The sequence below is a fragment of the Antechinus flavipes genome, chromosome 4 (genome assembly GCF_016432865.1).
Source record: "Antechinus flavipes isolate AdamAnt ecotype Samford, QLD, Australia chromosome 4, AdamAnt_v2, whole genome shotgun sequence".
Classification (NCBI taxonomy): domain Eukaryota; kingdom Metazoa; phylum Chordata; class Mammalia; order Dasyuromorphia; family Dasyuridae; genus Antechinus; species Antechinus flavipes.
The window spans coordinates 381,407,206-381,478,461 of record NC_067401.1 but is presented as its reverse complement, the minus strand read 5'-3'; the positions used below and the strand labels follow the sequence as shown (position 1 = coordinate 381,478,461).

The 71,256-nt window shown below is 37.1% G+C and overlaps 1 protein-coding gene and 1 long non-coding RNA gene across 2 annotated transcripts; one reads left to right on the top strand and one right to left on the bottom strand.

Annotated features, from left to right (window-relative positions):
* Positions 1–29,740: 29,740 nt before the first annotated feature.
* DYRK3 (dual specificity tyrosine phosphorylation regulated kinase 3) lies at positions 29,741–45,669 on the top strand. The gene is made up of 3 exons (XM_051998501.1): positions 29,741–30,010; positions 32,503–32,614; positions 43,886–45,669. Exons 1-3 carry the CDS (start codon positions 29,931–29,933, stop codon positions 45,458–45,460), a joined length of 1,767 nt encoding a protein of 588 aa, XP_051854461.1. The 5' UTR covers positions 29,741–29,930; the 3' UTR covers positions 45,461–45,669.
* A 681-nt stretch (positions 45,670–46,350) lies between these two features.
* LOC127562630 (uncharacterized) lies at positions 46,351–66,814 on the bottom strand. The gene is made up of 2 exons (XR_007953738.1): positions 66,580–66,814; positions 46,351–52,446 (listed from the first exon to the last, which is right to left on the bottom strand). It is a non-coding gene; the product is annotated as an uncharacterized LOC127562630 (long non-coding RNA).
* Between the last annotated feature and the right edge of the window lie 4,442 nt (positions 66,815–71,256).

Sequence of the window (71,256 nt, the reverse complement as noted above, 5' to 3'; positions counted from 1 at the left end):
CATTTACAAAATGAGGGTAATAACACATTTATATAGTCATAAAGAGCATCATGGTATAATGAAAATAATACTAGATTTAAAGTCAGAAATCCTGAATTAGAATGTAGAGTTTCTACACCAGAGACAGCTACACTTTCCAGCTATATGACCCTATGGCAAATGTGGGATTCTGTTTGCCTCCGTTTCCACATCTGGAAACAGCTAGAGCAGTAAATGGCAAACTACATCAATGTCTTTGCTAGGAAAATCCTAATGCTGAAGAGTCAGACATAATTGAACAAGGGCATGTATGACTTTAGGCAAATCACTTAATTTCCCCGGGTCTGGCTTCCCTCACCTGTAAGACAAAGGGATTGGACTTGATGACTGCTAAAGATACTTTCAACTTTACATCTTGGAAACTAGAGTCTTTGAACCAAAAAGGCATAACATTATGGATACTAGAACTGCTAGAACTGGAGCCAGGAAGAGTTGGTTTCAAATACAAATGTTGGGTGACATGGAGAAGTCACCCCAGATCTTCAAGTCTCAGTTGCTTATCTGTAAAATGAGGGTGATCTCTAAGGTCCCTTCCCACTCTAAATCTATGAATATCTGACTTAGTCCATCTTCCATATTTTTACATATAAAGAAACTAGATCTCAAAGAGTTGGGATTTGTCCATGGTCATTCAGGCAGCAAATTCTAAAAAGGCTGGGAGTCAAACCTAGCTCCCTGACTCCACATCTAGCACTCTTCATCCTTTTCTATGCAGCCTCCATGATGTATTCCTATTGCCCCAAGGATTAAATACAAACATTTCAACTAGGTGGGATGGTAAAATTGTTAAGATTATTCTAGGGACTTAGAAACAACACCCCATGGGGCCTATATAAAATTGGGAAGTTATTTGGAATTGAGATCCAAGTAAGTGATAACTCTGAAGGAAGCAGTTTGGGTTAAGCCCCTGAGAAAGAATTACTTAAGGAAAAATTACTTAGCCTCAACCTTTGTTTCTTCTCTCCCTGTCTCTCTTCTCTAGTTCCCAACATGTCTTGACTAGAACCACTTAAGAATTTAAGGATTGAGACACTGGCACAATACAGCACAGGACCTTCCATCATCGTGTACCCTTATTTAGAGAAGGATCAGTGCTCTAAGAACAAAGCAGAATTGAAGTAACTCAAAAGAAACACAAGATGCACAAAGTTAGAGAAGTTACCCCAAATATTCATAGGAACTACTTATGCCCCGACCTGTAGCAGAGCATTCTGAGCTCTCCTTGGTTTGATCAGCTATAGTCAGACTTACTGTAACTGGACTCTAGCATAGTGACATCATTTTGGTCCTCTGAAAATGAAGGGCAACAATCAACAACCCAGCAAAACAGTGACACAGACTTCATTGCTTTATCTCCCAACTGATTGAAACTCCCTTTGGATTTTCTGCCTTCCTTCAAGTCTGAGCTAAAATCCTGCCTTCTATAGGAATCCCTCTTAATTCTGTTGCCTTTCTTCTGCTGATTATTTTCTGTTTATCCTGCATATAGATTGTGCATGTTTTTTTTTTTTGTTTTGTTTTGTTTTGTCTCTCCCAATTAGATTCTAAACTCTTTTAGGGCAGGGATTGTTTCTTTCTTTATATTTGTATCTCCAGCACTTAGTGCAGTACTTGGTATATAGTTGGTATTTAATACATATTTATTTATTGACAATATCCCCCAAACAGCAGTAAACTATGTGACAGTGTCTTCATCTAGAACCAAGAATAGAATATTCTCTGTACAGAAAGGCAGATTCAAGGTTTCACAAGAAGGCCAGCAGAAAAGCTACACTTTGCTTGAGAAAAAATTCATGAATAGCCCAAGAAGAAGAAAAAAGAATTTCTGGCAAATGTGTACTCTGAAGCTTGAGACTGCTTTCAGTTAAACTCTGTATTATTGTATGAGAATATTCCCAGAATTTGGAACAAGGGGAAAAGAGGAAGTAGCAATAGGTTATATGTTACTATAGTAAATGCTCATTTCTAAAAGCTGATTAAATCAGGCTGATTAATTGATATCTATCGATAATCATGGGGGAAGGGACAATGGAGCACACAAGAGCTGCTGAGCACTAGAGCACTAGAAATAAAAACTCAACCCTTTACTGTTATCCCTAGAACCTATAGGAAAGACAAAGCCAGCCTGGTTTGGAAGACCCAATTTATCAGTGCATTTGAGAATTCTAATAAAGACTTCCAGAGCTTATATATACTCTCACATTTTGGTCCCCAGCCCATCTGTCAGGCTTTTTTCACATTTCTCCCCTTCATGCAATCTACCTTCTAATTAAACTACCCTATTTGCTTTTCTTTGAATTCATCATTTAACCTCCTATTTTCTGATGTTTTTTACAGTTACTAAAATATATCTGTCTCCTTAGGATCTTAATTTTACTACTAGGCTCCATTAACAGACTTTACCTCATCTCTAAGATTATTCCTGATTCCTTTAGATAGTAACTCCCTCTTCAAAATATCATGTTCATACTCATCTGTTTCCCTATTGTGGCACTATTTTTCCATGTCATCATATCCCTAACCCATAATATTCTCTCTTTGAGAGCAGAGAATATTTCTGTTTTGTCATTTGTATCATCAGTCCCCAGCAGTGCTGTGAAAGAGTTGAAACATAATGAATAAAGTTCATTAGATTAGGTTATAAGCAATTTGCTCATAATCACAGTGAAAGTGGCAGAGTCAAGGTCTGCATCAAGGTCGGTTTGTTTCCTTGGAAAAAACTGTTGTTGAGATCAGATAATCTGGGAATTAATTCTACTTCTGTGACTTAGGATCTATGTGACTGGGCAAGTCACAACTCTGTAAAATAAAGATTTTTAGAAATCTGTAAATCTATGATCCTAGAAACTGGTATAGAAGAGGTATCTTAGCTATACAGATATGTGTATATTGTCTGAAGTTAGTGTCAATACTAGTCAACCTTTGATTAATCTGTGATTAAATGTTGAGCTGTGATCCATGGTAGCAAGAAGGAATTCTGTTTTCAATCAAATAGACCTAGGTGTCTGGCTCCAACCAGTCTAACTTTGGATCTAAAATAAGCAGTTCCTCCTCCATTTTTAAAAGGGTGGCTGAGTCAGTTTTAATTGGGCTAGCTGTCATTCACAACAAGAGCAAAGTCACTAGGGATCCTTTGTGAAGGTTCCTTGGCAACAAGCCTTGGTGTTCATTGCAAATGATTTATTCTTTTTTTAAGGCAGGTCTGAACAAGTTCTAGGTTAGTAAAGTTTGAAGATTATGGGTCAGGTTTCCCTTCATTGTACCCTCTCTGGTAGTGGGAAAATTCAGAGTGGATTGTCAATGACCATCTCCCCATATTCTCAATTCTTACTTCTTCAAAAAGCACCCTCAAATATGAGTCTTTCCTGAATCTCTCAGCTGGTACTGCCTCTCTTAAATTACCGTGTATTTACTTTGTATCTGTAATAGTTGGAGTGTGAGCAGGATGGGCCTGGGTCTTGGTCCTGCTGGGGCACTTATGTGCTCTGGCCCCTTATTTAAAGATTCATGACAATTCTAATTGTTCCCTTTAACTGCGGGATAATATGGAATGGCTAGGGTTTGAGTCAGAAAAAACCTTTCATTCAGTAGTTTCATTCAGGTAAAAAAAAATCCTCTATCATCCACTTTTTCAAGCATGTCACTTGGGATTTTGCCAGCTCTAACTTGGATTTCCCAATTGAGTGAAGGAGATTTTTCTCTCTCTACTTCCCCCTCCTCCTCCAACAGCTATGGCATCTACATACACATAGCAACCAGAATATATACTTATCTAAGTGAACCTCATATAGAACCCGAAGCCCTTAGATGCCCATTCTGTTTGTGGGTCTATCCCCAAGCACAGATAACTCAATAGTGATCAATGAACATTTTTAGCCTTAGTGGCTACCTCATTAGCTCAAGAGGTCTGGGTCACCTGTGTATTGCTGGTGAAAGGTGACTTCTGCAACTTGCTATAGAGATAGACATCTGCTGAAGATGCTTCCAGTGACATTTGGGTTTCTGACTTCTTGCTAAAGAATATTTGCCATAATTTGGAACTATGCTCAAAAAGTTATCAAACTCTGCATACCCTTTGATCCAGCAGTGTTACTACTGAGCTTATATACCAAAGAGATTTTAAAGAAGGGAAAAAGACCTGTCTGTGCAAGAATGTTTGTGGCAGCCCTCTTTGTAGTGGCCAGAAACTGGAAACTAAGTAGATGCCCATCAATTGGAGAATGGCTGAATAAATTGTTGTATATGAATATTATGGAATATTATTGTTCTGTTAGAAATGACCAGCAGGATGATTTCAGAGAGTCCTAGAGAGACTTACATGAACTGATGCTGAGTGAAATGAGCAGGACCAGGAGATCATTATATACTTCAACAACAATACTATATGATGATCAATTCTGATGGACTTGGCCATCTTCAGCAATGAGATGAACCAAGTCAGTTCCAATGGAGCAGTAATGAATTGAACCAGCTACACCCAGCGAAAGAACTCTGGGAAATGAGTATGAACCATTACATAGAATTCCCAATCCCTCTATTTTTGTCCGCCTGCATTTTTTATTTCCTTCACAGGCTAATTGTATACTATTTCCAAGTCCGATTCTTTTTGTATAGCAAAATAACTGTTTGGACATGTATTCTTATATGGTATTTAATTTATACTTTAACATATTTAACATGTATTGGTCAACCTGCCATCTGGGGGAGGGGGTAGGGGGAAGGAGGAGAAAAGTTGGAACAAAAGGTTTGGCAATTGTCCAATGCTGTAAAATTACCCATGCATATAACTTGTAAATAAAAGGCTATAATAATAATAAAAAAAGAGTATTTGCCATGTTGGAGTTAGTTCAACTAGTCAAGTACATATTCACAATGCCATGGGTGTATGGCTGCCATCACTGCTTGTGCGAGGAAAGGGAAAGAAATTCTTTCTCCCTATCTATCAAGAAGTTGAAAAGAAAGGCAATGGGGTCCCAAATGACACTCAAAAGAGACAAAGGGAGAGATAAAGTTTCTCCTTAGTTCATATTAAGTTCCAGATTTTTCTTGGTTCAGTCACCAATCACCTTGAACATATTCCAACAGCCATGGGGATCAATAAGAGATTACTGCACCATTGAAAAGTGAAAGTCCATTAACAAGGGACACTTGTGGTACATTGGAAGATGTCAAGCTGCAAACCCATCCTCTACCTCACGGGTATTGGCTCCTACTGTAGGTCTAAGTTTTTGTATACTTATATGTGTACATACCCATATCCTTAATAGAATATAATCTCCCTGAGAGCAGAGATTTCATTTCTTAATACTCCCTACCCCACTCCATAAACACTTAGCATAATGCCTGACACATAGCAGCAAGTGTTTAATCAGTGCTGGTTGGTTGATGATCGATTTGTGTTTCTATTAAGTCCATATAACAACTCTATATACATTTGTGTATATACCTATAGGTACATATATGTGTACACATACACACATGCATATATGTACATGTGTACATATATACATTTGAATGCATGTGTATACACACACACACACATAAATCATTATAGAGATTGGAAGTTCTAGTTCCACCACTTAGTCTTTTTAATTAAAAGCCATCTCTGATAGCAGAGTTCCTTCCTCCACTACTTTCCAGGGCAATGCCTAAGCTAGCCCCAAAGGAAGACAGATTGATGCAGAAAAATAAATCAGAGATCACCACAAGGTTCTTTATCTGAATACACATATTATTTACTGCCAAATATAGAGTTCCTTGAGAGCTTAAACTTTACAAGTTAGAATAAGATTAATAAATACTCAAGTTAGTTTTATTTTCCTCTGGACATGAACTGGCAGGCAAAGAACCTGGAAATAGTTTTCTATCCTTTTGGTTGTAGCTGGCTCCATACTTGTCATCATTATGGGCAAGTGACCTGAACCACATTTCCTCATCTGTCAAATGGAGCTCTTACCAGTTCTCTTTACAACTATGTGTGAGGGATATGCTTTGGTTTTCTTTGGGGGGTATAAGGAGGAAGAGAGTCAATAGCAATTTTTATTCTTATAATATTGTAAAGTTCTAAGTACTGCAGCAATGTAGCATTACCAAAATATTGTTGACATTTTAAAAGAAAAATTTTTGAAATGAGAGCAACTTAAAGAAAGTACGGTATAATTTTCCAAAAGCAATGTGTCCCGAATCCTCTATCCTATTCAATTGTAAGCCCAACAAATTGTCCATCTGCAGCATCTATAAAAGTTGATTGTTTTATTGATCTAACAATTCTGTACAGCAACCCACCCTATAACCAAAGGGCTGCAAAACTATGCATACCCTTTGAACTAGTAATACTATAACTAAGTATGTATCCTAAAAGAGATTTTAAAAAGGAAAGGGACACACAAGTACCAAAATGTCTATAGAAACTCCTTTTTCTGGGCAAAGAATTGGAAATTGAGGGGATGCCCCTTAATTGAACAAATTGTGCTGAAAGAAATGATGAGCAGGATGCTCTCAGAAAAACTTGGAAAGACTTCCATGAGGACATGCAAAATGAAATGTACCAAGTACAAAGTAGCAGCAATATTCAATATTCTAAGATGATCAGCTATGAATGACTTGGCTATTCAGCAGTGAAATGAGTTAAGACAATTCTGAAGGACTTATGTTGAAAAATGTTATTGAGGTTGAGTTTTTTTTGGGGGGAGGGAAGGGTTTATGTTTTCTTTCACAACATGACTTTTATGGAAGAAGGATATGCTTTGTAAATCTTAGATATTTGTTATTCATGCATCCATTTATTCATTCAATCACTGAAAATTTGTGAAGGGGCTGCTCTGTCTTTTCTGTTAGGAAAAAAGACTACAAAGACAAAAACATAGTAGTACTTGCCCTTAAGGAATTCACATTTCATTGGAAGGGAATGACATGTATATGTAAAATTAATATAAATGTATCCAGGGCTCCAAATAATATATACAAAGTAATTTCTAGGAAAAAGGTCCTGACAAGTGGTGGAGGAGGGGGGCTTCCTATAGGAGCACTTGGACTATATTTTAGAGTAAACTAGGGATTCTGTGAGGTGTTTGGGAGAGGCAGAGAAGAAGAGAGCAAAGAGGGAAAAGTGCACTCATGTCATGGAAGAAAAGCTTGTGCAACTATATTGAGGAAGGTGATAGAATGTCCTTTATAAAGAAAAGCAAGAAAACCAGGCTATTTATTTATTTTTTAATGAACAAACATTTTCTCTCTCTCCCATCTCTCCCATTCCCCTGTCCCACCATTCTACTACCTACCATGGGAAAAAATAAAGTAAAAGAAAACCTATGTAATAAATATGCATGATCAAGCAAAATGAATTCTCATATTTCTCCAAATAAGTGTTTCATTCAAAGAAGGTCAGTTTGAATGGATACTAAGATATATAAAAGAGAATAATATGCAGTGAACCTAAAAAGATCAACTAGAATTGTGGTATATGAATATTATAGAATATTATTGTTCTGTAAGAAATGTAAGCAGGAGGATTTCAGAAAGGCCTGGAGAGACTTACATGAATTGATTCTGAATGAAATGTGCAGGACCAGGAGATCATTATATACTTCAACAACAATACTATATGATGATCAATTCTGATGGATGTGGCCCTCTTTAACAATGAGATGAACCAAATCAATTCCATTTGTTCAATAATGTATAGAACCAGTTACACCCAATGAAAGAACTCTAGGAAATTAGTGTGAACCACTATATAGCATTTCCAATCCCTCTGTTTTTGTCCACTTGCATTTTTTATTTCCTTCACAGGTTAATTTTACCTTATTTCAAAGTCCGATTCCTCTTGTGCAGCAAAATAACTGTATGTTATGTATATATAGTATTTAACATATACATTAATATATTTAACATGTATTGGTGTACCTGCCATCTGGGGAAGGGGGTGGGGGTAAGAAGGGGAAAAATTGGAACAGAAGGTTTTGTAAGGGTCATTGCTGAAAAATTACCCATGCATATATCTTATAAATAAAAAGCTATAATAATAATAAAAAAAGAAAAGTCAACTAGAGCTAGACCATACAGGACTTCAAAAGAATCATCATCATCATCACCATCATCATTGTAGCAATTGCTTGATGAAATCCAGGAAGAGAAAGGACTTTTGGAGGACCTATATTATGGGGGAAGTTGTTTAAACTCTAGCCAAGCATCCTGGGTTTATAAATTTAGCTCTTCTCATTAGGTAAGAAATCCAGTGCAAGGAAAAGGAGAAAAAAAAGAGTACCAAACAAAAGCTTGGAAGAAGAGCCAGAGATATGTGTTTCTCTTCCCAGGACACAAGGAAAGGGAGAAAAAACAATGTCTAAGATTTTAAGGAATTTAAATTCATGGCATAGGAGAGGGTATATATGGTAAAGGAGAAAGGGCAGGGACATATATTGTATATAAATATCCAAATAAATATTAAGGAGGAAAAAAGGACATTTTAATTCTTTAGAGTATTTTAAGTCTTCAGGTATTAACATTCTTTTTCAGATATATAATTCCACCAAAAGATTATTAGTATTACCAAAAGATGGGCCTTTGTTTCAAAAAGTCTAGGGTCATTAAAAGCACTAGCAACCAAGGAGATAATTTTTAAAATTTTGCAGAAGTGAACAAATAGAAACAAACTAAAAGTTTGAAGAATGAAGAATGGCCAAACAAACTATGGTACATGAATGTAATAAAATATTTTTGTTGTTATTTAGTCATTTTTCATTTGTGTCTGTCTTCATGACTCTTATTTGGGTTGGGTTTTTTTTTTTGTTTGTTTGTTTATTTGGTTTTTTTGCAAAGATACTGGTATGGTTTGCCATTTCCTTCTCCAGCTCAGTTTACAGATGAAGAAACTGAGGCAAACAGGGTGAAGTAATTTGCCCAAGATTGCATTCCTAGTAAGTATTGAACTCAAGAAGATAGCTCTTCCTGACTTCAGATCTGGCTCTCTATCCACTATACTACCTAGCTTCCAAAGGAATATTATTATGGCATAAGTAATGATGAAAATGATGAATATTAAGATTCAAGACATACGAAGTGAAGCAATGAAGTAAATGGAGCCAAGAAAACAACACACACAAAGACAATAATTATAAGTAGAAAGAACAGCAACCACAATATAATTTGCACTGAATGTTGTGTAATCATAAAAACCAAGCATGGCCCCAAAGAAGAATTATGAAAACATACCTCCTCTTTACCAAAGTGAACCACAGATATGAAACACAAATATATAATTTCAGATGTTTTCAATGTGTTGACTAGTTTTACTATTTTTTATTCTCTTTCTCTTCTTTTTTTTTTCCCCTGAGGCAATTGAGATTGAGTGACTTGCCCAGGTTCACACAGATAGGAAGTATTAAGTGTCTGAGGCTGAATTTGAACTCAAGTCTTCCTGACTTCAGGGCCGGTGCTCTATCCACTGCATGATCTAGCTGTCCCCCTTCCTCTTCTTTTAAAATAAGGAAAGGCACAAATACAAAACACTTTCCACACAAATAAAGTCAGATCTAGTCAATTGGAAAAAATATCAAGTGCTCATGGGTAGGCCAAGTGAATATAATAAAAATGACAATACTACCTAAATCTACTTATTTCGTGCCATACCAATCAAACTCCCAAGAAATTATTTTACAGAGCTAGAAAAAATAATAACAAAGTTCATCTGCAAGAACAAAAAGTCAAGAATTTCAAGGGAATTAATGAAAAAAAAATGCCAATGAAGGTGGCTCAGCTATGCCAACCCTAAAACTATATTATAAAGCATCAAAACCACTTAGTACTGGCTAAGAAGTAGAGTAATTGATCAGTGGAATAGATTGGGTTCACAGGACAAAATAGCCAATGACTGTAGTAATCTGGTGTTTGACAACCTCAAAGACCTCAGCTTTTGGGATAAGAATTCACTAATTGACAAAAACTGCTAGGAAAATTGGAAACTAGTATGGCAGAAACTAAGCATTGACCCACCCTATACCATATATCAACATAAGCTCTAAATGGGTTTATGATTTAAACATAAAGAATGATATTATAAGAAAATTAGAAGAACATGGTATAGTTTCCCTCTTAGATCTGTAGAGAAGGAAGGAATTTGTGACCACAAAGAGCTCATTATTGAACACAAAATAGATAATTTTTTTAAATTTTATTTTATTTAATAATAACTTTGTATTGACAGAATCCATGCCAGGGTAATTTTTTACAACATTATCCCTTGCACTCGCTTATGTTTCGTTTTTTCCCCTCCCTTCCTCCACCCCCCCCCAAGATGGCAAGCAGTCCAATATATGTTAAATATATTGCAGTATATCCTAGATATAATACATAAAATAGATAATTTTTATTATATTAAGTTAAAAAGTTTTTATACAAACAAAGCTAATGCAGACAAGATTAAAAGGGAAGTGAGAAATTGGGAAAACATTTTTACATTCAAAGATTCTGATAAAGACCTCATTTCTAAAATATATAGAGAATTGATTCAAATTTACAAGAATTCAAATAATTCTCCAATTGATAAATGGTCAAAGGATATGAACAGATAATTTTCAGATCAAGAAATTGAAACCATTTCTAGTCATATGAAAAAGTGCTCTAAATCACTATTGATTAGAGAAATGCAAATTAAGACAACTCTGAGGTACTATTATACACCTCTCACATTGGCTAAGATGACAAGAAAAGATAATGATGGATGTTGGAGAGGATGTGGGAAAGCTGGGACACTAATACATTGTTGATGGAATTGTGAACTAACTGATCCAACCATTTTGGAGAGCAATTTGGAACTATGTCCAAACGGCTATCAAAATGCATATACCCTCTGATACAGCAGTGTTTTTATTGGCCCTATATCCCAAAGAGATCTTAAAGGAGGGAAAGGGATGCACCTGTGTAAAAATGTTTGTGGCAGCTCTTTTTGTGGTGGCAAGAACTGGAAATTGAATGGATGCCCATCAGTTGGAGAATGGCTGAATAAGCTATGATATATGAATGTTATGGAATATTATTGTTCTATAAGAAACAATCAGCAGGATGATTTCAGAGAGGCCTGGAGAAACTTACGTGAACTGATGCTAAGTAAAATAAGTAGAACCAAGAGATACATGGCAACAGCAAGATTACAGGATGATCAATTCTGATGGACATGACTTGTGAGGATTCAGGCCAGTTCCAATGATCTTGTGATGATGAGAGTTATCTACACCCAGAGAAAAGACTGTGGAACTGAGTATGGAACACAACGTAGCATTTTCACTTCTTTTGTTGTTATTTGCTTGAATTTTATTTTTTCTCATTTTTTCCTTTTTGATTTGGTTTTTTGTAACAAGATAATTGTATATATATATGCATGTACGTCTATATTGGATTTACATATACTTTTTACCATGTTTAACATATATTGGATAACTTACCATCTGAGGAAGGGGATGGCGGGAAGGGGGTAGAATTGGAACATAAGATTTTGCAGGGGTCAATTATCCTTGCATATGTTTTAAAAATAAAAAAGCTTCAATAAAAAAAAACTAAAATAAGGAAAGATTCTCGGGGAGGGAAAGGTGAGGAATACAGAAGAGAAATATAGGCAATGTAAAAACAAAAGATACAAATAAAAATCTATTTTAAAAAAGCACCGGGCAATTTTCCAAAGTCAATTCAGCCTATTCTCTTCCTCCTATTCAATTCTAAGGCAGTTTATTTTCCATTTGCATCATTTGGCCAAGATCCCTACTGATGGAACAACTCTATGGGATGCCCATCCAACTACATTTAAGTCTGAACAATAGACAGTCTTGTATTACTTATATTTTTTCCTGCATTAGCAGTTAGGCTGAATTCTTTTGAGTGATTGTGTATCTTATTTAGGAGGTTCATCAGTGCTCCAATAATTAATGAAATCAGTACAACATCATATGCAAGCAAGAGCAATCTGGAGGATGTCATCATCTAGTATACTAGAGAATCTCTCTTCTAGTTGGACTGTGCATTGGACAACCTTCATGATGAATTCAGCTAAAACTCTACAGTTAAATTTTTTGTGCCCCTCTTAACTGGTCTCATACAATATGTAGCCATGCCCAAAAGTGTCAAGTTTCCTCTGCCCCTTTGAAAAAATAAGATTCTTGTGTTAAATCTCATTTAATCTAAAGTTTTTTGAACAACTAAGACAAAGTCTCAATTATTTAATATACCAGAGATAAAATTGAGTGATTTTGACTTCATCTTTACCCATTTCTCCAAGTTATAAGATTAGTTGTTTTCAGCAAAATTACTGGGCTTTCTTTGGCAAAGATCAAATCCTAAGAGCCTAGTAGCTTTGGAAAATTCTACCTTTCTATGAGACACAGTAGAGTGCTAATCTGAAATCAGGATGTGAGTTCAAATTTGACCTCAGATATTTACTAAGTTGTGTGATCCTGGGCAAATCACTTAACTCTGTTTGCTTCTGTTTTTCTCATCTATAAAATGGTGGGAGAAGGAAATAGCAAAGCTATCTAACATATTTGCCAAGAAAACTTCAAATGAGATCATTAATAGTTGAATATGGCTCAACAACAATAATCTTTCTATGCCTTCTCCAGTGTCTAAAGAGTATCTAGAAAAGTTGCTATGACACAAATCATAGTCATATTCACTAATTAACATTCTTCCTTACTTCTGAATACATAAAGATACAAATTGATAAACAAAAATCAAATTTATAAAGAATTGTAAGAGCTTATCTCCTGCCCTGAGGCTTGCCACAAAATCTCTCCCAACATAAAAACAATAAAGAAAAAAAAATTCAAGGTTCTCTTTCTTTTAGGAGTGAATCCTTCCTTCCTTGTAGAATTTATGAAGCACGTGGGGTTTCCCCCACAGGAATAAGGTAGCTTCAGTTGAATGGCTGTCAGCCCCTCACCTTTCAGGTGAGAAACTAAATGGAGTTGGCTTGATGCCTCCCTGCTCTACTAGTTTCTTCTCCTATCCCCCTATGAGAAAAAGTTAACTTTCCACGACCATTTAGCAAGGAGAGACAGGCAGATGTGAATATATTCTATGTCTTTAAGAACTACACTTCAAAAATTATTGAAGCAAAATGTCCACTGGCTATGATGTCTGTGGGCTGTCTAGCTTGGTGATTTAAGCATCCTTGGAGTTCTACTGATTGATTTCTTCAAAACTCAGAATAGGAGGGATTGAATTGGGGAATGATGGTGGTGACTGAAAGTGATTTTTCCCTCATTAGGAAAGGACAAATATAAAAGAATGAGATATGCTCTCCTGCTGGAACTATATATGCCTTTGTATTGTTGGAAAGGGGAAAGGAGCAAGAATTTATGTACTGTTTGCTATTGGCTAAACCCAGTGCTAATTTACTTTACAAATATTGTCTCAATTGACTTTCACAACAGTCCTGTAAGGTAGATATTACTATAATCTTCATTTTACAGTTGAAGAAACTGAGGCAAACAGAGGTTAAATGACTTCACCAGGGTCACACAGCTAATTAGTATCGTAAGTAGGATTTGAACTTACAGCTTCCCAATTTTAGACCCAGCACTCTATCTTCTGTGTCCTCTATCTGCCTCTGTTAATTGTCAATATCACAATTGTCTCAGTGGGTGTCTTTTGAAAGAAAGCCCTTCTCAGTTTAAAGGAAGTTATATCCGTATGTGAAAAAGGAAAGAACTGTTTGATTTCTAAAAGCTTTTTGGAAATGCAATTGAATAAGAAATCCTCAGTCTATAACTGTATATGGAAATAGCCAACCCAATGAAGGGTGACATGAAAAACCCCAACATTGAATGAATGTGAAACAATATAGATTCAGAATTTTAAGATTATCTAACAACCATGCTAGAAAAATTGCTTAAGGTTTTGTTCTTTTTTTAATTGGCATTTGAGAGACCAACCAGAATCACATGAATTTTGTTGTAACTGTTTGGTACAAAGCAATAGTAGGGACACTATTTGAAAAGATAATATGTTATTCCTTCCAAGAGGCAAGAGATATTTTTGGAATTGAGGACATGGACAAATTTGCCAGTTGTACCCCAGTTACTTTGCTAAGGACAAACAAGGTGCTTTATCAGTTTAAAAACTTTCCACTCACACATCCAAACTGTGAAGTGTAACTCTCTCTTTCTATAATTTCCATTGAGGCCCATCTCCAAACTCTACAGAACTCAAGTACCAGTACTCTCACCCACCACTGCTGAAAGAGATACTGCTTGCACATGGCAAATAGAGCACATGTACTGGCCTGGAAGGGGTCTGGATTTGAGAGTTTTTGTTTTATTATGTGTTTTTCCTTGAATATAGGTAGGAAATTAATTAAATTTGATTTACAACTTAATTTAATTGCAATTTTTTGTGGCAGCCTTACAAGTTTGAGATGTTAGACCCTTAGACACTTAGAGGGTCCTACTTAATAGGAGGGATTTCATTCATTGGAGAGGCTGACCACTGATAATGAGGTGAAATCAAATCCTTTGCCATTTGTCTGAGTTATCCTATGTGGCAGTTACTGGTATCATCAACAATGGCGGAGGTAAAATTTGAGTGCAAAATTATAAATACCTTACAACACAGGGAAGCAATTTTAAAATAAAGGACTTTAGGTATATTTTATGTTTGTATTTAGAAGATCTCTTGGTGTTTCTAGAATCTTACTTAACTGAGGACACATTGAAGTTAATATAGACATATTGATTCTGACTAAGAAATTGTCCATTGTGTTTTATTATTAAGATAAAATTATTTGTTGTTTTCCTTAACTCTATCACATCCCTACCCCCATCCTTGTGTGTGTGTGTGTGTGTGTGTGTGTGTGTGTGTGTGTTTTGAAAGGACAAGATTTTTTCCTATGCTCATTCAACTTGGGTTTTAAAAGGAGGGGAGACATCAGCCAGCAGAACTGATTTTTTTTTGGATATTTTAACTTTTGTTCATAGTTATCTCCACTTGTAGCTTATAGCTAAAGATTTGTTAATTCACCACATACATGGCTTTGGTTTCCATGTTGTATTTTAATAAGAAACTTTTACAAATTTTTTGCACTATTAGTTTTTTTTTTTTATCCTGCCCTTTTCTTCACCATAGAAAGTTGCAAAACCATAGTAGCAAAACCTAGAAATATTCTTGTTTTCATTGTGCAACATAAGACATACTTGATATGCTGTCTTAATTCCTTTCTTCAGGGGAATTTAATTTAGATCTGTCAACTGACATTGTAATGAAGTGACATATATCAGGAAATTGCATACTATTTACCATTTTTCCTATTCATAAGCTGAGCCCTATGTCCATGATCTAGATTTTGTTTTCATAGTTTTGCACCTTTTTATACCCTTCTTTTTCAAAATGGATACATTTGGAAGATGGTTGGCCTAAAATTTGTCTGATTTGCTGAGTCTTACAGAATATATGCTGTAAAGATATTCAAATCATAAGGTTTTCTGTGAAGAACCAAAATTTAAACTAGAAAAAAAATTACCAAATATATGTGAAAACAATCAATCATATTATGCTGAAATTTTCTGGGGTTTTCATATTTTTCCTTTTTAAATCACATTTCTTTAATGCATAGTAAATGTCAATAACTCCATAACCCTGAATTTCAAAGTACTTTTTTTGCCCATTAATATCAATTATTATACTACTGATTTTGTATTTTTTTCTTTAGATAGAGATACAATTTATTGGGATTATGTTTATATTTATTCCACTTCCATTTGATTAATTTGAATTATTAAAATTTAAATTTGTCAAACAGTAGACATTACTCATTTAATTTATGATATATATTTGAGTTAAAATTGATTTTATATGTGCTTATAAATATAGTTTTGGTGTTTTGCAAAAAAACAACCAACCAATAATGATGAAGTAACCAGGAACTACTACTGGTTTGCAGTATCTGAACCCAGCAGGAGAAATACCCATAGCACTCCGACTCAACAAGGGAGAGCAGTGGCAGAGCTCAATCAAGCCTCAGGCAATACTTTGTTCCAATATGGGGGGAAGTTGAATCAGGCTCTGACATAGGGACAGGGGCAATGTTTGATCTAATCCAGGACATTGTAGGAGATCTCAAGACCTCATAGTGGTAATTAACCTGCCCTGGCACACAGGTAGCACCTAGGCACACAAATCCTGGCAAATAGAGGAACCAGCTTACTTTGGCAGAGTGGAAAGAGAAACAGGACCAGTGGCTTTATTCAGAAGCCAGTGGGCAGAGACTAGAACCTCACTGGAAATGGCAAGAAGATAGTGAGCAGAGATGTTCTCAACTTACCTGACAATAGTGGAGAGTTGAGAGGCTCTCAAAAGCAATCACAGCTCAGTAACAGAAGAGTGAGCCCTAATATGGACAGTGGGAAAAGGCAGGCCCATTATAGTTCATTGCTTATTGTAATCTAGAACGGATTGGTGCTTCTACATTGCTACCAGTACATAACTTAATTATTACTGTACAACTCCAGACAGATTGGTGGATCAAGGGGTAGCATTGCTGTCAGGTAGCTTACTTTCTGACAATAAAGTGTAAATAATTATCTAAACAGTCCCTACAGAAGTGAGGCAGTCCCTCAGAAGCCTTTTATTGAGAAAAGATTTTATAAAAGTTTAGAAATATTATATTATGAAATATAATACAATGATATATTTATTAAGTTAATTATATTATATGCTCAATCTAAATTGATTATGTTATATAATTATATTATTAAAATTTTATAAAATCTTTGCCTATAGGAAACTTCTGAGGGACTGCCTCTTCTCTTCTCCATGGCATTCCCAGGGCTGATGTACTTACTGGAGGACATTAAGCAAGCAGTTATACAGGTTAGTTCTCCCTGTTCCATATTAAAAGCCAGAACCTCAGAAGAAAGTGTCATCTTTGCTTTAATTCTGATATCCTGATATTCCTGGTGTGGCTTCTTCTTATGATTACCTCTTTACATAGATATACCCACTGTGAATTGTAAAAATTTGGTATCACCTAGCACATGAACCTGATTATTTAAACCCAGGCCTATGTCCATATAGGGGGGTGAATCTCTGAACACTTTCCTACCTTCATCCCACTAAACCTCTCATGCTGGCAATGCAACCATTCCTGCTATTTCTTGCTGGGTGCGTGAGTTCCTTCTCAGAAATTCTATTTGAGGTTAATACCACAACAGTCTCTGATTTTTCAAACTTATTTTTCCACTTCCTTTCTACTTCTCCCAGTTCTCATCTATGTATTATCCTATCTAGGTAGAATGTTCCTTTAGATCTTGCTTATATTGTATTCCTTGCTGTTAGCATAACAAGATGCTGAGAGAAATTTAGGTGATATAAAAAAATGTTATCTATATTTCTTTGAAGTATTGAAACTATTCTCAAGACTCCATGAAGGAGAGGATAAGCAGTCCCTCAGACATTTCTTATAAGGCAAAGATTTTATATAATTTTAATAATATAATTATGTAATATAATAAATTTATATATTATATAGAACATATAATATAACCTATTGATAATAATAAATATAATATAACATAATTGTATTATATTTTATTATATTTTTTAAATTGTATAAAATCTTTGCCTCATAAGAGACTTGTGAGGGACTGCCTCACTTCTGTAGGGACTATTTAAATAATTACTTATACTTTATTGCCAGAAAGTAAGCTACCTTTCAGCAATGCTACCCCTTGATCCACCAGTACCTCCCTGGAAGGCGTTGTCACCTTAGTTCAGATGACTAACAAGATAGGCTGTTGACATCATTTCCTGGTTGCCTGAAACAGCCATGAGGATCAAAGTTCCTCCCTCCCTTGAATGTTTGATTGGTAGGCTACAATGAGCAATGGGGCAAGGGAGTTTTACTCAGATGAATTGACTCTGGGAGCCTTGAGTGCATATTCATTGAACTTCCTTCTTCTGTTATGTTTTAATAAATCTTGTTTCATCTCATTCAAACACTGAACAAATAAATTGCTAGGGTCTAGCATGAATTGGTTCCAACCAGAGCAAGTTCTCTTCAAAAACTTTTCTCTCTGACTTGTGTTCCCTTTCAAGCTTTGTCCTAGGAAAAGGTATCTCCAAGAACTTCACAATATATTTCATTTTGCCTCCACTTGGATTTTCTCCTGGAAATATTATGTAATGGGTCTTCACAGATGTGGAGGAAGGATTCTCTAGCAAGCACTTAAATTAATAATATCCAGCAGAAAATAAAATTTTATTATCTTAGGTCACAGAAACAATACAGAAAACACAAAGGATTCACAGCATCCCCCAAGCAAATACGGAAAAAAAAAAAAAAAAAAAAAAAAAAAACAGTGACTAATAGGAATCTATAACAATCAAGACATTTTTTTTCTTTCAGAGAGTCCCATTTTCTACCTCAGGGACTGTTTGATATAATATTATATTTCCCTTAGAAGGGAAATGTAAGTTCATTTCATTTCTCTAGGGTTGCTAGAGAGTCAACTTCTCACCATTCTGGTGAGACTTTCTATCTATGTGGAATAGTGGCGGGAGTGCTAGATGTAGAGTCTGAAGACCTGGCTTCAAATATAATTTTAAACTATGTTTCAAACTACTTTTTAACTATGTAAAATTGGGCAAATCACTTAACTTGTCTGAACTTCAGTAATCATCTATGAAATGAACAACATCAATTAGATGTTTCTAGCTCTAAATTTATTGTCCTGTGATATATAAGTCCTACAAGCTTATGGTGTTGCTCTAAGGGTTTAGACATAACTGGAAAAAAAGGAGATAAACTTGTCATTGCAAGAAAGATAACTCCTTTTCCTTTAAATCTCATCCCAAAATTTGTTTTGCTTTCTATATTATGGCTCTGTTCATTGTTGGTCTAATTCCACACTATATTATCTCAAGCCTTTATTGACTCAACACACCTCCAGAAGGATGGAGTTATTATGAATATAATGATCAATCAGGACAGGAATGAGCAACTAGGTGGCACAGTAGAAAGAACACAGGGCAGGAGTCAGGAAGACCCAAGTTCAGATCCAGACAGACTCAGATACTTAATATCTGTGTGATTTTGGGCAAGTCAGTTGACTCTGATTGCCTCTGTTTTCTCATTTGTAAAACGAGCTTGAGAAGGAGATGGCAAACTACTCTGGTATTTTTGCCAAGAAAATCTCAAAGTGGGGTCACAAAGAGAAAGATATGACCAAACAACCACAAAAATAAGAGTAAATCTTGTCTCAAGAGTAAATCTTCTTAAACTGTGTGTCATGACCCCATATGAGGTCAGTAACTGAATATGAGGGTCATGAAAAATTTAGCAAAAGTAAAAGGTTTGTGAATAGAATGACCAGAAATTAATTAAAAATCAAACATGTAATGAATCCAAGGTGCTTCTGAAAGAGTTTGCCCTGTGTACCACAGTGCAATTTTATTGCAACCTTGGTTTAAGAAGTCCTGTTCTAGAGTTCTCTTCTCATTTCTGCTCTGCTGTTTTTTAAGGCCCTATTCAAAGGATTTATTTGTGGCTTAAATCTGAGTCTCTGATGACTCAATCATCCATCCTCATGAATTTTGCCTCCACTTCCTATTCTCCCAGTTCTAGTCTATGTATTATCCTATCTAAGTAGAATGTTCCTTTAGATCTTGCTTATATTGTATTCCTTGCTGTTATATCCTATTAAGACGATTTCTCAAGGCATCTCTGTGGTAGAAACATCCGCATTTATCAAATTTATAAAATTCAAGTCCCAAACAAAGGCTTTATTTTTTTATCTTGTTCAATTGCCCAAGCTTGCTTCTAATTAGTTCTTCCCATTTATTTTAAGTATGAAATAAAAATTGGAAAGTCCTGAATTCTTTCAGTTTTCAGTCCTACTATCCTTTATTCACCAAGAAAAGACACAACTTCTTTAAATTAATGGTCTTCAAACTTTTTAAAGTCATGTACATCTAATAGATTGAAAGAATTTTGAGCATGTACCTCTAAATGTATATTTATTATTTTGTCAAGTTTGTATTTGTTTTGTTTAAATTTATGTAGCATTTTAAAATTTGCAAAGTGCTGTATAAACATTATCCTTTTGATCCTTATAACAAACCTCAGAGTACTATTACTATCTCCATTTTACTGATGAGGAAACTGAGAGAAAAGTTAAATGATATACACAGAGTTTCAGAGCTAGTAAGTATCTAAGGATTGATTTGAATTTAGGTCTTCCTAACTCCAAGCCCTCTAGAGTGCTCTGTCCACTGTTCTAATAATTATACATATTATAAAACTTACTCAAAAAGAGAAATTAAAATGGATAATATTTGATCTTAGAGTCAATTAGGGTAGCTAAGTGGTGCAGTAGATAGAGAGCCAGGCCTGTGGTCAAAAGGACCAAAGTTCAGAATATCTCCTTAGATACTTAACTAATTTTATGATCCTAGGTAAATCACTTTACCCTCTTTTTGTCTTAGTTTCCTCCTTTTTAAAATAAGCTGAAGAAGAAAATGGCAAACCACTCCAATACAGGTGAAAGGTGAGGATAGACTAGGGTAGTGACTGTGTGGGTTGAGAAAAGGGTACAGAAGTGAGTGATATGGGCTAAGAATTGACAAGTTTTGACAGCTGGCTATGTGGATATGGGGTGTGGGAAAATGATGAGTCAAAAATGACACTTGGGTTGTGAGAACCTGAGTAACTGGAAGGATGGTGCCGTTCTTGACAGCAATCAGGAGGGTTGGGATAAGCTTAGGAAGAAAATTGATATAATGAAATCTCTTGTGGGAAAATTGGAACACTAATGCATTGTTGTGGAATGGTGAACTGATTTAACCATTCTGGAGAGCACTTTGGAATTATACCTTCGGGACTATAAAACTGTATATCCTGCTAGGCTTGTATCCAAAAAAAAATCATAAAGAATGGTAAAATTCACATATGTATTAAAATGTTTATAGCAACTCTGTGGTGGCAAAGAATTAGAAACTGAGGGAATATCCATCAATTGAGGAGTAGCTGAACAGGTGTGATATGTAAGTGTGATGGAATATTATTGTTTTATAAGGAATGATGAACAGGCAGATTTTAGAAAAACCTGGAAAGGCTTATATGAACTGATGCTGAGTGAAGTGAACAGGATCAAGGGAACATTGTACATGATAACAACAACATTGGTTAAATGATCAGTTTTGATAGACTTCACTCTTAGCAATATAATGATCTAAGACAATTCCAAAAGACTTATGATAGAATCTGCATGCAGATTGAAGCATATTATTTTCACTTTTTGGTTGTTTTTTCTTTCTTGTGGTTTTTTTCCCTTTTGTTCTGATTTACAACATGATGAATGTGGAAATAAGCTTAAGGTGATTGCACATTTATAACCTATATCAGATTGATTTCTGTCTTGGGGAGGGGCAAGGAGAGGGAGAAAGGGAGAAAAATGAAATCAAAATGTTATAAAGTAAATGTTTAAAACTAATACTAAATTTAAAAAAAAAGAATTCTTTGATCACAATCTTTCCATGTTCACTTATCCTGTATGATTCACTTTATTCCACCTAAAAAAAAAAGTGGAAAAAATGGAAGGGCCTCTACTTTACTGCCTTGAAACACAGAGATCACTATCTGTGAGACATTTCATCTATGATAGGACCAGGGTAGGACAAAAGAGATAGAGTATAAAGAAAGAATTTTTCCAGTGGTACCTGAAAAATGGTACCTTTTGAATTAGGTCACCATTGACTTTCCAAGAGGCTCTAGTCTCTACTTTAGAGTCCATTATCCTAGATGTCTAGCCTCAAAGTTTCTTCTAAATGTCAAGGAGGTTCTTTAAACATAGATGAGGGGAGCCTTTATCTAATAGGCAAAGAAATGGCTTTTGAGGGCATAATTGGTTCAACTAAGCATGTTTAGAGCCCAATAAAATGATCTGAGCAGTCTGTGTCTTCTTTATTCTTTCTTTAAACAAAATTCTAGAAAGCTGGGATGTCATTGGTTTATCCAACAAGTATCTATTAAGACATTGTTACATGCTGGGGGTGAGGGAGGAATACAAAAACAAGAAAGAAACAGTTGCTGCCTTTAAGAAGTTTACCTTCTCTTTGGAAAAGCAACATGAAGAGAAATATATGAATACAAAACACATACAAAGTATGTCAATTTAGGAGGTAAATGGCTCCGGCAATTGAAGGATTAGGATTGATGTGGTCTACCTCACATCATAAATAACTGGATATAAATAACTGGAATAAAAACTGGAGTCAAGCCTTTTAAGACTTCTAATTCTGGATTAACTAAGGAAGACAAAAACATGTCATGAAGGCTAAAACATGGAGTACAGCCTCTACATAGGTTCAGAGACAGAAAATAGACTGGGAGACTATACCCAAATTTTGTGGGGAAATGCTTTGTAACTACTGTTCAAATGAACTACATGAAAAAAATATGAAGAAAGGACAGTAATGGGGATCCCCATTTTATGTGGTGGGTCCGCAAGCAAGTCAATGTAATAAAGTTACGTTGCATTGCTGAAATGATCCACAAAATTCTGCTTGTGCCCAATGATTAGGATGAGCCTGGTCCATACAAGTCCAAACTTCTTTGGCACCTATTGGGGCATGGAAGCTAACCTCCAAAACAATATTTAAGTATAGCCCATGTCTAGGATATCCCTAATGGGTGGGTTATAGAATTCTATCTTAAAAAAATACTTAGTCCTCAATACTGATATCAGGTATAGGAGACTGGTTTATTTTTCCTGAAATTGTTGAATAAGATGCAAAAGACACTTGAAAAAATACAGATGTTAGGAGGCATTCTTTTAAACTTTAATAAAGCTGAAGATTACAAGGAGTAAAAATGTAAAGGGTTTTTCAGATGTGAAGATAGTACTCCTATCTAGAAATGGTCTGAGGTTTGAATAGCTTAAATTCATATGAAAAGACAATCAGAAACAATGAACTTGACTCTTGAGTACTTTGCCAGTGGTGGCTCATCTACATATTATCCCTACAGAAATATTTTTATACTATTAAGAGTAATATAAATAAAAGAAGGTTCTAAGGCAAAATGCTGAGGGAATCAAAAAAGAGAAAATTCTGACCATTTTAGGATAAAGGTCATTGCCTTTACTGAAAATAATAGTGTAAGACTCTAATTAGAATACTAGGATATCTACCCAATCTATAAGCTATAAGTGGTGAAGACTATATATCAAAGAGTAAGTCTGGAGAGTCCAGCAAATTAACCTATCCAGCAGAGATACCCAGGTTTGTGAATGACTCAACTTCAGAAAAGTTGAGTCAAGGTATCTGCAGCCTACAGGGAGAATTGGCCCAGTCCAGCTGCAGCCCTGGCTAAAGTGATCTGCCTAGCCCAGTCAATGGATCCATCCAATTTGGCCAGCTGACCTGTTTTATTAGGAGAAATGATAGGAATAGAGAGAGCCAGTCATATCTATCAGTAGATCAAGTCACCTATCACTGACACTGACATCCAGTCACACAGTTAATTTTATGAAGATGCTTCAGAAAAAGGATACTGAAGTCCACACTACTTAGAGTTGCTTTGGTCACATGTTTTTTTTTTTTTTTTGTTTTTTTTTGTTTTTTTTTTTTTTTTTACTTGTATGCCTCATTACCGTTGCTCTTGTGTGAGAAAAGGTGAAGAATTTACAGATTAAGCACATATTGATCAAAGACTGTTAGTTAAAGTAGATTAAGCCTATAGGCCTCAGTTTTGACTTCTCCAGAGTCATGTGATTTTAGATAAGACCTAGACTACATTTCATTATCCAAAGAAGGGATTATATGGCCGAAAAAGCTGTATATCACCTTGTCTACTACATTCCACTGACCAACTAGGGGAACAGTAGATTTAGGTGACCAATCACAACATATAGAGGGCGGGATTTTGGAGGTTCTTTGTTTGAAATGTATAAAAGCTGTAAACATTTTCAAGGCTCTGGCCCTATGCTGCTGTGAAATTTGGCTCATGGACCAGGATGGGGTCTGCTTCTTGAGATTCTAATAATTCTGCTTTCTATGAGTGATCTCTGTAGTAGTCAATTTGGGTAGATCAATCTTTTTGTCCCAAACAGTTGGGGCCTCTCCAGGATGGGGTCTTTGGGGGAGGGGGCTGTGCACTCCGGACAGGGACAGATACCCACAGAGCAGTTTTCTCCATGGTATTTGATTCTGGATGTGCAGTCTCCCTCCCTCTTAGACAAAGACCAGAGGCAGAGTTACTCAGTGGAAAGCAGAATTGAAGATTGAAGGAGTCCGGATGGCTGGCACTGCAAGCCTGAAAGCTATGTACATGTGTAAACTTGAGTACTTGCTCTCGGGAGTCTGGGGGTCTATTGGCTGGTCAAGGGAGACCCTGAGGGATTAGCTCTCCTAAATTTGTTTTTGTATTGGGACTGCATTAGACCCCAAGGAAAGGACTTTTCCTGAGGAGCTCTTGGATGAAATTTGGCTCACAGACCAGGATGGGGTCCACTTCTTGAGTTTCTAATAAATAATTCTGCTTTCTATGAGTGATCTCTGTAGTAGTCAATTTGGGTAGGTCTTTTTGTCCCAAACACTCTATAAGTTTGAAACCACTCTTCTCCCACCTCAAGGATCTGTGTGTATTTATAAGAGAATGTACCCCAATTTTTTGGGGGGGAACAATGTTTTTTAACTTCTGTTTTTTCTATAACTCTTGATCCAAGTGCCTTTAAACATATATTTTATTTATTTGGTTGAAAATTTACCAATAAATTTAATACTCATTTAAAAAATTTTTGAGTTCCAAATTCTCCCCTTCCCTCATGTTCCTTCCCTATTCCTTTAGAAGGCAAGCAATGTGATATCACTTATTGGTGAGAAATCATGCAGAACACATTTCCATATTACCCATATTGAAAAGAAAACACATGCACAAATAAGAAAAATAAACTGGAAAAAAGTATACTTCAATCTGTATTCAGAGTTCATCAGTTCCCTCTCTGCGGATTTTTCATCATGTGTCTTGGAATTTCTTGATTCATTGTCTTGATCAATAAGTCTTTCACAATTGATCATATATTGTTGTTGCTGTATGCAATGTTCTGGTTCTGCTAACTTACAAATGCCTTTTCTAAAGGGTCATTAAAATTACTGGCTTATTATTAAGAGAAAGAACTCATGGTTGGGACTGAAGAGTTATCATGTGATCTGTGATTGTAGTCACTCTCTGGAAACCCATCTTATCAATGTGATTATGACCTGGGGGGTGAATTCAACTAGGATTTAGGGATGTTTCAAAACTTGAAACATTTCAAATAACCCATTTCATTAATTATACTCGTCTAAGAAAGTAAAGGCAATTTTGTGGAAATGTTGAGCAGTAAATCCTCATTCACCTTGGATCTGCACTATCTGAATAACTCGTAAGGTCCACAATCTATCTCCACTGATGCATGGATTTTAGTTTTTCAGATACTTTGTGATTCTAGCTGTGGTTCAATTCAGCAAAGAATTAATTAATGGAAATTACCCTCCTGTTTAATTGATGAACATAGAAATTCTCAACCCACAACATAGTCAACAAACCTGGAAGTATCTATTAACTTACTATTAATGCCCTATGCTCAGGAAAGAAATAGAAAGGAAAAAAAGAGAGCCAGGAACTCAACCTCTTTTAGGAAAACACATTTCCTACTATCAATTGCTTCTGTTACAAGTTACCATCATCATTGGTGGTTGGGCATAAAACGAATAGGAAATCCTTGCTGTAAGTCGGTGAGGGAGAAAACATTGGAAACGTGTTTAAAACAAACAAAAAAGCAGAGATATTTTCATAGGTCAATAAAAGTCTTGACTCTTGATTCTCCTGACTCTCAGTTAACAACTATAATCAAGGAAGCCCTACTCATTGGAGACTAATAAATAATTCCCTGTCACGTGCAAGGTGATATCCCTCAGCATGGAGCCATATGTTCATGATAATACCATTGGATATGGACCAATCAGACAAAAGTCCATGCCCTTTCAATGTATCATATGCCTGAGGCAACCATATTAATCAGGACTTTCCTTGATCTCTCCTGTGATAGCAAGTATTTGAGGTTCAATTGATCACAATTTTTTTGAGCCATAAGATATGAATCTTCTTGATATCATGTCCTAGGCTTTTGACTTAAGGCACATTCCTTAATCTCTGAGTTCAGTTTATACATTTATAAAATAGGGATGACAATAATAATTGTTATGTTAATTATCAGGATTGTGAATAAGGACTTTTACATTTTAAAGAGCTTTATGAATGTGAATTATTGCTATGTTTGTCATTCGTGAGTTTGATGTGTAAGTACCCAATACAACATTAAATGGGCATAAAGGACCAAGTTTTTCAAATAGGAGTGAATCCTTTTTCCTTGGGGAAGCAGTTCCTATAGAGGAGGCAGTCTTTCCCATTATCTGCCAGCCAACTCACAGAGCAGGCAAATTAACTTGGTTGAAGCAGCATCCTGAGAGATAGTGGATAGTACAGGCCGATTAAACCACCAGTCATGTTGAGCACTCTCTCCCTTCAGATCCCAGTGGATCTCTAGTTTCCTTCCCTCACCTCAATTTCAATTCTCTAATGTTGAGTATTTAATGAATATTATATTCCATTTGTTTGTATTTTTCACAACAAAACTTAACAATGTTATTGTGAAGAATAAAATGGGAGAAAGTATATCCTTGGTGCGATGAATCTGTGAAGCTTTTGGACTTTGAATACACTCTGTCTTGGAGGGAGAAGAATGGACTTTATCACTTTTGACTAAGCTTGAACCTGAATTGACAGGGGTGTTGAGTCCTCTATGTACCACCATGTGGCGCTGGTGTCCAGAATTTTGAGATCTGTTTAACACTTTTTTGTAATGAATTTAATTTTTAGTGGTGACGCTATAGATTGCCAATCCTTTGATTGATCCAACTAATTTATTGGTTCAATAATGGTCTGAAAATATACTTGGACCTTACAACTGTATTCTTTTAAAGTGTTTGGAATTCAGTATAAGCATCAGCCCTTTTCCCACTATTTGGATTGATTCAGCTGAAATTTTTCTCACTATTGTTCAATTAATGCTAAAGTAGTGCCCTTCACTAGACCAACTTCTAGGGGAGTTAGAATAAATAGTTAAACTGCCCCATGAATCTTACAGTTTAACATGACCAACCTGAAATACACACAAATGATTCCAAGAGGCAAGAAAACAGGATCCAGACTAAAGACCTGGAATCTGACTCAACTCTTTTCTATCTGTGAGGAATATAAATCTAGGTGGGTCAGGAATATAGATGAATGTAATGTTCTTGGTTGATTTTCTGGAGGTCTTGGGAGTAGCCTTCCTTTCAGTAATCAAGAATAGCCAGGTGTTAAAGTCCAAACCTTTTTTATCTCCTTCACAATATAGTTTCCTTACCTGGGGCCCGGGCCAGCTTTCTGGAGAGCCTTTCAGACCGGCCTTGGTCTCAGTGGGGGAAGTGTGGGAGGCCAACCACCAAAGTGGTATGAGATGAAATGAATGAATCTGGCTCTCTGTCCTCGATTGCTTGTGCTTCAAGCTCCCATCCTCTTGTTTTCTCTGGCTCTGTCTCTGAGCCTCTTGGTCCCCCAGGAGCCTGACTGAAGATGGAATAAATCTGTCTCTCTTTGGTTCCGAGAGCTTGAACTCCTGCCTCCAGTCCAATTGTCTTCTCTGGCTCAGACTCTGGCTGAGTTTGTCTGAGCTTATATGCTCTCTTGTAATTACATTATAATGGGTGTGAATCTTGTAGAACTATCTTAAGTACTAAGTTCATGTACTGAACAAGCGAGCGAACTATTAAGCACCATGTTAAATTAGATAACAATTGTCTTTATCAATTCCACTGATTTAACACTTTGTAAGAATCCTTGTTTCAAGTTCAAAGCTCTGGCCCATAACAGATGAGGAATCAAGAATGCCCTTAACAAGGGTAGCAGAGCAGAAATAATGAGGTTGGAAAAGGAAAGTGGACTGAGATCTAGTTTGGTGACATAGTGAATCAAATGCTCAGTCAGCAAGATTAATCATTCTGATTTCAGATCTGGCCTCAGACATTACTAGATATGACTGAGCAAGTCAATTAACTCTGTTTGCCTCAGTTTTCTCATCTGTAAAATGAGCTGAAGAAGCAAATGGCAAACCATTTTAGTATCTCTGGCAAGAAAATCCAAATAAAGTCACGAAGAATTGGACAGAACTGAAATGAATGAATAATAATAATAATAATAAAAGGTCTACCCTTTGTAATTCTAGATACTAGTTCTGCTTTCTTTTATTTTAGCAGAAAATAAACTTTTGGAAGTCCTTTCAACCCTCATCTTTACCTTCAAAAAAAAAAAAAAAAGGAGGTGGCACTAGCTGAAAATATAAATAGATTTCCCCCAAAGGGCTGGATAATTTAACAAACAACAGATTTGGAAAACTGGTTACTAAGGGAAACTGGAGTGATGTCTTTGGAGGATAGATGAAAAAGATTGTTAACACTGAGGACAACCACGGCTTTCTACTTTCCTTGTAAGTCTCTGACATTTTCCCTTGGGGGATCTCCTTTTTCCTAAGTCCTAGAAGCAGCTAGAGGCAGGAGAGATTGATCATTGACCTTGGAGTAGAAAATACCTGAGTTTGAATACAGCCTCAAACTTAGCCTTGTGACCCTTTGTAAATGCAATTTTTGTCTGCCTGTTTCTTTAAAGGGGGATAATAAAACACCTATCTCCCAGGACTGTTGTGAGGACCAAATGAAATATTTGTAAAGCATTTAGTACAGAGTCTGGAATATGGTTTATATATATATATATATATTTAACTGATTTATATTTAATAAAAATACTTGTTTTCTTCCATTCTCCCTATGTATGTGGTCTTTTCCTAGTCCTTCCCTCATTGGGGAGAATCTGAAGACACAGACAAGCTTTTGAATCCATGCTCTAATGCCTACTGTGTGACCTTGGATAAGAATTCCCTTCTCCAAATATCAAAGTCCTGATTTACAAAATAAAGGGAATTCAATACATATTTATTAAGGGCCTACAAATATGTCAGGTCCTGGAATAATGGAGGGGGGGAATACAAAAAGAAGCAAAAGGCAATTCCTACTCTCTAGGAGCTTACGCTCTAATGGGGGCGGGCGAGTCAATATGCAAACAAATATATACAAAGCAAGAAAACCCTGCTCTCCCGGGACAGCTAGGTGGAAGTAGTGATTAAACTCCCAGACCTAATGTCAGAAAGATTTCTTGAGTTCAAATACTGCCTCATGCACTTACTAGCTGTGTAGTACTTAACCCTGATAGCCTCAGTTTCCTCATCTGCAAAATGAGCTGGAGAAGCAAATGGCAATTCACTCCAGAGAGTAGAGTTGGACACGACTTCATCCTTTTATTCCTTTCAATATTCTCCTTCCTTTTGATTTCTCCCAATTTTTCATTTACAAACTGGGAAGCAATGATCGCGATCACGGGGAGAGGATTCTAGGTAAGGGACAAACAAATCCCGGAGGGTGGCAAGGGGAAAGGAGTTCCTTTGGAGGCCCGTCCCTCCAGCCATGCGACATCACGTCCATCCAGGGAGACGTTCTTCGGGGCGTGCCCTGTTGCCGCGGTAACCAGGCCGCTATCTCCGCCCCCTCCTCCTCTCAGAGGCTCCCGCCCGGCCCCCAAGAGGGCGGGCGGGAGGAGGGGGCAGACTAGTGCGGGCGCTGGCGGGAGCGGCCGTGTGTGGCCGGGGCTCCCGGGGAAGCAGCACTGGCCAGGGTTAGTCCGGGGCCCCCAGCCATCTCCGCCACCGCTGGCGGCTTCAGCTAGTTCTTCCCAGGCTCCTTTCTCCTCTCGCCGTGGAGGGGTCCCGGGCTTTGCGATGGGCGGTGCTGCCCGCGGGCCGGGCAGGAAGGATGCGGGGCCGCCGCGAGCTGGGCCCCCAGCCCAGGAACCACGAAGGTAGGGGCGCGCGCGTGGGGCCCTGCGGAAGGTGGGGGAGGAGGGAGCAGCAGGAAAAGAAGGAGAGGACCCTAGCAATGAGGAAGCGAGCCTGGGGTGTGAGGAGGGGGCTGGACTTGAAAAAGGGAGCACTGGTTTTGGGGAAGGAGAAACCTTCAGAGGAAAAGGGACCCCCAGGAGATGAAGTAGGGGTGGGTTGAAGAAGAGAGGCAGCACAAAACAAGGGACTGGTTTTAGGGAAGAAGAACCAGCAGAAAAATAGAACCTAGCAGTGGGGAAGGGGACCCCAAGAAATGGAGAGGGGGAAGTTGTCTTGAGGAAGGGGGCCAGCAGGAAAAGGAGGGACTAGGTTTGGGGAGGGGCAGTCCTGCAGAGGATCGAGGTTCAACTATGAGGAAGGCATCCCAAGGGATCAGGAGGGGTTTGGGTTTAGGAAAGAGATGGCCAAGCAGAAAGGAGGGACTGGGCAGACCGGGAAAATGGGGTTCGATTTGCTAGACAACCCCGAAGAAGAGAAAAGGAACTTGTTAAAGCTTTGTGAGCTTATTGGGGAGGTGTTTGCAACCTCCACTCCCTGCTTGCAGTTGTAGGCTCTCTCCTTCTCCCTTATGCCACCCAAGAAGGGAGAGAGAGTTGGAGTAGAGCCTAGGAGGGGAAAGAGGAGGGGTTATCCTGAAAGAGGAACTAGATTGGGAGGGATAAGCCAAGGAAAACGGAAAGGCCAACTGGGGAAGCTGGGGAGCAAAATTCCTTCAGAGAATTCCTGTTGGTCATGGGAGATAAAAACAGAACTGAACACTTGGGGATTTGCACAGTGGGGTGTGGTCTGGCTTTGGAACAGGTAAAAAGTAACACTTTTTATAACTACTCCTTTTCTAATCCCCCCATTTAATATTCTGGGGGACATACCTATATTTAATTTCCTTTGGTGTTTATATAATTAGATAATTTAAATCGTGATTTAAAGCAGGAAGTGATCTTTGAACTATATAGTCCTGGTCTTCTCATTTTACAGATTAAGAAACTGAGACTATAAAGACGATATAGATTATAGAGGCTATAAATGGTCCAAGGTCACACACCCGATGATTCAGGTCTTTGAGTGTCTGTCTTTTAGTCTGTACTCTGGCTGCTTGTCTGGCTCTAGCATGTTTTCTGCAGCTCATTAGCAAAGTGTCAGGCAGTTTAGAATTCTTAGCCTTTGCCAATGAAATAAAATTCAATTATAAATATAAATTAATCCCAGATAAGACTCATTTGCACAGAGGCCAAAATATATATTTTTAAAAATCTTTGAAAAGTTTTTTTTTTTTTTTTTTTTTTTTTTTGGCTGGCATCTTAAACTACTTCCCCTAAAAGCAATTTGCAAATAGCTCTAAACTCCAAGGCTAGAATTGGTTTTGCAAAAAAAAAAAAAAAAAAAAAAAAAAAAGGCAATTCTAATATATATATATATATATATATATATATATATATATAAAGACATTCTCTCCCTTCCCCTGTAATATAATTATCAATGTACTGATACCATGACATACGGTTATTTTATTTTGGTACTTGTTCAATTATATGACATTAAATGTTTTGTCTTTTTTTTTTTTTTTTTTTTTAAGTTTTCATTGCTTGGCTCTTTGAAAAAAAATTGTACCGGTATACTTGGTACCATTGTCTATCAGTAGGAAAAAAGGTGACAAAATTTACCAAAATCAAATGCAGTATACACTTAAGAAATCTAAATTCCTAGTAGCAGATAGAACAATCTATGAAGTAAATTTGTGGATAAACCAAGTCTTTTGCTTCTCTAAGTTTTTCATATAGTCATTTCTGTAGATAATCTTTTTGTTCATTAATGTTGTTCTCTGCCAGAGAGTAGGAAGAAAGGATGTGAAAACTTGATACATTTTGTGAATTGTTCATTCAAATAAGCTTTGTAACTATAATCTTATTTTTCATCCCTGTGAGGCAGGATGTGTGGAGGAACTGCTCTTCTCATTTTGTAAATAGAGAATCTGAAGCTCAGGGTTGGTGACTGCTCCAAAGAAGCATAATTAGAGGTAGATTAGAATCCAGTAATAATGCTTCCAGTGTTTTTTTTTCCCTCTATCTTCTTAGTTTCTAGGATGAGGTTTTTAATTTTAAGGCTAAACTAATCTCAGTTTTGGAGCACTTTTAAAAGAAAGCCTTTTCCTTGAGCAATTTGTATTTTTTAATGTTTTATATTATTTGAAAAATTAGACCTGCATAAATTCTTAATTTTAAAATACAGATATGGAAATGAAATTATTTAAATTAAAAAAAAAGAAAATTGCTCTACAAGATTATTTTTCCTTAATTGTTGCTAATTGTATTTGATATCAAAGAGTTCTTACTGTAACTGAACAATTCCTTGGAAACATAGAAGTTAACACTAAAGTCTTCTTTTGGAGGGGAGGGGGCAAATGCCAATCAGAATTACTATTTTCACTTAATATCTGCTTAATGTTTTCACTTAGGTTGGGAGATGGTGTGTATGACACCTTCATGATGTTAGATGAAACTAAATGTCCACCTGGTTCCAATACAGCCTGCAACCCTTCTGAACCAGCTCTACCTAGAAGATTATATGTAAGTAATTTATGTTTTTTTTTTTTTTTTGAAACTCTACTAATTGTTTTGATAAGAAGGAAAGAAGCATTAGCAGATTCTCTGAGAACTTTGTCATTTGTTTTGTCATGAACCATGGTATATACCTTTTCATTCTGTTTCTCAAAACATTTAAGTCCTCCTTCCCATAGACCCCTTACTATGGCTCTTGTATAGATATATGGAATGATTTTTGGAACAAAGCCCAATTTCCAGCTTAATTACTGCAATAAATATAAATCACTAGAAAAAAAAGCACTGTGCTACCTTTAAGTAGGCAATGTTTATTTTCTAATTGCATAACTACAAAAGATCCATTTGTGAAAACAACTGATAAGTTCTGTACTTTCTCCTCTCTGCTAGTTTTCTTCTACAAGATATTAGATTACTTAGAGATACTTGATAACATCAAGATAGAGACTAGAACTGTGATTTCATGATATAAGGGAAATCCCAGGTTACAAATTCCCTCTGCCAATATAGTCTTGGAATTAAATGGCATGCTGGGGTCATATAGCCAGTATGTGACAGAAGTGGAACTTGAACCCAGGACTTCTTGGCTATGAGGCTGATTATTCTCTATCCATGTTCCATCTCACCAGCTACTCGAGAGTTCATTTGGCATTGGATTGCTTTTTGGGGAGAAGCAAATTTATCTCCTAATTATATTTAAATAAAACTGGTGGCCTCCATGTAAGTTAAATATTAGGGAGAAGCTTTTCTGAAATTCATAATTTTACTATAGTCATAACCTTATGAATAACTGAGTTGATTATATGTGATAGTCTTCTTTTATGCTTTCCTGTTATAATACCTAAGATGGTTTTTATAAGGAAGGAAAATCACTCATTCCTCATTCTCCTCCTTAAGTATTATTCAGTTTTTGCTCTATTTAATGAGAAGCCAATGTGGAATCATCATTTTTACTTGTTACTTTCTAGACGCATAATATTTAAAACATGTGCCAAGAACATAAGGCCAGACATTTGGAAGGCCAGTCATTCTATTTTTATCTCTTTTCTGAAGTACAGTATCATTTCCTTCCCATTCACAGCATACAGTGGTTTGCTTGCTAGGCATGTAAAAACCTCTAACAGTTCCATAACTACCATACCCCTTGAGATAGCCATCAGATCTTTTAACTACGCACAGCTATCATATGAGGTTTCTCAGGGAAATTGAGTGAAAAAAGCGAATTACTTTTAGAAGCGGTTTGCTTTGCCAGTCATCTGACTCAAAAGGAAGTTCATTTGAATTTTGGTTTAAGCAGTCAGCCTCTGGAAGTCACTCTGCATTGGCCTAATAAAGACATACTGCTAAGAATGCAAAAGAAATTTAATTCCTGACACTTTAGGTTCAGTATGCTATTAATTTTTTGCCTACTAATTCTAATTTGCATTCTAGTTGCAACTTTTTTAGATTTGATTATAGATTAAAAATTCTGACTTTACAACTATGTAATATATAAATACTCTGTGTGTGTGTGTGTGTGTGTGTGTGTGTGTGTTAGTTACTGAAGGGAAATGGACAACTAAATGACTAAGTAGGTGAAGTAATCTGGAGTCAAGAATACTCATCTTCCTGCATTCAAATCTAGCCTCAGACAGTTACCACCTAGGTGACCCTGGGCTAGTCACATAACCCTGTTTGCCTCATTTCCTCATCTGTAAAATAAACTGTAGAAGGAAACAACATTTCTGTATTTTGCCAAGAAAATTCTAAATGAGGTCACAAAGAATTGGACACAGCTGACAGTGACTAAACAGCACAACAATAAAAGGATGAGAGGGATGGACTTCATAGCTGGCTGTAAAGAATGATGTAAAATAAAATCCTCTTTCGAGCACAATAATAACTAATATTTATATACTGCTTTAAGGTTTGCAAAGCTCTTTCCATTTTGGTCCTGTTTGATCTTCACAACAACCTTATGAGTTAGATGCTATTAATATCCTGATCTAATAGATACAGTACTGAGGCTGTGAGGGGTTAGCTGCCTTACCCAGGACTAGGAGGCTAATAAGTATCCTCAAATCCGAGGATTTGAAGTCTAGTCTTCCTGTTTCCAACTCTTGTACTTTATTCACTGTCTCACCTAGATGCCATTTTCCCCTCCCCCAATTAAAATTTATTTTTAAGTACTTTTAATATGTACATTCTTTCAGTAATGATAAATGTGATGTGTCAGCTGGTTATTTTTGATGTGGACAGACCATGTTTGGTTGTTGAACATCTATAGTAATTGGGTACATTCAGAAATAGATATAAATTGCCATGTCACTGTGACCAACCCTAAAATAGAAATGTATAATGTTCTATAGCTAGTTTATAGTCTAATATGCTGAGTGGGCAGTGGAAGATTTTCTCTAGAACAATGGAAAAAATTTATTTATAGCATAGGGCACTTAATTCCTAATTTATATGAGCCAAAATCTGTGTTGGTTGCACAAAAGGAAAACATCCATCGGAAGGACTCCTCCCTGCTTGGAAAAAAATTCCCTTACTTCATGTCTTTGATGAAAACTTTCACAGACATTAGTGGGAATTTTTCAAATTCTTTTAAATAGTATTCTCTATCTTTAGTTTATATTTCTATGAGACAAAATCTTTTACTTGGAGATTCCTCTGTTCTTCCCGTGCTCTGAATCTAAGATGCATTGTTGTCATGAACATAAAAGAAGCCTTTCAAAAACCAGTCTTTTATATGTAGGTATGTGAGGTAAAAGGCAGAGGACATGCCCATCTCCAACTATCTTCGCCTGTTGTTGATGACTCAAGTTCTGTGATTTGAGATTTCTTGTTTTGGGGTGGGGCAATGGTGCAGCTAGGTGGTGAAGGCCTGATATCAGACTGACTCATCTTTGGGAAGTCAAATCTGTCCTCTGACACTAGCTGTGTGACCCTAGGCAAGTCACTTATCCCTGATTGCCTCAGTTCCTCACCTGCAAAATGAGCTGGAGAAGGAAATAGCAAAGCATACCAGTGTCTTTGCCAAGAAAATCCCAAATGGGCTGAATCAGACACAGTGGAAATGGTGTTTGCTCTCTATTAAAAGGGAAAGGTAGCACATTAACTTGGATAGCTAGTAGAAAGTAGGTTTTAATAAGTTATAGAGAGAGTGATTCAGAGTGTCTCAAAGAGGCTTCCCTATATAATAGGGCACCATGGTTAGCAGGAGCTGGGGGTTGGTGTAAGTATGTTGAGTTCTAGGTGGGGAATAATGTAATGTTCTTAGTGGGTTTCTGGAGGTCTCTGGAGCAGCCTTCCTTTCAGTAGAGTAATCACCACAAGAATAGCCAGGTGTTACAGTCCAAATTCTTTATTATCTCCTTCCGGGGGCTGGGCAGCTTTCTGGAGAGCCTTTCAGACCAGCCCTGTTCTCAGTGGAAAAATGCAGGAGGAGAGCCTGCCACTAGGAGCCTGACCGAAGATGTAATGAATCTCGTCCAGTCCTTGCTGGCTGTTATATACTCATTATTATAGATGTGAATCTTGTGGAACTATATTAAGTACTAAATACATGTACTGAACTAGAGAATTATTAAGCACCATGCTAAACTAGATAACCACTGTTTTTATCCAATTCTGTTGACTTAGCACCTTGTAAGAATCCTTGTTTCAGAGTTCTGGCCCATAACAGAATAGAAAAGGAAGAAGTAAGGGATACTGAAATGGAAACTAGAGGCTACTACCCAAAGACAACTTCTCCATTTTATTAAGAGTGAATCCTGAAGATTTTCAAAAATAAAGAGAAACATTAAGATGAAAAATGTAAGAAGTAATGATTGAAATACACATAATTTTTTATCATTAATACATGGATTTCAGCATTAATTCACAATAGGCAACTTCTTTCTCTAGTTCAGCATAATTTATGCCTAAAATAGAACACTAGAATTTTTGACTAGAAAAAGATCATTTAGTTCAAACCCCTTTGTTTTACAGAGGAGGAAACTGAGGCCCTAATTATACCTAAGAGTAGAAGTGGCTTTCTAAACTTACCAAGTAGATACAATGTTTACTAATACAATCTAGCAATTATGTATTTGGATTTAGTTGTTTAATGTCTGTAGTTCTATTAATATTGCTGCTAAACTACAATTTTAGAACTAGGGGACTGAGACTGGCTCATATCTCACCTCTTTATTTTAAAACTAAGGGCCAAAATGGAAAACATCTGTGGTCATACTTGAAATGACTGCTCTGATGTTGTTTAAGAGAATAGAACATTTTTTAGGGGGGTAGAGGGTACAACTTGAGACATTGGTGACCTAGAAGTAACCAAGAATTAATTAATAGTTTTATGAGGACTATTATTTGGGAAAGCTGTTCGCAATCTGTAAGCAGTTATTTAAAATGGCATTTTTTTTCTTTATGTGTTTTCTTAGGTGGGATTTTATTTACAAAAAGCTAAACTATTTTCAATATCAGTGGCTTTTTTTTTTTTTTTTGGCTCAGGTAATGATCTAATTTCATTTTAAAAGATATGGCTCTTTTGGATTCTCATCTTTTGATGGTTATCACACTATTGACTCTAAAGACCAGAACTCTAGCTCAGGGCCCACTGCCTTTATCTAAAACAAGGATTCATCCTTAACATTTTTTGGGATAGTGGACCCCCCATTCCCTGCCTTTGACATTTTGATAAAGCCTACAGATTCCTTCTTGGAAGTTTTTTTTTTTTGGGGGGGAGGGGTGGATATTTCAAACAAAGCCATAGTATAGCAAAGTAAACTAATATTTTGAAATACAGTTATCATGTATTTTTTACAAGTAAAAAAAAATAAGCAGAGTGGGTGTTGGTGAACTCTAGAATAAAAACCCCTGGTCTACAGTGATCTACCAAATCAGCAAATAAGTAAAATATAATCTACTTCTTATTCTAAAAGGCATAAAATTAATCATATTATTATTATGGCTTTATTTCCTTAAAATATACTAAGAATAATTCTTTTGAGATATCCCAGGATTTTCAATCTCTTGCTTTCCTTTTTCTGTTCTTAACCTTTTCCATCATTTACACAAATGGTTCTTGATTGTTGCTTTTAATTTCCCTTTTTCAACCTATAACTTTAACATTTCATTTGAGTAGTCTTTTCACCTATGAAAAAATCAGAGGCACTTTTCCCAGAAGAATTACTGCTTATCACCAAATAAATAAATAAAATATGATCCAATGAAGGCTAGATAATGTTGGGATTTTTAGAGGAAAAAAGGTCTATTTTAGTGATCTGTTTTGAGTTTTTATGTCTCACAGAGAGTTTTTTTTGTTTTTAATGTGTGTGTTTGTTTTTACTAAGGCAGTTGGGGTTAAGTGACTTGCCCAGGGTCACCTGTCTAGGATGTGTTAAGTGTCTGAGACCAGATTTGAACTCAGGTCTTCTCTGATTTCAGGGCTGATGCTCTATCCGCTGTATCACCTAGCTGCCCCCTCATAGAGAGTTTTTGTAAAAACAAAACCAAATCTAAGAAACCCCACCTTTTCTATCAGAAACTTATTATTGAATTGCTTAGAAATAGCAATAAATAATTGGAATCATCTGTAATTTGTGGGCACCAAATATTCAGTCACCAAATATTTATTGAGCAATTACTTTGTGGCTAGCAATTTGCTGGATGCTGTAAAGGAATCAGAAGTTTAGACATCATCCTTACCTTCCAGGAACTTACAATATATTACAGAGGAAAAAAATATATATTTACTTTAGTTTGCTATTTTTATCAATTTGTGTTTTAATTTGTGTGAATATTGACTCCATTAACATGGATTATAGCTCTTCTACATCTTATTCTATGCAATTCTTTCCTGTGTTTTTTAACACATCTTTTGTGGAAGATCCATCCAGCTAACTTGGGTGCTTTCCTTTCATTCTTTTACCATCTCATGGGTACCAATGTAGCACTCATGATGTGTTATAAGATCATAGATTTCAAACTTAACAGCACCTCAGATGTCATATAGTTCAGATCCTATAATCTCCATGTTACAGATGAGAAGAATAATCCCATGAGGGGGAAGTAACTGCACCAGGTTCCATAGATAGTTATAGGGCTGATGTGGAGTGAGAAACTAGAGGATATGCTGCTTATGTTTCTCTTGCTCTCTAAATTTTGCTTATAGAGGAGCCCTTTGTAGGTGCCCCTACAAAGTTGTTGGAGGTGTTGGAGGGGAATCTGGATTCTGATGCTGTGTCCAGGTGGGAGCTGGTTCCAGCAGACATGGATGAGTGTGAGACAGACAATAGAGAAAATGATAGAATCTCTCATCTGGAAGGGTCCTCAGCATCTCCTGAATCCCCCCTTGCCTGAACAAGAATCCCCTCTATAGCTTACATAATGCTTAGTTCTCTAGCCTCTTCTGGAAGACTGTTTTTTTTTTTTTTTTTTTTTTTTTGTTTGTTTGTTTTTAGAAAGAATAATATAATAGTTTATTAAATGGAGAGATTTACCGGGACCAAATGGATCCATGTTTGGTCCCAGGGCTGAATGAAACTGTCGTCTCAAAGAATCCAGCCCTGAATGTCAGATATAAGATTCTTTTATAGAGTAACAAGAACAATGACATAATGGGGGAGGTACCTGGATGGGGCTGACCTAATGGGGGGAGGAACCTAGGATGAGGATGACATAATGGAGGTAGGCACCTAAGATGACATAATGGAGGAAGGTACCAGAGAGGCTCCTGATATTCTAATGATGTCTAAAATGGATAAAGACCTTCATCCCATCAAACATTAAGAGGGAATGAGTATGACCTAAGGTCTAAGATATAAGACCTTTATTCTATCAAACAATAAGAGGGAAAGGTTATAACCTGAGGCAGAGTAACTGAATAGGACAATTAGGGAAACTGGGTCAGGACATGGAAGATTGGTATTGATGGGAGCTTTTGATTTCTCAAACAGCTTGATGCACTCTGGAATGGCTTGTTGGGGTATTTCTATTCTTATATAGAGCTTTTATAACCTGTACTTATTGCTCCCAGTTCTGCCTTTGAGAACCAAGACTTCCGAGTCTTCTGACATGATGACCCCTTGCATACTTGAAGACAGTGATCATCTCCTCCTTAAATCTTCTTTTCTCTGTGGGGAAACATCATATTGCATCATCTGAAGTTTCTTCAACATTTCAGTTGTGGTCCTCTGAATATTCTTTAGCTCACTAATATCCTTGCTAAAAGTGAGGTTCCTAGAACTCAATATGGTAATTTATACATCTCTGTGGTTCTATTTATTGAGTCTCTCAGTGCAACCCAAAATTGAATGAGCTTTTGTAGTTGCCATCTATGTTGTTAATAGGATCACAAATTTAAAACTGGAAGGAACCTTAAGTTCAAGCCCAACCATTTCATTTTTTGTTTTGTTTTGCTTTTTTTTTTTTTTTTTTTTTTTGGTCTTTCTTTGCATTGCCACTGCTTAACATAATTCCTGGCAAACTGACAGACTGAGGATATTGAGGACTTGAGGAGTTGAGTAACTTGCTCAAGATTTCAAGTAGCAGAGCTGGGAATCCTGGCTCCAACTCTAAATCCAGTGCTTTTGCCACTACTCCAAGTGTGCTTTTGACAAATAGACCTCCAAAAGTCTAGGTCTTTCACATAAACTGCTATGTAGCCACACATTTCTCCATCTTGTAATTGTGTAGTTTATTCTTTTGAATCCAAAGGTAATTTGTATTGTCTATATTAAATTTCATTTCATACATACAGTTCTATCTACTAGATCGTTGAGATATTTTATTTTTGGATTCTGTCATCCAGAATATTTGCTATCTTTCATCTTTGTATTACCTATGCACTTGAAAATTATAGGTAGCTATATTTTCATAGCTTTTAAAGCCATATATAAAGGCTTTATCCAAATTCCTGATTAAATGATCTTATATAGCACAGGGTAGAACACAAATTTCAAGGGCACTGCACTAGAGACCACTTCCATTGTGACATTAAATGATTAATGATTGTGCTTTGGAGCAGGCTATTCTATGAATTCCAGAACTGTTAAAGTATATTGTTATCTGCTCCACATCTCTCTACCTATTCCACAAGAATAGCATAGACATTCTGACACAAACTTTATTTATTCTCAGTAAAATATATCAGCATTTTCCTGATTTCTTGATTTTAAGATACTGTCGAAAGAGGAAGTTAAGTTAGTCAAATATGGCCTATTCTTCATAAAACCATAAATAGCTATGATTTTTGCTTCCAAGGCTAGATCTCCCCTTACTGGTTCTTTAATAAGAAGTTCTATAATTTTGCTACGAATTAAAGTCAGATTCACTGTTCTACAATTTATAGACTCCTTTCTCTCTCTTCTATTGAAAATTGGGGTAACCTTTGCCTTTCTCCAATCTAGGGGGACCTCTCCTATTTTCTAGGATCTTCTAATGGTCACTTAGCTAACACAGCTCCCAAGTACAGTTCATTGGTGACTTGAACTCTTGAGTATTGATAATAATGATAATTAGAACTAGCAATTATACAATATGCAATGCAGTAAAGTTTGTTAAGCACCTTTTAAGTATTTGCTGTGTCTTGCTTCTCACAGGAACCCTAAGAAGCAACTATCCCCATTTACAGATGATGAAACTGAGGATGAGAGAGTTGTGTGATTCTCTGTGCAAGGATCACACAGCTAGTAGGTATCTGAGGCAGTATTGGAGCTCGAGTCTTTTTGAATCCAAGATCAGGACGCTTATGTACTGCATCATTTAGTTGCCTCAAAAGCAGCTAGGTAGTTTCTTTCTATTTCTTACGATAGTTTTTTTTGTTGAGTTATTTTATTTGTGTCTGACTCTTTGTGACCCCACTTAGGGTTTTCTTGATAATGATACTAGAGTGGTTTGCCATTTCTTTCTCCAACTCATTTAACAGATGAGAAAACTGAGGCAAACAGAGCAAGTGACATACGTAGGATCACACAGCTAGTCTGATGCTGGATTTGAATTAATTAAAATGAGTCTTCCTGACTCCAGTCCTGGCATTCTATATTTTGTGCCACGTGTGATCCACTTTTGTTCTATTCTTTCCACTCTAAAGGTGCTTCTTTTTAGCAGATTATACTGCAAAAAAAAAAAAAAAAGGATTGAACAACTCTACCTTTTCTTTAATCTGTTATCATTACACTTTTCAATTTTAGGAGCAATTTTTCCCTTCTTTGATCCTCTTTTCCTTAATATGTAGTAATTTTTTTTTTTAATCTTCTACCCTTTGTTGTTAATCTTAGCTTTCCTGCCCAGGCTCAGTTTGTTCCAAGCTTTAGCATATGTAACAACATTTCTAAAAGAATGTGCCATGTGTTTGTCGAGACAAATTCCTTAATTCCTCTGTACTCTGGGCAGTTTTCTAGGCTCTAAATTAGAGTAATCTATACATCTATGTGGAGGGAATTCACACATGAGAAATTCTCTAAACTGATGAAATTTCAAGTTTGGGTCAAAAAAAAATATCCTTAATTTATTAGTCTTTGCCTCAGGTTTCTGTATATAACCTTTAAAAACTCGGGTTAGTTAATAAATCTCCTCTTTAGACAATTCTGCTTTTTCTTTTCAGTAGTATTTCTCTGTGTATCTTCTAATTTTTATTTTGAAGTCTAGCTGTCTTAGTGAATTTAACCTTATGTAATCCAATCTATTTTTCTCTAACTCTTTGAAGTCTGCTTTTATAATACCTATAGTGCACATCAGATAACATCTAGCTTTTATCTTCTTTGTCACTAATTTCAAGGCAAAATGGTCATTTCCCCACAAGATTCTCATCATTTCTGGTCCAGTATTCAATTCCTCTACCTTGTGAAGAATTGAGTTATTCTTAAAGCATATCAACTTTTCTGGTTTGGGCAGAGAAAGAAAGCACAAGAAGACATTAAGATAACCAAAGTCCCCCATCACAACTATGATGATGCTTCCATACTAAGATTGTGATCTTTTCCTCAGACTCTTCATCTCTTCTTTCTGGCCAGGTTTTCAGTAGTAAACTTCAATGACAATTTTTTTTTTCTATTTATGTGATCTTCCTCCAAATTTTCTGTGCTGTGCTTCCTTTCCTTTCCCTCTTGAGGGGTGTGTGTGTGTGTGTGTATGTGTGTGTGTAAAATACACATACACACATATACACGTTCACACAGAGCTTCCAACCTCCAAACCTGTGCTGTTCTTCCTGAATAAAGTATGTCCTCCCAGGCCATTTTTCAATCATGGATCTCTCACTCCATTAAGTGTGAGACTTTTGAGGTCATATTTGCCTGAATTCATTTGGATGACTCGCCAGTGCATCTTCCTTATTACTCATCTTTTCTGTATTTGTCTGGAGATATCTGAGGACATGAGTTTCACTGCATCTTGGCTTTGACCACCTCTCTGAGTGTTACATTTTGTATTTTCCTTCCTATATTCTATCTTTTTTCATGGGCAAATTCTTTCTCTTTCTTTTTAGTTTAAAGTTCTTTTGATTAGATTTCCAAGACTCCAGATATCTTCTTACTAATCCATTGTATACGTTATCCATGGCAAAAGATGTTCATTTTATTTTCAGCTATACTCTGCTATTTGTATTCCAAGAAGCAGCCTGGTTAATGCAGAGGATTATTTCCAGAAAGTTGATTATCATATACTATATATTTTCAGGCAAAAATTACATGATATATGCACATAGATGCAAACATGGTTAGCAGAAAACACTTAGTATTAAATTTTGAAGTAAATATTGTAGGTTCTATAGATCAAAGAAAGACGAGAGCATTCTGAGCTTGGGAGAGTCTTAGGTTGTCCAGTGGAGGACGTGAGATTTGAGCCAGCCTCTGAAAGTCAGTGAGATTTCGATGGGGTGAGGAGAGAATATTGCCAGAATGAGCAACAGAAAACTGATATGATGGAACAAAAGTTTTATGTTGGAGATTAGAAGGATATAATCTTGGATAGACAAGGGGAAGACAGAATATGGAAGGTCTTAAGAACTAAAAAGAGATGCACCATCTCTTTTTATATAAATTGTGAGACACTAAAATATTAAGTAGCCTAGGGTCTAATAACAAGTGATTGGCCAAATCAGCACCAATAATACTGACTTCTTGAGGCCCAGTCCAGAAATCTCTAATTGATTTTTCTTTCTTCCCTTTGGATCATTTTAACTTTAATAAAGGGCATTACTGAATTTAAGAGTTTATGGAGTTTTTATGGTTCATTTTCTTTCTGAATAGTTTCACATTTTATTTTCTGCTGCCTTTTAAATGTTATATATCTTCTTCCTTTTAGATTACTACTGAAAAGCTAACAACAAACCACACTCAACCAATCTCAAATGGAGGTGACATTAAGGTGGAACAACTGTTTCAGGAATTTGGCAACAGAAGAACCAATGCTTTTCAATCCGTAGGAACCAATACCTCTGAAAAGTATCCTTCCACAATTTCTCAGGGTAAAAGTTCAGACAGTTTGAACACTGTCAAATCTGGTAGTTCATCCAAAGCTCTAAAAGTGGTACCTCTGACTCCTGAACAGGCACTAAAGCAGTATAAGCATCATCTGACTCCTTATGAGAAGCTAGAAATCATCAATTATCCTGAAGTTTATTTTGTGGGTCCAAATGCTAAGAAAAGACATGGCGTCATGGGAGGCCCCAATAATGGGGGATATGATGATGCTGAGGGAGGCTACATTCATGTACCTCGAGACCACTTAGCTTATAGGTATGAGGTGCTGAAAATCATTGGCAAAGGCAGCTTTGGGCAAGTAGCTCGAGTATATGACCACAAACTTCACCAGTACGTTGCCCTGAAGATGGTCCGCAATGAAAAGCGCTTTCATCGACAAGCTGCTGAAGAAATCAAGATTTTAGAGCATCTTAAGAAACAGGATAAAACAGGCAGCATGAATGTTATTCACATGCTAGAAAGCTTTACATTCCGGAATCATGTCTGTATGGCTTTTGAATTGCTAAGCATGGACCTCTATGAGCTGATCAAAAAGAACAAATTTCAGGGATTCAGCATCCAGCTGGTGCGCAAATTTGCTCAGTCTATTTTGCAGTCTTTGGATGCTCTTCACAGAAACAAGATCATTCACTGTGACCTGAAACCAGAAAACATTCTTCTAAAACAACATGGCCGCAGTGCGACCAAGGTAATTGACTTTGGCTCCAGCTGTTTTGAGTACCAGAAACTGTACACGTATATCCAGTCTCGCTTTTACAGAGCACCAGAGATCATCTTGGGAAGTCGATATAGCACGCCTATTGATGTCTGGAGCTTTGGCTGTATTCTTGCAGAACTCTTGACTGGACAGCCTCTCTTCCCTGGAGAGGATGAGGGGGACCAGTTAGCTTGCATAATGGAGCTTCTAGGGATGCCCCCTCCAAAACTTCTCGAGCAAGCTAAGCGTGCCAAGTACTTTATCAACTCCAAGGGTCTGCCTCGGTATTGTTCTGTGACTACTCAGCCAGATGGCAGAGCTGTCCTTGTTGGGGGGCGTTCACGCCGGGGTAAGAAGCGAGGTCCCCCAGGGAGTAAAGACTGGGTAACAGCACTAAAAGGGTGCGATGACTACTTGTTTATAGAGTTCTTGAAAAGATGTCTTCACTGGGATCCTTCTGCTCGCTTGACCCCAGCTCAGGCTTTAAGACATCCTTGGATTAGTAAACCCATACCCAGACCTCTCACTACAGATAAAATGTCAGGGAAACGGATAGTAAATCCTGTGAATGCTTTGCAGGGATTGGGTTCCAAGTTGCCTCCAGTTACTGGAATAGCCAACAAGCTTAAAGCTAATTTAATGTCAGAAACTAATGGCAGTATACCTTTGTGCAGTGTCCTGCCAAAACTCATCAGCTAGTAAAGAGTGATCTGTGTGGAAATATGCATAAATGATATTTTGCATCATCCTGAAAACCTGCAAAATGGAAAATATGACATCCTCAGAACCCCTGTTTTTGACAACTAAGACTTTTTTAAAAGCAGAAACTTTTTTATATGTATGAAAATGAACTTTTCAAGGGCTAATTATCTAATCACCTTGTTTCAGCTATTAAATTACTTTTTATAGGTCAGTGTACTTTCTTTATCATTAAGTTTAGTGTGTTTTATTGGGTTAAACCCCCTTCTCTGAGATGAAGCATATAGAAAAATGTGTCCTGGCTATGATCTTCATTTTTTCCTAGCATCGCTTTCCATTGGTGAAGAAATCAAAATTTTGGAATATCTTAAGAAAAAAGATAAAACAGGAAGTGTGAATATTATTCCCATGCTAGAAAACTGCACTTTCCAGAATTATATTTCTTTGCCTTTTGAATTGATGTTGTAGAGTAAAAATGGAAATGGAGATAACTTTAGGAAGTATTGGCAATTGGATGATATGTAGAACCAAAAATCTCTTGCCACAAGAAGCTATATTCTAAGTAGGAATGATGGGGAAAATATAGAGAGGGCTTGTGGGTCTTACTCTTTTCTCCCATTACTTAAGATTTTTTTACTCTTTTCTTGTGCTTCTGACTTATTTGCAAGAAACTTGAAGGGAATAATAGCCATTGCTCTTCACCTTCATTTGAGGTAACCTGAATGTTCATTTGAGAACTGAAGCCCAGGCCCAAGACATCTCAATTATTCCTCAGTCACCCACAATGTTAGAGGCAGAATTAACACTAAAACTCAGGTTTGTTCATCTGCTTCTGAGTACACTAAGTTGACTCTTAGATTTCTATTCTCCACCCCAACCCTCAACATTCCTCCTCCCAATCCCAAATCATACATATACCAACAATACCAATAATAGAAAACTGGTGTCAGGAGTACCAAAAATGCATAGTAAATGCTTTGCCATTATTCTTTGCCCTTCACCACCCACTCTTTTCCATCTGTCTCTTCTCTCCATCCCTGCCTTAAGTGTCATCTTTGATTCAGAGAAGATTTTTCTGAGAAGCACAGATCTTTTATTTGTATAAGAGTCGATTAAAATATCCAAAAACTATTACTATTTGTATAAGTAACTCCAAACTATTTCCTTCCTTTATTAGATGCAATTGAAAATGTAAACAGTAGCAAATAACAATTATTGTTAGCCAAATAGCCAACCTGAAAGAAAAGCAGGGACATTTTTCAAATAATCCACTGATTTCTGTTGCTTTCTTTTCTCTTGTCTCTGGCCCTACTAACACCCATTCCTAGAATAAATATTCAGTGATTTGCTGGATTCTTTGAGGTCAATTCTCAGAATAATCCATTTCTATCTTTTCACTATATTCTATGAAGAATTGTAACTGTAAATTATCTGGAAGGGAATTCCTTTCCCTTATTCAATGTGGGGAAACCCTGGAATGGGTTTTGAAATTCTCTTCTAGCCATTGATCATATAAAACTGGGTTTTTGATAGATCAAAAGAAGAAAAATGTCATATGTATAATTCATAATACACTATCCAGGTCTGAAAACCTTCATGATTTCCTTGGGAGACTTCAGGAAATCAATTAACAAACATATATAAAGTGCCTGTATGAGTCACTACTTTACTGGTAGTTTTCTAAACTTAAGTAGATTTCATCATGGTCTCAGTGTCCAAAGCAAAATGGCTATTTGGAAAAATAGAGATGGTACAAATAAGGCTAGTACCTTTTTATGAATATCCAGTTCTTTTTTTGGTGACTGAGGAGAGTTTTGTAGCTAAACAGCATGGCCGAGAAAGTCCTTTAAAAAGCAAACCACAAGCACCATTGAAAACACTTTATCTCCAGTACTGGTTTGCAGAAGGAAGACTTCTCATACAACTCTTGCAAATCATTGTACCTCCTACTGAGTTCTCTGGCTTTTTGAGTCGGTTATTTGGGAAGCTTCTTGCTATCTAGACATAGCATAAGTTGAGGGCACCCTGTTAACTGTTATCAGTATGAAGGCACACTAAGCAAGCTCTTAAAGACTGTTGACATCTTTTTTAGGAGAAAAAAAAAAGCCATAGCTTGTGGAAATGTTGTGCTTTAATTTAAGAGACTTACTTTAGTTTACCTGGCAATTTCTTCAGTTGCTGGGCCTAGATTGGGTCCTTCTCCTTGAGAGATTTCTGTGTCACAGTATTTTGACTTGCCCTTTAGAATTACTGAAACTCAGCTGAGTGGGGAAAAAAAGCTAGTAGGAAAAAGCTGACAAAATTAGGAAGACAAATGCAAGGCTCTGGAAAGGTGAAGTGCTAGGTCTTTTTGTTCAAATTTTGCAATCCAGACAATGATGCAGAGTAGAATCATTTTGATTTGGCCTTTTTGCCTTTCAAGAGCTGATTGCATTTGAAAAATTGCAAGAGAGTGGGCAGTTTTATAGCATGCTGATTATTGTACAGATGGCTTTGAGGAGGTTTTTGGATGGTGATGGGGAGAGAGAAGTTTCTAACTATTCTGCGTGGTAGGTTTTGAATATCTGCTTTGATCATCATTATCATCAACAATATGCCTTTGTTAAGCATTTATTATGTTCCAGGAGCTGCTTAGTGATGGGGATATTTCAAAAAAAGGCAAAAATATGGTCTCTGCCCTCATGGATCCCTTTCTAGCTATTAGAACATTTTATTACCCACCAAGCTCTACAGTTTATTTAGGTGATAGCAATAGTACTCTCAAGTCAAACTATTGGTCAATTAAATTAAACAACCTATTTGATGGATTCCCACTTTACACCGAATAGTAAGCAATAACAAGTGTTATATTATCCACAAAATTATTAATAGAACCAGAGGAAAGCCCATAGCACATTTGGTAGAGCTTCATATACAGAAATGCATGGAATCACATGGACTGAGAAAGCCTGGATATGTTCAGCTCTTTCTTAGGGAAGAAGTGACTGCAACAAAGATTGCTTACGTTGAACAAGTCAATGGGTTTCTTGGTATTGCAACAATGGCTTTCTAACTAATGAATCAGGTGGAGATTATTATAAAATTTGTTCCTACATTTATCCTTGTGTGCCACAAGGTCCCTTCCAGCACATTATTTGTCATCTTACAAGCTATTAAGAAATACACAGTTTTTAGGAGCTTTGCCAACTCCTAAGATTTCCAACCAAATGAGATTGGTTAATCCTGTTACTCCTACCATCAGATTTATTAAATCCTACCACATACATTAGAATATTCACTCTTCATGGGTGAATTCATGTTCTCAGTATACTTAGTACAGTGCCCAGCTCACTATGGGTGCTCAAGCTTCACCAATAGGAAGTTCATGTGTGCAAAAGAAGGTTTTGGTGTCTATATAAACTATAAATTACACTATCCTCTGTCATAATGATCCAAAGAATGCCCTAATTTTTTTTTGAGAGTGGGATCACTGCCTCTCCACCTCTTTAGATGTATTTAATCTGGTTACTGAAAAAAAACAAAAAAACAAAAAAAAAAAACAACCTATGCTATATAAGCTCTGGTTTCCCACAGAATGGCAACAGAAATAAATCAAGATCACCTCTTTAGTGTTCACCCACCTGGGTGAACAAACTTCCTTTGGCAGGGATGCATCTGTTTTCCTAAAAATTAGGAGTTTGGTAACAGTAAAATCAGCTAGTCAATCTTACTAAGTTTTTTTTTTTTATTTCTGGGACATTTAATGAGTTGTTTTTTGCATGAACTGAACAACGATAAACAAATAAAAACTGTCATTGGGTAGCTGTGAGAAAAAAAAAAAAAAAAACTTTTCTATTCTGCCTAATTCTTAACTAGGTATAATTAACATTAAATTTTGGGTGGCTGCTGATGAGCCACTCTAAACTTCACTTACTAACAGAATAATACTCCTACCACTTGGGTGAATCAGAAAGTTTTCCTTTTGCACACTGGTTTTTTTCCCCCTGTTGCATCTGTTGTTCAGTTCTAACAACCCAAGAGCTGGAAAAAAGATCAGTACCAGAATGCTCTTGGATACTCTTCCTCCTTTGCAGAGTACTCTAAGAGTAGCACAAATAACATTCTTTTGTATCAGGTGCATTTGACATGTAAACAACAGCCGCATTTTTCCAGCATCTCATCAGTGTCTCTTCGATGTCTAGCCAGAGATTACAGATCACTAAAACACTATAACTTGCTATACATAGTCACAGCCAGGACAGACATCAATGAAAGAGTAATCTGGAGTCTGAACAAATAAGGAGTGGGACAGGACTGGAAAATTAAGAGTTGTCCTCTGCCAGCACCAAGCTACAGAGAATGGATCGGCTGCACTTTTATAGTCCTTTAAAAAACATCTTCCCTCCCCTGCCCTATGTTGACCCCAACACAGCTGCAATCCTGAGGATTTGAATGAACTGATTTACAGGTTCAGCCTCTAGCTACAGTGCACTTGGGGATAATAGGTCTTTCCAATTGTGTGTTAAAATTAATCTTGCTAATTTCAGAGTCCACACTTGGTATATCCATTTAAGGAACGAATACAGTTCTGACCTGCCAAGGCAGAGTCACCAAGATAACGCAGAGCCACAAATACATTGTCTAGACTCCCAGAAGGGTGGGATTGGATTCAACATAGCTTGAGACATGGGAGAGAAACATGCTTGCACAGGACACAGCTGGACATGAAGTCATCAGATTTTATATTCAGACAAATCTTGTCTACTTTCTAGTTGTATGTCCCTGGGCAAGTCACCCTCAATGCCTTGGTTTCTTTATTTGTCAAAAGAAAGGTTTGGATTCAATGGCCTTTCAGGTCTTTTCTAGCTATGGACTTATGATCCTGTGGATAAAGTAAGTGTAGCTTTTGCAATTTCTCAGATTTTTTCACTATGGCCACCTCTTCTAGGAAATTTACTTTGATTATAGTGAATGAGAAATTTTATTTCTCCTTTACTGTACTGTTCTTTTTCTTGTCATGCCCCCAAAGATTTGAATTGGGTGAGGGAAAAGGAAAAACTCAAACTTCAAAATCTGGTCAAGGAATAGTTTTATGTTGATAGTTTCTTGAGATTCAGATGTCAGCCTCAACTCTTAATTGTTTTGGAGTTGTTGGATTCTTTTATAATGAGAATGCTTTTGGCAACAATTTTTCTATTTAAAAAAATTTTAGGTGATTTGAAATTAATAGTCTTGAGATTTTTGTAGCACCCTGGGCCGCTGCTAAGTTCAGGAGAAATGAGTTTTAGAGAGCAGACTGTATTAAATATGCTTTTTAGCAGATATCATGATTTGAATTCCATTGGGAATTTGTGAATTATTGTTTCTACATACCTTGCTCTCCAACCTGAAGTTTCCAGTTGGGTACTGTGGCTACTGTGTTAGATACGCAGAAAAAGGGATAAAGGGGAAGTTTTGGGATGAGGAACACCACCACTACAGATTTATCCCAAACCTCTGCAACAAAGCTGTTCGTGACTTGGTCAGATAGCCATAAGTGTTATGGTAGAAAGAAATCATAAATATTTTGCATGTTGCTGGGGCTGTGTCATCCAACTGGGACTCTGGCTATCAGCCTTCCAGTTTGGGGCTGGCACATGGCCTTCCCAGGCCTCAGCTTGACTTTGAAGATTAGGTTGGAGCAGTTAAATGCTTTTCTCAGCCCTTGTTAACAGTCCCTTTAACAGCTGAAGAAATTTAAAGGGAGAGCAAGGAAAAGAAAGAGAAAGAACATAGGCTACAGCCTTTCCTCTGGGTTTCTTCTAGATGGATCCTAAGTATTTTTTTTTTTTTTTTTTGCTCTAACAACTAAGGCTGATTTGAGGTTGAACTGACATTTCCCTTTTTTTAGACTTGCTAACTGAGGAACATACAGACTTTTCCATTGTATGTGGAGTTACATTTACCTCCCGAAGAATCCTCTGAGAGTCTGAATTGCACTTTTTCAAAATGCCACCGATCTCTTGAATTTGTGAATGCCTAAGCATAAAGCGTATGGGTTGCTGGATGTACTGCTTTGCAGGTGGCAATTAAAAGAATATTCAGCTGTTCAATTCAGTCTTCCTGGAGGAATTAGCATACTTCTATGGGCTCCCACAGTTTTTTCTTCCATTTAAGGAACATGATTACCAGTGGCAGGAGAAAGGGAGGAGGAGAGGGAGGGAGAGAGAGAAACACACAGAGAGACAGGAAGAAGAAGGAGGAGGAAGAGGGAGGGAGAAGGGAATGGAAAGCAGCTACTTTCTGGATGCATGGGAAAATATATGCCAGGCAGACAGACAAGCAGGGGAACTAGACTGGGATAACTCTGGGAAATTCTCTATGTTGGAACCTGCCTTTTCTGATCTTGTTCAGTGGGGAGAAAGCATCAGGAACCAAAGGGGTCAAAATCAGGGATGAAGCCTAGTGGAAATCCAATCCATCTATTCTCTGAGCTCTGCCCAGTTCTGCTTTTGGCCCTATTCCCTGTCTGCTGAAGAGCTCTTTGATGAAGGAAAAGATCAAGAACAAACATTTTGCATCAGGTTCTCATCATCTCTACAATTGTTGCTGGGGCTAGTATTAGAACCATGTCTGTCCCTAATGAGATTAGTGTGATCCTGGGCAAGTCACTAAAGGACTCTGAAATTTAATTCTTTCTCAACTGATTTGAAGTGACTAAGGTTATATAGGCTATTTGCTAAAAAAATATTGAGTCTCCACTATGTGAAAGCATCATGGTAGGCACAGAAAAGAATATAATAACTGATAATTGTCATCTTGTGAGAGATAAGGAGTTATATTTAAAAGAGTATTTTTATTTAGGTGTAAAACAATAACCCACAAATTTCATGTGCTCAGAGCCAGATCTAACAGAAGGTAAACAATAGTTCAGAAAAAAATTTAGCTGTACTTTTCTGAATTCTTGCAGAAGTGGATGTATCTTGGGGGAAGTTAGAGGGTGTGTTCACTGGAAAATCACTTGTAGCCTGTATTTAGAAAAACAAAAAAAGGAATAAAGGATTAAACAAAGGTGAAAAGAATGAGAAGGTCACATCTTCCTTTGCCCAGTTGGGCCATGGGATCAGAGAATGAATGACACAATTGTCACCCTTGGGATTTCTTCACCATAAAGATGGAGCTAGATTCTTTCCACCCCCCCACTTCCATCCCCAAATCCTACCCTAAATGTGTATCCCAAACAATTCTAACAGGTGGAGAAGACTAGATGAGGAACTAGCTGCCCTCATAATTTTTCTTCCCTTTCTCTCTTCTGCTTCCCCCAACAATTGGCAAGCTCTGGTTACTGTTTTGCCCGGTTGCTAAATCAACATGTTTTATTTCTGTCCCACCAACATACCAAAAAAGAGTCCGGGGGAACAGAGGTGAGTATGTGGAATGGGCTAGTTAACCTTAGCTGCAGGGTGCCTTTTCGATTGATTGAAGCAGCTGCTCCCAATGTCTAACTCGGGGCCCCTGTCTCTGTTCAATCCTCAAGACCCCTTTCTCTTCTCTAAGGGACCACATGCTAAATAATGTTGGGGAGGTGCTCACAGGAAGGACTGGATTCCAGAGCATATGGAAGGAACTTTAGAACTCTCTGAGAATTGAGAGGCCAGCAACTAGCTACAAACTCTTCCTGTTTCCAGTGAAATAGATCTAGAGCATCAGTGGAGGGTCTGGGCTTAGTAGCTATGCCTTCCATACTTCTGTTCCACAAGGCTTCCTGAAATAGTTACTGGGCAGCAGCTGCCAAATCCCTCCCCCTTTTTTTCCTTCACTCCTTATTCTTTCCCCTCTCCCTCTTAAGAGTCAACTGTATTTCAAAAGGGTTTCCAGTTTGAGTCTGGAAAAATGATGAGAAATAGCCACAATGCAAAGAAGGAGGTGTAAGGTTTCCCCACATCACAGAATTGTAAAATTAGAAACATAAGAGACATCATACTAGGGATATTTTAGGCCCTTCTGGGAAGGCTCAGGCTTTTCCAGTGGTAAGACCCAGAGAGAGTCCTTGGAGGATACCAAACCCATTCTTCTAATACATACCAGTTCTACTCTACGTTCACCACAAGTGATGCAAAAGATAGAACTCTGGATCAGGAGACAGAAAATCCTGTGCTCAAATTCAGCTTTGGATACCTACTAGATCTCCCTCTTAAGAGTATTCCAAAAGGGTTTCCAGTTTGAGCCTAGAAAAACGGTGGGAAATAGCTACAGTGCAGAGGAGGAGGTCTAAGGTTTCCCCACATCACAGAACTGTAAAATTGGAAACATAAGAGCCATCCTATCCAGGGGTATTTTAGGCCTTTCTGGGAGGGCTCAGGCTTTTCCAATGGTAAGATCCAGAGAGAATCCTTAGACCATACCAAAACCACTCTTCTACTACATCCCCAGTTCTGCTCTACAGTCATCACAAGTGATACAGTACATAGAACTCTGGATCTGGAGTCAGAAAGTCCTGTGTTCAAATTCAGCTTGGGACACTTACTAGCTGAGTCACTTCACCTTCGTTTTATAGCATATATTCTGTGTTTCTTACTGTATGGTTGTAAATAGTCTAAGTCACCTCCTCAAGGATGACTCCTTGAATAATTAAAGCTGACATTCTTATATCATTTTAATATTTGCAAAGCATCAACAACCTTGTGAAGTAGATACTCTATGTGATAGCTCCATTTTACAGATAACAGCAATTCATACTAACATAGCAATTTATGAAGCTTACTTTATATATACATTTCATTCAGGCTTCATAACAACCCAGTGAGGTAGGTACTCCCATTTTACAGATGAGGAAGCTGAGGCATAGAGTCTTGCTTATGGTCACTGCGCTGGTAAATGGCCAGACTTTCTGAATCCAAGTCCACCATTCTATTCATTATACTACCCTGTTCTCCCTTTCCCTCAAACACAAGTGCTGCTTGTTCACAACTTTATTTGCAATGCCCCAGCTTCCCCTTCACTAGCTTCTTGTGTCCATTCCTAGACCCAAGTGATAAAATGGGAAACTGAGGCCCTTCCAAAGCAAGATATTTGCCCTGTTCCACAATACAATATTAATAACGGGGCTAATATTTATATCCAGGTATTCTAATTTTTCCCTTTCAGCAAATATTGCCTTAATGAAATAGAGGAAATCAGAATGCCGTGACATTTTTTATACTTTTATTTCCCTGCTCCCTTCTTTCTCTCCCTTAAAAAGAGCTGAGTGGGATTTTTTTTTTTTTTTACCTGCTTAGGCTGGGGGGAAGGGACTAGGTCAGGCACCAGACAGGTCTTGCACACAATAGGAAAACTCTCTCCAGCATTGGCCCTAACAGGAACTAAATAGTCTTGTGTGCCCAGCTTAAAGGCCTGGACCGCATATGTCTCCCTGGACAAATGCCAATCACATGAGCTGCTGCTGGTAATTGAGTGAGCCTGGGTAATCTCCCGGCTCAAGTGTCTCTGCTGGCAAGGGGACCTGGCTCAGTGTGGGGAGGGTGAGATAGGGAGTGGGGGTGGGTGGGGGGAGGTGGGGATTACCACTCTTTCATTCTGGGACTTGAGAGGTTGGAGAGAGTCGGTGGGAGGGGGAGTGGGGGGGGGGCAATTCAGGCCAAGCCCGGATCCTGCCAGGAGGACTTTGCCCTAGGCAAAGAACACAGCATGCATTAGACTTCATCAGACAGCAGGGGCCGGCAGTGGTGGAGAGGCTGGACAGACTGGACAAAGGCTGGGTCAGGGGCTGGAGAGATGGGGGGGGGGGGGGAAGGGGAAGGAGGGTGCGGGGGTGAGAAGGCATTCAGCTTGGCAATCTTTTTTCTCCAAACTACCACCCGCAGTTTCCCACTAGTTGGGCACGATTGAAAGGATGATTCCTGTTCTGGCAAGACTGGGCTGGCCTGATGGTCTTGAATGTCCCTTCCTACTCCCAGCTTCACAATCTCAGTTTCCCAATCCTCACTCCCACCTGCCCACCCCCAAGCACAGCAAATACAAAGGGAACTTTCCTCCTCCTCCTATTGCTGCAACAGGCTGGGCAGCACTGGGCAGGAACCCATTCCTGTCTTGATGATCAGGGACCCCCACTCCCTTCCAGGTCTCAAATCCTTGGCTGAGCTGGGCCTGGGCCACAAGAGGGAAGCGGAGCACCCTTCAGATACTCCCACATCTCAAGCTCCGAGACGCACGTGGTGATTGGGGACTTTGTGGCTGTTTCCCCTTAGGATTTAGTATAGGGCTCGGTCTAGGCTTTGCCCACAGCACCCTCTGCTGGCCTCATGGCATTGTGGCCACTTGGAACTGGGGAGAATATACAATATAAAATGAAGGTTAAGTGATGCATTTAGTAAGTGTCCAAAGCTGAATTTGAACACAGGACTTTCTGATCCCGGATCCAGAGTTCTAGCTACTGGATCACTTGTGATGAATGTAGGGCAGAACTGGGGATGTATCAGAAGAGTGGGTTTGATATGTTTTTTTTTTTTTAATCATTTTGTCTTTTTTTTAATTATAACTTTTTATTGACAGAACCCATGTATGGGCAGTTTTTTACAACATTATCCCTTGCACTCGCTTCTGTTCCGGCTTTTCCCTTCCCTCCCTCTACCCCCTCCCCAAGATGGCAAGCAGTCCTATATATGTTAACTATGTTGCAGTATATCCTAGATACAATGTATGTGTGTGGAACCAAACAATTCTCTTATTGCACAGAGAGAATTGGATTCAGAAGATAAAAATAACCTGGGAAGAAAACAAAAATGCAAACAGTTCACACTCATTTCCCAGTGTTCTTTCTTTGGGTGTAGCTGTTTCTGTCCATCATTGATCAATTGGAACTGAGTTAGATATTCTCTTTGTTGAAGAAATCCATTTCCATCAGAATACATCCTCATACAGTATCGTTGTTAAAGTATATAATGATCTCCTGGTTCCGCTCATTTCACTCAGCATCAATTCAGGTTTGATGTTTTAAGGATTCTCTCTGGCTTTTTCCACTTGGAGGGAAGGGCCTTATGACAGGGAGGAGCAGCTCCTTCCCTCTCCAACTCCTCCAGCTTCTGTCTCACACCTTGGTTAAGAGATTTCATTTACTCAGCCAACAGCAAAATCATATTTCTTCTTGTGGTCCAAGGGGAACCTTGGTATCAACATTCCTGTTTTGGGGAATATAATCCGAAGGCATTATCAAAATTTTAAAAGTGCTAATTACGAAAAGATTTTCATAGCAGCACTTTTAGCAAATAATGCCTACAATTATATAGCACATTCATGTTATTTGATCCTCATAATCCTCTCTGGATCCTCTGTGGAATAAGATGCTATTATTATCTCCATTTACAGATGGAGAAACTGAGACTGAGAGGTTACTTGTCTTTTCCTGGGAAGCATTGGACTTGATTCTTTCTTTATTTTTTTAATATATATATTTTTTTTATTTCCCCATGTTAAAATAATTTGAGTTTTAAGAAAAAGTTTTGAGATCCAAATTCTATCTCTTCTCTACCCCCTCCTCAAGTCCTTGATTCTAATGATACTAATAACTGGCATATATATAAGATTTTAAGGCTCTTAAAGTACTTTATAAATATCTAATTTTAACTTTGTAACTCTGAGAGTTAGGTGCCATTGTTATTCCTAATTAGGGAAACTGAAACTTAGTGAGATTAAGTAACTAGCTCAGGTTCACACAGCGAAGGCACATGTGGAACTTGGGTCTATCCTGACACTACTGCCTGGATTCTACCCACTTTACTACCCAGTTGCCTGTAGAATATACTTTATGGAGTAAGAACTTGACAAATAAATGCCTTTTCATCTATGCATTCTCCCTATTTTCCAGTTGAAGTAACTGAGGACCACTTGCCTGATATCATGTAATCATTCTAGTCACCTGACTTGGGTACTTTTCACACACCAGCCTCTCCCTCCCTTCTACCCTCTGCAGATGTGCTCAGAACGTCAGAACTTGGACTTGAAGTTTAGAACTGGGAGAGACCGTCAAGCTCACCTAGTCTAACTTTCCACCTTTACAGAGTAGGAAACTGAGGGAGATTAAGTGACCTGGCCCCAAATCCTCCAAATCCTTAGCAGCAGAATTTGATACTCCTTCTAAAATTAAACCCTTCAAGTCACCTCCTGCTTAGAGATACATTTTCCTGGACTACAGGGAAAATAGCTCTTTTTTCTCATTTTCTTACCTTAGAGAAAAGGGAGGGCAGGGCATGTCCACATTTCCAGAGTCCTTACTGCCTAGCCCTGGAGGAAGGGAAGGAGCTGGTGGTAATTCCCACTGTTTGCATAGTTAAATTTTCAATATGAACATTGACACCAGGAAATCAGCAAACACTACAAATCAGAGCTTGATTTATTGTTTTGTTGACTGTACGTTAAAAAGTGATGGAGAAAACATTAATAATGTATATTAAACATAAGAGTCTGTTGTGATTACATCTCCTACCCACCCCGAAGAGCTAGCTGTTAAACATTTACCAATATGCCACTGTGTGAAAGTGACTTTGGCCTCCTTCAGAGCAAAATTGGGCTCTGCAGGTGGCAAGGGAAAAACATTTTGGCTCTTTATTTAAGTGTATAGGATAGCTGAGTAGGGAAAAGCTGGATTGCAGCAGTCCAGCACAGTCTGAACTAAGCAAATGGTTGGTGATAATGACAATGGAAGAGCAGAGACAAGAGCAAAATTCAAACCAAGAGAACATGTAGATGAAGAGAGAATTGGCAGTACTTGGTAATAGACAGCATAAGGAGGGGATGAAGGAGAGAAATTAAAAAAAAAAAATGACTGCAAGGTAAAAGGTACAAAAACAATAAAAAACTTTGCCCCAGTAATTTCATTTAAGGGAACATATCCTGAAAGCATTATCATTTTTTCTTAAAGAGTCAATTGTAAAAAGATTTTTCATAACAGCACTCTCTGTAATTGGAAAAAAACACTTAGAAAGAATCTAAATGTTCAATACTAAGGGAATGGTTAAATAAGTGATGGGACACTAATGTAATAGGATACATTACTAATGTATCAAGACAAACATAATGTTATTAAGACATATATGTATCAGGTCTCTAAAGAAACCAGGCAATATCCATTCAAATAATGCAAAGCAAAAATCCCCAAACCAAAACAAATGGAAAACAACCAAAAGAACAAAGAACAAATTAAATTCAACTTGAAGGATAGGGACAGGAACTGGGAAAACCTTAAACATCAGGCTACTGAGTTTTGTTTTATTGGGGTTTTTTAGTCCTTAAGTAATAGAATTAAGTAAAATACACCTCTTCTTTTGAGCTTCAGGAATAAACAAATCAAACAAAAACACTGAGTAATTAGCAAAGTCAGGTAGCCAATAGGAGTTCTACACCAAGCAGAGGGTTAATTTCCAGCTTACTATATACTTAATGAAAAGATATCCAACAAGTGGTTAGGGATGTACCTGTACTATAGACCCAGAGGCTTAAGTAGCTGACATAGATTCAGAAGGATTTGGTTTCAAATTCCACTTCTGATACCTACTATCTTTGTCACTTTGGAAATGTAATTTAATCTCTCTGAGCCTCAGTTATTTTAGCTGTAAGATGGTGATAATGATATCATGAGTACCTACATCATTGAAGGTTTGTTTTATGAGGTTATACATGTGAAGTGCTTTGTAAACTGTCAAGTTTTATATGTCATTTATTTTTATTAACCTTAGGTTTTCTCCAGGGGTTGACCTATGAGTTTTATTTGAAAGTGGAACCAATCAGTGGTGGGCGGGAGCTGTATCAGAAATATTTTGTCTGGTACTCAGGCCCATTGAAGAATCAAGAAGTTATGAAACTGATAAACTAGCCAGACTCTCCAAAGCATGCTAGATCTATGGTGATTTGGGACAACTATGTTAGGTGATCAAAGACTCATTGTTCTGGAAAAGATCTCTAGAAATCACAGCATCATAAATTCAGAGATGAAAACCATTTTAGAGCTTATCCAATGCAACCTAAACTGAGACCAGAGACATCAAATGATTTGTCCATAGCTAATAAATGTCAGAGGAAAATTTCAAAACCACGTCTTCCTGATTCCAAGTTCAGTGCTGAAGTCATCCAGTTAATCCTCCTATTCCCTAGAGAAGTAGCTGAAGGAATTCCCTTGAAAGAAAATAGGCACCCCCCAATTCAACGCTGTATTAAGAAGTCAGGAATTAGCATCTCTTTGCCAGTTTGGGCTTTAAGTAGCACATGGGGGCCTAACTTCCCCAGCTGTCAGCTTAAGCCAGGAGCATTTTCAATTTGATCTGAACACTGGGATGCATCCAGAGACTCCCCAGCTGCTGGGGATTGGCAAGAGCTATAAATGGCTGGCTCACTTGAGGATCCCAGGTCCTCTGGAGATCCTGAGATAAATACTTCCAGTGAGTGCCTCAACTCCTGCTATATAGACAAAGCACCCTAATTAACATGAGTTAAGTTAAGAGAGAAAGGTAGTGAACTGGTAGTGTAGATTTGAATTGTTGATCTTGGAATCAGAACAACCTGTGTTCAAAATCTACTTCATATATGATAATGGGAAAGTTATTTACCCTCTGAACTTCAGAATTCTCTAAGACTGCAAGTATGAAATGGGTTGTAGAGAAGCTAGGACAGAGAAATTCTACCAGAGCATCTCTGTAAAGATGGCATATTGGGACAAAGACAGGATAAGCTATTCATTATGGAGTGATTGTGATATGGATCTGCAGAGATGATGTGCTTGGGACATTTACCAATTATTTGCTAAATAAAATGTTCCCCTATAATCCAAGGATCCTGTCATCCCTAGTATGTCACTCTGTTTTTAGAGCTCAAGTACTTTTATCTCTATCACCTACTCAACCACATGGCAAAAGGTCATGAAAAGATCCTCAAAGCCAGAAATAATATTAGTTGTGCTATTCTGGAAAAGTTACCTCATTTTTCTCAATCTTTCTCTCCTCACCAGCAAAATCAGAGTGTTGAACAAGAAAATCTCTGAGAGTTCTTCTAGCTCTGACATTCTTTTTTTTTTTTTTTTTTCTTTTTGATCACTTTTTTGGGTTAAATTCTGAACTTAATAAAAATGAAAGAAAACAAACATTTCCATATACATGAAACTGAATCACCATAATGTGGAGCTTGTTTTTCTTTTTATGTATGTAGTAAATTCAACATGTAATGTTCAAAGCTATCTTGCTTGTCTGTAATTCCTCCTGTCTTCTTCTGTTCTTATTTGGAGGGTGGAAGGGAAAACAAATGCTATACATCTCTCTTTTCTCCCTTCTATCTCCCCTATCCACATAGGTGGGGGGTGGGGAGGGAAGGAAAAAGGGAAAACAAAAATCTTATAACAAATATGCATAGTCAAGCAAAACAAATTGTTATAAGTAATATCTAAAATGTATTTATTCTGCATTTTGAATCCAGGTTGGAGGCATACAGACTGCTTCATTACTGATATTTTGGAATATTGGTTAATCATTTCATTGACCATAATCCTAAAGTCTTTCAAAATTGTTTTTCTTTCTACTGCTACTATTATTATAACTGGATTTATTCACTTTACATCAATTCATGTTTCTTTGAAATTTTGCCTTTTTCATCTTTTATAAGCAATAACATTCCATTGTATTAGTATGCCATAATTTTTTCAACTATTCCCTAGCTAATGGGTCCTCCTTTAGTTTCTAGACTTTTTGCTATAATGGAAAGTATCTCTGATGAACATTATTTTTTATTTCCTTACCTATTTTATTTTGTTTTAATAATTATACTTTTCTCATTTACATGTAAAACAATTTTTTACATTTATTTTTAATACTTTGAATTACAGAAGCAGTATTTGAATCCTGGCCCTCTAAATTAAAGTTCTTTCCCCTGTACCATGCAACCTCCTTTTGACTTCCTGTAGAAAACAGCACTTGAGTTCAGTTTTGAAGAAAAAAAGGGATTCTAAAAATTAGAAGTCCACACAAATTAAGTCAGATATAAACACTTTGAAAAATATTAATTGCTCATGGGTAGGCTGAACTACTATAATAAAAAAAATGATAATTCTAGTTAAGTTATTTTACTTATTCAACTATTGTTCTATAAGAAATGATGGACAGGATACTCTCAGAAAAACCTGTAAAGACCTGCATGAATTGATATAAAATAAAATGAATAGAACCAGAGAACATTGTACAAAGTAGCAACATTATTGTAAGATAATCAACTGTGAATGATTTAGTCATTCTTTGCAATACAATGATCCAAGACAATTCTGAAGGACTTATGATGAAAAATGCTGTCCATTGCCAAAGAAAGAACTGAGGGGATCTGAATACAGATCAAAACATACTTTTTTGGCTTTTTTTTATTTTTCTTGTTTTTTTTTTTTTGTTTTTTGTTTTTTGTTTTTTTTGCTCTACTTTTTTTTTTTACATCATGATTAATATGAAAATGTTTTGCATGACTACACATGTATAACTTATATCAAATTGTTTACCTTCTCAATGGGGGGGGTTAGGTAGCAAAGGAGGGAGAGAATTTGGAACTCAAAATTTTTTAAATGAATGTCAAAAATTGTTTTTTATATGTAATTGAGGAAAATAAAATACCAAACACAAGAAAAAATTACTTATTGTGTGCCATACCAATCAAGCTACCAAAATTATTTTATAGAGCTAGAAAAAATAATAGCAACATCCATCTGGAAGAATGAAAGGTCCAAAATGTTAAAGGAATTAATGAAAAAGATTCAAAGGAAAATGACTTAGCCATATCAGATTTTAAACTGTATTACAAAGTTATAATTATCAAAACAATTTGATACTAAGAAATAAAATATTGGATCAATAGAATATATTGGATACACAATAAATACACAATAAATTACCATAATAATCTAATGTTTGTTAAACACAAAGATCCAAGTTTTGGGGCCAAGAACTCACTATTTGACAAAAACTGTTGGGAAAACTAGAAAGCAATGTGGCAGAAATTAGGTATAGTTCAACATCTCACACTGTATATCAAATAAGATCAAAATGGGTATGTGAGTTAGACATAAAGTTGTGATGATGTATAAGCAAATTAGAGAAGCAGGAAATAATTTACTCATCAGATCTATGGATAAGGGAGGAATTTGTGACCAAATAAGAGATAACATTAAGGGAAGTAAAATGGATAATTTTGATTACATTAAATTAAGAATTTGTATACATACAAAGTCATCACAGTTGAGTTAGAAGGAAAGCAGAAAACTAGAGGAAAATTTTATAGCAAGTTTCTCTGATGAAGGCCTCATTTCTCAAATATTTAGAGAAGGGAGTCAAATTTAAATATATATATATATGTCTTTTGGTAGAATTGTAAATTGATCTAATTATTCTGGAGAACAATTTGGAACTATGCCCCAAAGATAATAAAACTATGCACACCCTTTGACCCACAATAGTACTCTTAGGTCTGTATCCCAAAGAGACCAAAGAAAAAAAGATCTATATTAAAAATATTTATAGAATTTCTTTATGTGGTGGCAAAGAATTGGAAATTGAGGAGATGCCTATCATCTGGGGAATGGCTAAACAAGTTGTGGTATATGATTGTGATGGAATACTATTGTGTAATAAGAAATGATGAGCAATATGCTTTCAGAAAATCCTGGAAAGATTTACATGAACTGACACAGACTGAAGTGAGCAGAATTAGGAGAACATTATACATAATAACTTCAATAATGTATGATGATCAATTTTTGGATGCTTTATTTTTTTCTTAACTAATACAATGATCTTAAATACTTCTGAAGTATTCATCATGAAAAATGCCATCTACCTACAGAGAAAGAACTGATAGAATCTGAATACAGATTGAAGCATACTTTTTTTACTTGATTTTTCTTGCTTTTTAAATTTTTTAGTCTGTGTTTTCTTCACAACATGACTAATATGGAATATGTTTTGCATGACTGATATAACCTTTGTCAATTTGCTTATCATCTCAGGGAGGAAATACGGGAGGGAAAGAATTTGGAACTAGAAATTTTAAAAAATTAACGTTAAAATTTTTGTAATTGGAAAAAAAACTAATTACAAAAAGAAGAGAAAAAGAATTTAATTCCAGGAATTAAGGGACAGCCAGTCAGAGATATAGAGATGGGAAATCAGTGTCGTGAGAAACACCAAAAAGTCTAGTTTCTAATTCTAATTCTAAAGGCAATAGGAAATTATTGGAATTTATTTTATAGGGAAGTGACTTAATTAAAACTGCACTTTAGGCAAATGACAAGCATCTCTTTGGGTAATGGATTGGGAAGGGGAGAAACTTGAGACAAGATTAATTAAGAGGCTATTGAAATAGTCCTAAACTATATCTTGTGAATACAGATTATTTTATTCTTTGTATTTATATTGTCATACTTGGCATATAGTAAGAATTTAATAAATGCCTGTTGATCAGTCAGCTGACTGAGTCAAGATGATAGCCATATGAGTTGAGAAAAGGTGATGGGTATGAAATATATTGTGGAGATTGAAATGACAAGTTTGGCAAATTGATTATGTTCATGAGGTGTCAAAGATAATGGGAAAATTATAACTCTTGGTGATTAAATGGAAGGATGATAGAAATGGATTAGAATAGTGCTTGACACACAGTAGACACTAAAATATTTATTGTCTCTTTATTCTTGGCTAATGAAATAAAGTTCAGAAAAGAGGTGGATTTTTGAGGAGAGATAATATGTTAGCTCTATTTCGTTTACCTAGAGTTTGAGATGTCTATGAGTCATACAGTTTGAAATATCCAATAGGCAGCTGAAGATGTATAATGAAGATTTTTTTTAAAAAAGGATGAGACCTAGAGACCAAATAGGCATTTGTTTTGAAGTAATAATTAAATCCAAAGAATAGCTGTTGAGAATAAAATGTGAGAGAATGACTAGGGAAAAAAGAAGAGGGTCCGAGGATAGAGCCTAGGAGTATACCCACAGTTAGGGACCATGATATGGATGAGTAACCAAAAAAGGAGAATGATTTTGGTAGTTCCTTTATCCTCTGTCACTGGTTGTCTTAGCTTTCAATTAGTATTAGATTTATTAAAGTGGTTTAAGAACTAATTAAAATTGTTTCTAGGGGTCTCCCAGATGTTGAATGTTGCCAGTGATATTGGTATACATCTATATAGAACACATAGTACACCAATATCACATCTATGTGTTCTATAACAATTTCCAGGACATCATCAATATAAAATTCCAATATGGCACTGCTGTTTTGAAGCTGCCCACATCAATCAACTAGTCAAATCAATAAGTATTTTAAAAGCAGCTATTATGTGCTAGGCACTATGCTAAGCTCTGGGGATACAAAGAAAGGCAAAACTAGTCCCTATCCTCAAGGAACTTACATCCTAATAGGGGAGATATGTAGACAACTATATAAAACATGATGGATACAAGGTAAATTGGAGGCAACATCAAGGTGAAGACATTAGCTTTAAGTCAGATCAGAAAGACTTTTTGTAAATGGAATTTTAACTAAGACTTGAAGGAAGTCACTTAAGAAAGAGCACTTTGAGAATGGGAGCCAGATCTGGGGCTTGCTTTTGGCATCTCCAGAACATGATAAAATACATTTTCTAGTATAAGTTAATGTCCTCATAGGCACATCTGATTAGAAATCCAGGTTACCATTTCCCAATTAGTGGGCAACTTATTTGTTTAAAAAAAATGCTGGTATAAATAATTTGGTATATATGGGACTTTTCTATCTTTAAATTTGTGATATATACATACTTGTAGGATCTTGGGAGTCAAAGAAATTAAAATATATATTTTTTAAGAAACCCAATCTGTTGTGGATAGAGTGCAAGCCCTGAAGTCAGGAGGACCTGAGTTCAAATTTGGCCTCAGACACAATACTTCCTGGCTGTGTGGCCCTGGGCAAGTCCCAATTGCCTAAAGGGGAAAAAAATCAATCCACTTGTATTTATTTTCCAATTGAAACATCTGTTTCTTTAAAAAAAAAATAAAACAAATCCAAGTTACCCTTTGGTTGGTTCTTCTTACCTAAAAAGAAAGACTTTTCTTATAGTTCCTTTCTGGGAACTCTTAAGATGACTAATAGGGGATCATAAGGGTTTAGATCTTCAAGAGCCTTGGAGCTAATCTAGTCCAGAACTTCTTAATTTGGAGTCCAGGGATGTACCTGACTTTGGTTAAGAAAATATATATTTTATTTTATTTTATTTTCATTAATCTCTAAAGGAATTTGGTATTTCTTTTAATTATTTAGAAAATTCTGACAAGGGTCTACATGCTTTGTCATTGTTGTTTGTCATCTCTAACTCTTCATGAACCCATTTGAGGTTTTCTGAGCAGAGATACTGGGGTGGTTTGCCATTTCCTTCCCCAGCTCAGTTTACAGATAAGGAACTGAGGCAAACAGTGTGAATTGATTTGCCTAGGGTCCAAAAGCTGGTAAGTGTCTGAGGTCACATTTGAATTCAGGTCTCCCTGACTCCAGGTCTGACTCTCTTTCCACTGTACCACCTATTAGCCCACATATTTCAGCAGAGTACTAAAGCGTTCCATTACATAGCAAAGGTAAGGTTAAAAACCCTGGCTCTGGTTTAATTGGTCTTTTTTTTTTTTTTTTTCCAAGAAACTGAGGTCCAGAGACATTACTCAACTTCTCTAAGGTTAAAAACCCTGGCTCTAGTTTTAATTGGTCTTTGTTTCAAGACACTGAGATCCAGACTCAACTTCTCTAAGGTTAAAAACCCTGCTCTAGTTTAATTGGTCATTTTTTTTTTTCAAGAAACCGAGGTCCAGACTCAACTTCTTTAGGAAGTGGCAGAGGAGACATTTGAACTCAAGTCTCCAGATTGAGTGTTCCCCTCTGCTTCCCAGTATGGTTGTGTGGGTGAAGAGCCAATGGTGGTGGTAGAGTATCTGTATCTGGATTATATAAAGATGGGAGCAACAGTTTAGATACTGACTTGTGCCACCTGGAATAAGTAGAAGTGACAAAAGTCAAGGTTCCTCCAATCCAAAGACCCGGGACTCTCTGGAAAAGTCACTGAGTTGGAGCATAGGCTCCCTCTGGTGTTCCATTCTGGAATAAAACGCATAGTGGGGCACCTACCATGTAGCCACTGATTTCTTCAAAAGGAGAGGAAGCATAAAATCCTAGCTACTCAGAGCTGAAAGTTGTCCTCGGTGATCTTTGGCTCAGCCTTAGGAGTCTAAACTTTAGCATCTGTCGTTCCACTGTTCACACTGCGGTCGGTCGTGTGGCTAGGAGCGCCCAGACCTTCTGGGATGGGAGGAGAGTCTCTTGGTTGAGGGCTGGCCCATCAGGAGACCAGCCTTCCCTGCCTAGGGCTGGCATCCCTGTTACTCTGAAGTCAGCGCTGAGACATCCCGTGAGTTTCGGTCTCGTGGCTGCCACGATCCTCGGGCTGTGGTCAGGAAGTCACCCTTTCCATTTGCCCAGAACTGACTGCCAGGGGGAGGCTTGGGCAAGCTGGTGATTGACAGAGCTCCTGCTAGAAAGTCTTACCCAAGGAGAACAGAGCTTGAAGCCCTATTTTTAACCATCGTGTGCCCTGTATAAGAGGCAGCTGGACACCAGCAGTGACCCTCAGGCAGCCAGCTTATTCCCTCTTCTTACCCTCCCTTTGCAAGGAGGGGGTGGGAAAAGGGAGGCTATCTGCCACCTTGCCCTTCCTCCCAGCTGAAGTTCATGGAAGGCCAAGGAGAGACAAGGAATAGTACAGGACTAGGAGCAGTGGAGAAAGTCAGGCAGATTTCAGTTTGATAAAAGAAGAATTTTCCCCAAGTTAAAGCTGCCCCAAAGTAGAAAATGTTGTTTTGGAAAGTAGTGAGTTGAACAAAGTTTATAATCTCTATTATTGCGGTTGCTTAGGCTGGTGGATCACTTGAGTTTGGGAGTTCTGAGCTTCAGTATCTGGTGACTTAAATAAATCTAACACTAACATGGTGAGTCCTTGCTGGGCAGGGGCCACCAGGCTGCCATTGGAGGGAAAAACTGGCCTGGTTTGGAAAAACAATAGCTTTTGTACATGGCAACAATAAGATGATATGACGATCAATTTTGATGGATGTGGCTCTTTCCAACAATGAGATGATTCTGATCAGTTCCAATAATCTTGTGATGAAGAGAACCATCTACACCCAGAAAAAAGGCTATGGGAACCGAGTGTGGATCACAAGATAACATTTTCACTCTTTTTGTTATTATTTGTTTGCATTTTGTTTTGTTTCTCAGTTTTTTCCTTCTTGATCCTATTTTTCTTGCGCAGCAAGATAATTGTATACATATATTGGATTTAACATATATTTCAACATATTTAATAATTACCTGCATCAAGGGGAGGGAGATAGGAGAAAGGAGGAGAAAATTTGGAACACAAGGTGCAAAGGTCAATGTTGAAAAATTACCCATGGATATTTTTTGTAAATAAAAAGCTTTAATTAAAAAAACCAACAAAACAACAACAACAAACCTTAGTTCTCCAGAGATCAGCAATGGGATGGGGCCTGTGATTTGCTTTTGAACGTCTAAGTTTCAATAACCTCATTTTGTAGTTGACAAAACTGGGGCTTCTAGACTTACCCAAAGTCACAGGGCAATGTTAGACATAGACCACAGATTATGTCTGGGGAAGGAAGAAGAATTTATGGCTTCCTTGTGTCACCTTTGTGGCAAAAGTGCTTTCTGGTCTGTCTTTAGCCTCCTTTTACTACAGTTTTCAACTAGACCTTCTTACTGGAAAGTATCATGGGACCACAGATTTAGGGTCAAAAAAGACTAACAATTATGGAGAGTTAGGGAGACAATTAAGAGAGCACTGAACTAAGCTGGGGGAGAGATTACAGTTAAAGTACCAGGATGAAGAATTTAAATATTATCCAATCATAGGGATAATCACTCTGAAGGTATTTGCTTGAAGGCATACAGGTGACTTAGATAAGATTTAAACTCCAAAAACAAGATTTAAACCCCAAATTCAACTCTCTCCTGCACTGTGCTATGAGTCCCAAATCCTCTGTGAGTTGCTTTATGTAGCAATTTAGGAGTGGATTCAGTGTGAAGTGGGAATATTACTCTGATAAAGCTCCAAATTTGGCTTTCTTTTGATTTTTGATACATTTAATATGGTCTAAATCAGGGGTCCTCAAACTTTTTAAATAGGGGGCCAGTTCACTGTCCCTCAGACTGTTGGAGGGCCAGACTGTAGTAAAAACAAAAACTTTGTTTTGTGGGCCTTTAAATAAACTTCATATCCCTGGGTGAGGGGGATAATCGTCCTCAGCTGCTGCATCTGGCCCTCGGGCTGTAGTTTGAGGACCCCTGGCCTAAATAGTTTGTTCTGATAATATCTACCGACCTATTAGCTGGAGGGGTAGCTGGGTAGTGCAGTGGAGAAAGTGCTGGGTCAGGAGTCAAGAAGACAACTTTGTAAATTCAAATGTGACCTAGCTGCAAAGTGTCTGGGACCTGGTTTTGAATCAAGCTCTCTATATCTATGTGGTCTTATTTGCGGGGTGGCCCCGAACAAATCACTTCACCCTGTTTGCCTCACTTTGTTCAACTGTAAAATGAGTTAGGGAAGGAAATGGCAACCACTTCAGCATCTTTTAATATCCACTGACTTATTAGCTAGAGCGGCAGCTAGGTGGAGCAGGGGATAGAGCACCAGCCCTGAAGTCAGGAGGACCTGAGTTCAAATTTGATGTTAGACACTTAGCACTTCCTGGCTATGTGACCCTGGGCAAGTCAACCCCAATTGCCTCAGTAAAAAAAAAAAAATCTTAAATAGAATTATAATGAGTGTGGATAGACTTTAGTATAATCTATATTATAAACATTTTCTTTACTTAAGTCTAAACAATCAAGAAAACAGCAAATTAACTTTTGATTTCTTCGCTGATATCTGAAGTTTAGATACCCACACTCTAAGCTTAACAATCAGCTCACAGAATAGTTCCAGTTCTCTCCAGCACATCCCTGTGGGCTATTTCTAACACAGGGATAGAGGTCATAATATGGAACCCATCAACTTAAACTTTTTTATTCGTTTGTAATGTCCCTTACTGCATCCCTCTTCCATTCTTGTTGTCACCATGTTATACAGTTATACTCATTTATAACATATTATACTCATGACCTAGGAGTCATGACTATGGACTAATTGATTTCTCTGATTTGTGTTTTTCTGCCCTGTAATTCATCTTACACACTGATATTAGATTAATATTCCTAAAGTGCCACTTTTTTTTTCTAGAACCTTTAAGGATTTCCTTTTAATTGACTAATGGATAATATTCAAATTCTTCATTCTGGTTATTTGACCAGAACCTCTCACTTAGACTACTTCAGTTGTCTCTTATTTGGTTTCTTTGACTTTGTCTCTCTCCCCTCCAATCCATCCTCCATACAGATGCCAAATTGATATTCCTAAAGAACAAGTTTGATCATGTCATTCCTTTTCTCAAGAAGTTCCAATGTTTTCCTATTGCCTGTAGGATAAAATCCAGATTCTGTTTATCATTCGAGTTCAGTTAATTCCAATCTCTGTTCTAAAACTTATTTCTTGTTACTCTTTGCTACATATTCTTTATTATGGTTATTTTAGTGTATCAAATGTTCCCTATACATGACAATCCATTTCCTACCTCACACCTTTGCATGAGCTTTCTCTCTTTCCCCAGAAACCCATACTTGAAATGTTCTTTCTATATGCCTTTTTATGTGGGAATTTGTATCACTGCCTACAAGGCTGATTCCCTGATTCTCCCACTTATTAGAGATCTTCCTTCCCTTCCCTGAGAAATTGCTGTACAGTTATTTTGCATTTATTCATTTGTGTACATGATGTCTTTCTGAACAAAATGTAACCACTTGAAGGTAGAGACTGTTTTGGTTTTGTATTTTTGCTTCACAAGATGTCTGTACTGTGAGCACTTCATAAATGCTTGCTGAACTGAGTTTTTAACTTGGACCTTTCAGTCAGAGACGGGTCCACTGGCTTTATAGCAAACACACATTATTTGTTTTTGTCTTCTGTGTCACGGTTGACATTACTCGTCCCCTCTTTCTGATCTGGGATACTTTTTCTGTGCTCCACTTGCCCAAACCTTACTCATCCTTAAAGGTCTATCCAAGTTCCATCTCTTCCATGTCTTAGTAACTAACTATATTGTTACCAACATGCATTGCCTTCCCCTGAATCCATAAAACTGAGTTGGGATTTAGCCAACTATTACCATATTTCACTTTTCATGTAGGAATGGTTACCTTCCTCAACAACTTTGTGAGGGCCTTTTGATACACCCACATTACTAAATTCCCAGATTTGTATGGTCTTAGAACTTTAACTTCAAAAGAGCCATGGTTTTATTGGTGAGAGTTCTTTCTCTCTCCTCTTGCCTCTCCTATAAGAGCAATTCTTAACCTGTCCCTACTGAAGTAGACTTTATGAGCCTTTGGTAAGTTACTATAGGCAACAATAAATAGATAAATAAAACTGGATGGCTTAATCATTTGGATAGCTTCCCTTTGCCATGTGGTTTGGTATCCTACAGTGAAAGGAATGCTTGCTTCAAAGACCTGCCTCTGTCCTTATGCAACTTTGGTCCATGGACAACCTCAAGGGGCCTTAGATTTCCTCATTTATAAAAATAAGGGGCTTGGACTAACAACAAGGGGCTTGACTTTTAAGGACCTCCTAACTCTAAGTAAATATCCTGGTCCTCAGGTAACAGATGATAAAATCTGAGGCTTTTTTCAGTTTGG

What these genes read in the sequence shown, in the direction of transcription:
- DYRK3 (XM_051998501.1), top strand. Translation starts at nt 29,931, where the DNA reads ATGGGCGGTGCTGCCCGCGGGCCGGGCAGGAAGGATGCGGGGCCGCCG. An exon ending in CCAGCCCAGGAACCACGAAG is followed by an intron (nt 30,011 to 32,502) that starts GTAGGGGCGCGC and finishes GTTTTCACTTAG; the next exon opens with GTTGGGAGATGGTGTGTATG. An exon ending in CTCTACCTAGAAGATTATAT is followed by an intron (nt 32,615 to 43,885) that starts GTAAGTAATTTA and finishes TCTTCCTTTTAG; the next exon opens with ATTACTACTGAAAAGCTAAC.